The following is a 72,089-nucleotide window of genomic DNA, read 5'->3' as shown; positions in this document are numbered from 1 at the left end:
AGGCATGGTGATGGGTTGTAGCCTAGTGATGGTTGTAGCCTAGTGATGGTTGTAGCATGGTGATGGTTGTAGCCTAGTGATGGTTGTAAGCATGGTGATGGTTGTAGCATAGTGATGGTTGTAGCATGGTGATTGTTGTAGCCATGGTGATGGTTGTAGCATGGTGATGGTTGTAGCATGGTGATGGTTGTAGCCTAAGTGATGGTTGTAGCCTAGGTGATGGGTTGTAGCCTAGTGATGGTTTAGCATGGTGATGGGATTGTAGCATGGTGATGGGTTGTAGCATGGTGATGGTTGTAGCCTAGTGATGGTTGTAGCATGGTGATGGTTGTAGCATAGTGATGGTTGTAGCATGGTGATGGTTGTAGCATAGTGATGGTTGTAGCATTGGTGATGGTTGTAGCATGGTGATGGTTGTAGCATGGTGATGGTTGTAGCATGGTGATGGTTGTAGCATGGTGATGGTTGTAGCCTGCAGTGATGGTTGTAGCATGGTGATGGTTTGTAAGCATAGTGATGGTTGTAGCATAGTGATGGTTGTAGCATAGTGATGGTTGTAGCATAGTGATGGTTGTAGCATAGTGATGGTTGTAGCCTAGTGATGGTTGTAGCATAGTGATGGTTGTAGCATAGTGATGGTTGTAGCCTAGTGATGGTTTGTAGCATATAGTGATGGTTTGTAGCATGTTGATGGTTGTAGCATAGTGATGGTTGTAGCCTAGTGATGGTTGTAGCATAGTGATGGTTGTAGCATGTTGATGGTTGTAGCATAGTGGATGGTTTTAGCATAGTGATGGTTGTAGCATAGTGATAATTGTAGCATAGTGATGGTTGTAGGCATAGTGGTGGTTGTAGCATAGTGATAGTTGTAGCATAGTGAAGGTTGTAGCTTGATGATTGTTGTAGTATAGTGATGAATTTAACATTAATGGTTGTAGCATTGTGGTGGTTTTTTAGCATGATCATTTTGCCATTGTGATGGTTGTAAAAGGATTTTGTCATGCAGGACATGCACAGTGATGGCAGAATACTTACAGGTTTATCTGTGAATCCAAAGCCTAGGCATGATCAGGTATAAATAATGCCTACTGTACTGTTCCTTCATATCATCCAAAATCTGGAGAGAAAAAGCAAAACAAATGGTTATGAAAACACAAACATACCCTATCCTAAGTTCTAAGTTATGTCATTAATAATAAATTATGTTGCAGGACCACAAAGTAAAGCTACATGTACATGCTGATTAATAGCTATGATCTTGTCATTTTCTGGGTCTTTCTTATTGATTTTTAAATACCCTGGGTCGTTGTAGATTCTGAGAAATTTCAAACTAAGTGACCTTGCAGTTGGGTCTTTTTTACCCGGGGGCAATTATTACGGTAACTTTGTAGAAGTCAACAAGGCAATACTACAAGCCCACATGTCTAAGCCTTTGGTATTGTCATTTTACACAAGCAGATTTTGTAAAGGTTTAAAAAATGGTGCTACATACCTAATATTAAAGCTCTAATCATTTTATTTCTGGGAGATGTAAAATAGTTGACCCACAGGGTGGGACAATTTCTGGCCCCCATTAGCATGATTTCCACAAATTGTGAAAAAAGATCCACCGGGCATCATAAAAATGACAACTTAAGCTATGGGCAATTGAAGTTTCATACAAAAATATTTAAATATAGTTTCCTATATAAGTCAATTACACGTCTATCTAATCTATGTGATCAACAAAGCAGGGATTTTTATATTGGGTTTTACATCATACAAAAATAGACAAAAAATGCTCTAAAGAACACCTAAAATGACAAAATTGAAATGTTGAAGGCTTGGTTTGATCTAGTCAGTTCATGTATGATACTGGAAAATATAAGTTACCGTCCACGCCCCCTAGCACCAGCTTAAGCAAAATTATATATGTTTTGTAAGCTTTATACAACGTTTTAAAGAACAAAAAAATAGTGCTACATATCAAAATTTGTTGTTTTTTTTTGTTGAGTATTACATGGCACAACTATGTAAAGGTCATATGGCAACTTTCCAGCAATACTGTTCGAGGAATCCTCATGTGTCCTTCAATGCATTATTTCAGAACAAAAAGACACCTTAGAAGAACCATCAATGTTCTGTAACCAAGCTGGATAGCTTTCTCACACAAAAGAGTCTGAAGTCCCTGGTGCAATTTGAACCCATAGCATGAGGGGACAGTCGTTTACAGTTGATGTACTTAACCGTTCGGTCACCAATGACCATTTTTTCAAGTCTGTTTTCTATGTAAGTCTGAGTAAACTAAATGTAAGTGATCCCAGATATAAATACCTGCCAAATATCTTAGCTCTGGGCATTTTAGTTTCTTAGGGGAGGATTTATAAAGACTTCATTTTTAAAGTTAAGATAAACTATTTAGAGAAATTGACCAAACCTTTATCCAATCGTGACTTGAAGTTGGGAAACCATGAATCAACAACAGTGTGCTGTCATCTGTTAAAATACCATCTTCATCTGTGTAGAAAAAGAGAAAATACATATTTACATCAACATATAATATTACCATTTATATAAATTGATAATATAGCTCACAGATGTGCAGTCATTTTGTGGTAGTTATACAGAGTTGGGACTTTAATATATTTTGAGAGACAAAATAATACTCATCTAAAGGTGGGTAGATTGAATTAACAATTCTCTTGCTCAAACAGTGACAAGTTTTTGGCACTAGTAACAAGTCAGGCCAGCCTGCACTTACGTGCAGCCTGACCAGGCTCTATAGTGTTGGCTGACTAAACTTTAAATTACATCTTAATATCCACAAAACTGATAATGGACTGTTCCAAAAATAAAAGCTGGACATTTAGTCCATTACAAAAAGTCAGCAGGTACAAATTAGCTGTAACATGATTTACCTATGTAGAAAATATCAAATTCTTTATATTTCATAAAGTTGCCTTTCTTGTACCAGGTCTTGAGCCGTGGGGATAGTTCTGGTGGTGGAATGTTCAAGTAATATACAGTAACTACGGTTACAAGAATAATCCACAAAATCATCATGTATCCCATTTTGTTTTAAGATGTAGATTTTAGTCTATGGCTTCAATAAAGTCTTCTTGACGAAAGTATGTCTTGATGATCTGGAAAGAAAAAGAATGTTTTTTTATCAATCTTCTTATCAGTAAGCACTTGATTGACTTAATTGAACCAGAAGTGATCAAGCTTTGCCACCAGACTGCATATATCATAGCTTTGTAGTTAATACTATACTGTGCTCCACTTAGTTCACGGTACTTAACACTTTAAAACAATAAAGAACACAAACAATAAACTAACACTACAAAAACTGTCATAAACTGTATCATTTAGTCATTTTTCTGCTATATGACACAAGGAAACAACAATATATTCAATCAAAATTAGTTTTAATTGGTCAGATGTAAACCGTGTGTCGGCCATTTTGAAAACAGTATGTCATCATTTACCTCGCGATAATGGTGTATTATTTCAGATTTTTCATGTTTTAGTTAAAATTTCTTTAAGTTATTTTGCATAATTTTAAATATTAAAAGTATTTTTACATTGTAACTCAAAATTTATTTTTTCAACAAACAAGAACATTTAGAAAATGATGATTGTTTCAGACGTATGCACAAATTTAATGGACTATTGTTGTTTTTGGCAGAAGTTTGTAAAATGTTGTTCAGTTTTACATAAAAATCTATAGATTTAAATTATTTTGCACAAAAACTTTGTTGTTAAGGTGTTTGAATAAAATATGTCAATTCTGACCAATTATAACAATGGTCACATGAAAATATGCCATTACCGTGAGATAAATGATGACGCGGAATTAGTGATGTTGAGTATACATTGTATTACTAACTTTTTTCTATTTGGTACAATGAAATCCCTTAAATCTGAACTGACTGCTAGTATGTTTCCATAGTATGGCAATCCATTACAAGATCTAGTAGATTAATAAAAGAACTTCACTGAAGTCCAAAAGCCTAAAACATATTTTTTTGAATTTTTACATAGATCAGCTTGGGCAGTTAAAACAGAAAGATATGAAAATCAAGAAATAAACCTCAGACATAAATTAAAAATTTTATTTTTGATCTATTCCTATCCAGATTTGAGTTAAAAGGCACTGCAACACTTTCAAATTTTGTCATTTTTCACAGTTCACATAATTATTCTGGAAAAACCTGAATGAGCAGTTGATCTGAAGGTTTACACACAAGTTATTTGTCTAGGAGAATTAATCTTAAAAATTATTTCCAGTCCCACCATGTCAAAAAACTTCATTGGAGTCAATTTAAAGGTTAATAAATCTGATGAATCATGTAGGAATATTTATTTATTTCATTACCTCGAAAGCTAACATGCTAGCTACTGTATACAGACTTTATCTATGTTTACATATTACACTCAACTTAAAAATATACCGGCCTTGAAAATAGGTATTCCTCGAAAATATGCCACTAAATTTCTTACCAAAATTTAAATAAGCCGTGGCTTATTATTGAATTTAAGGGTAACATATATACAAAATACTTTTTTATATCAAAGATAAGATAGATGTTTAATTATCTTAATTTTTACAATTTGTTATTTTGTTGATGTTTATACTGTATACAATGTACTAGTCAGGACCTGAACACTTTGAGACAACATAACAATCAACATTCAAGTTTATTATTTTATATCTAAATGTCTTATGAAGCCAATTTAAAATTTGTTGACATAAAGATGACATAACATAACATTACATAATTCCCCATTTAGTAGCTAAATTTCAACAGTGTAGAATAGGAATATCTTAACAAATAATAACATTATGATGCTACTTTTTACAACTCAAAAGCCCCGGCCTCGGACAGAAGACTGGAAAATAACACTGTACAGACTGTAAACAACCAGACCATGATGGATCTTATAGAAAAAGATAACCTAGCATCTATATGTCTGGGTTCCAGTTTATGAAGCTTAGTATATAATATAGGAGTGAAGCATGTCCGTGACGATAGAAGTCTGACCATAATCCAGCTTGATCCATCGGGCTGCTCTTCATTGGACATTTTTAATTTGATCTATTTGAATTTTAGTGTAGGGAGACCATACTTGATTTTGTCCAAGAATATTTATAGAGATTAAAAATGAAAAAAAAAATGTGGAAAAGTATAATGTTTATAGTGTAATGGACAGATTACTTACGGTTAACAATAATTTGAATAAACTGTTAAAGTTACTTTAATAATATGAAGTTCAATGTATTACTATTAGGTATGTCTGCATCTGTCATATAGCTAATTAAACTTGGTTTATACAGAATTTATTTTTAGTTTGATTGTGCAGGAAGCTATAAGCTTATAGACACACTTTCGAATCTGTTCCTGGAACCAACCAGTACTGAGCAATGAGTGTAAAGTTTCTTGCTCAAGGAAACAACGACTTGCCCCTGACAGCGTTTGAACCCGTGCGGCTAGCGGTCATTAGATTACTAGTCCCAAGCGTTAACCACTTGGCCATGCCGCCACTAATTAAACTTATTTCAACAGTTTACAAAAACATTTTACAAAAAGGACAAAACAGTCTGTAAAATGGTTTAAACTTGTGAAGTGCCTCAATCACCATTCTTAAATAGAGGGGTGAACTGCCCGAGGTCTGAACTGAAGTGTCTACAAAATAATGGCCTAGGGTGAAGTGTCAGAGGGGTAAACTGTCTGTAAATCGTCGTAATTTCGTAAAGCCTTTGAATCATACTAAGTTTTGGTGGTTCAATATTTTAAAAAAATGTGATAAATTTACGTGTTGATCTTCTACGTTACTTTCATTTTCATTCAGGGGTTTAGCAGTGATTACTGTCTGAGTTACTTTCCAAATTATCTCTTTTCAAGTTTTAATTCTTACTTTTCTTTTTAATGGTAAAAAGCTTAGTAATTTTCATGATATTAATCAATTACGATTTCTAAAGCAGTTAATATCAACCATGTTACACTAATTTTAACCTTTGTCTATTGGTTGTTGTTGTAATTGGATTTTTCTAAGGTTTACAGCACGTTCATTCGGAACATCCTCCCAATCTCAATCGCAACTTTTCGGCCCTTTCCGTCAGTCTTCGGATAATGAAATTATTGCCGATTGATTTATCGCCGCGGACTTATCTCCCTTTTCAATATGGCTGCGCCCATGTTTTAAGTTTTATTTTCTTTCGACAGTTCAACTCAAAGAAGGGAAAGCTGATAGCTGATGTTGTTTTGAAAATATAACGATAAAGGTAGATAATAATGAATGACAGAAGTTACCCCCTCACCAGTTCCTCCGTGACAATAGACAAAACATAAAAGAAATTAGTGGTGAAGGGTCAATTCGGCCCTATATTGGCTATAATTAGTCCTTCATTGAAAGACATCTTACAGTTTGACGTTTATCGGATTTGACCCATGTAAAAAATAGCTTCAAATCCGCGGTTACGTAATATGAAATTAGGCTATGCCTATGAACGGGGAAGTCGTTAAAAATTCCTTTCATTCTTTCCGTTTTAAAGGTGTCATTCGGTATTACATGCACCGCTTCCGTTTTCACTCGGAACACTCGACGATTATCATTTATCCGAAAAGTTGAGATTTGTTCCGATATCGGAATACCCCGCCTATTATCATTGAGTTACATTGTAAATGGCGGCGCCCGACTAGAACTGACACTGAAAATTTCATTGATAGGTATAGAATTCTATACTGGTTGGGGAGATAACTTCGGCTGGTTGATAAACTCGGCTTTTTATAATTAAATCGAGTTATCGGAATTTTTAATCTAATCAAGCTCACCATCTCATACTATCGCTAGAATTCGACAATATATGGAAATTCTGTCAAGTTTGGTAAGATATTTAAAAAATAACACAGACTTTTACCTGTTTGTTTACAAAACATGCCTATAAAAAGTACGGGAATCCCATTGTTGTGCGCATGTGCAGCAGATGCTCATTTTGAGGCCCGCACAGGGGTACTTTTATATATTGACCGACTTCCGGTAAAGGTGACGACGTTTACGTATACATTTTGTAGATGAAATTCAGACTCACTTTTGTCTTGCTAACTCAGAAAAAGGCTGATTTCACAACTGTTATCTTTAAGTGGAATGGAAGTGAATTGAAAGACTGATGTTAAATGCTCCTTTTATATGTTAATGTGTAAGTTGAATACCACTAAATTAATTTCTTCTTCACTCTGTTAAACAAAGCAAAAATAAATTTGAATAACTAATTCTTTATATATTTTGTTATACGTTAATAAATGATAATGCATGTGTTTTTACGTAAAAATGATTTATATGTTACATAGTACGTTGCATATAAATATCGTGTTATCATAGATATTCATTATACTAACGTAATGCTCAACAATTTTGGAAACAAATATTTTCTATTTGACATAAATGAACAGCAAAGAAATAATAAAATGTCTAAACATGTTATTTTACGTTTTAACTTACTCATTTAAGAAGAAAAACAAAGAGCCGGAATTATCTACTCGCGCGTGTTAAAAATATCCTTTTTACGTACCTCTTCCAGGGCCTCTCAAAATTACCCGTTATGTTTCTAAATATAACTTTTATGGTGATACCGGAAAATCGCAGAGCTGAAGTTTATTATGGTGCAAGATTCATTTAATACGTAAACAAATAAATGAAATATGCCCCGAAAACACTGATTTTCGGCCGACTTTATCTCCCAAACCAGTATATTTTTTAATTGTTTTTTATTTGATTTTCTTTTAAATGTACACGTGTAGTCTATAGCCGGGCAAGCCAAAGCCCGGACCCGCTTCGCGGGCCGGTCTTTGACTTCCCCGTATAAATATTTGGATTACTCTATAATAAAAACCACAGGTGTGGGATTGGTCACCCCCCCCCCCCCCCCACACACACACACACATATTCTTTTACCCACTCTTTATTTAACACTCCTACATTTCCAAAACAATGTAATCTGCAGTATTTTTCATTTGGAATATGTGTTGCAGGGTGAGAAAAATGTGCAGCCTGTGATACCGGGACACAAACACGTGACCTGACCCTTCGCATACATTTCCGCTGCTCTTCCGACTGCTTATACATCTTCTCCCTTAAATAGTGAACTGTTCTGAAACGTGACATATGTTTTGATAATTGATTATATGCTTTTCAATATCCTTCATACCCCACAAAAAAATCATTTAATCACTGAAAATTTCAGTCATGCATTTTTTACAAAGGAAGTGGCTAGCTGTACAGGCCTGTACGGCTAGCCAAAAGTTCTAGCTGTACGTGAGTCACATACGAGTTGCCAGGACACACTGTATTGTCTAGTAGTACGGCACTTTTCAAAATTATATGAAAGTTAAAAATGCATATATTTTTTTGTTTCTTTAAACATGTTAAACGAGGATTTTAACCAAGTCCCCACATTTTTCCTTGTGTGTTCACTTTCATAAATATGCTCCGCCATTTTGTAAAAAATAATATGAAAAAGGCAAAGCCTCAAAGCGAGCTCGATTTTCCTTTACCGTAAGATAGATTAAAATAATCGTTCATTTTTATTTTACATTTTCCGTTTTAAAATTGTCATTCGGTATTTTATACACTGCTTCCGTTTATTCTGGTTCCCCCTTTCTATTATGGTTCCTATATAAGTGCGCAGGACACCAATCTACGCTTCCATTTTCAATCAGAGTACATCGGCTTTTATCGTTATCTTGTAATTCGAAAAGTTGCTAAAATTCATAAAATAACATATGCATTTTCGACTTCCATATAATTTTGAAAAGTGCCGTACGGCTAGCCAATACTGTTTGTCCTGGCTAGCAGACATGACTCGCATACGGCTAGAACTTTTAGCTAGCCCTAGCGGCTGGTACGGCTTGCCACTTCCTTTTCCAAAACATTGCTGAAATTCCCATTGCCATGGGTATGGGTCATGTTCCCAAAATACTGGAAAAACAATCCTGGTATGCAACAAAATGTTTGCTAAAAAATGAGCAGCAAGTTGTATACCTTTAATCCTTTACTAAATATATATATGCAGTCGTGTCTAGTACATGACCCCTATTGATTTAAGGGTCAAAGGTCAGGGTCACAATGATCTTTAAACTTAAAATTGTGGTTTCTGGAGCATAAGTTCCATTTGGCCCGCAGTGTTCAAACTTCATAGGATGATTGTCAATATTAAGAAGAAGACCCTTATTAATTTTTTGTCACAAGGTCAAAGGTCAAGGTCACTATTACCTTTAAACTGAAAATAGTTTTCGCTCAATAACTTAAGTATTAATCAACCTACAGCTGTAACATTTTATAGGATGAACAGTCCAATACATGACCCCTTTTGATTTAAGGGTCATAAGGTCAAAGGTCAGGGTCACAATGATCTTTAAACTTAAAATTGTGGTTTCTGGAGCATAACTTAAGTTCCATTTGGCGTGCAGATGATTGTCTATATCGAATAAAAGAACCATATCTATATTGGGGTCACAAGGTCAAAATCAAATGACCTTAATATTTACTTTTCGGGCATATAATGCTCCGCCTAGCAGTGCTCTTGTTCAAAATTTAAACAATCGAAAGGGTTATAGAATATAGCATAGAATATAGAATAGAATAAAAGATCCATATCTATATTGGGGTCACAAGGTCAAATGTCAATATCAAATGACCTTAATATTTACTTTTCGGGCACATAATCCTTCGCCTAGCAGTGCTTTGTGCAAAATTTAAACAATCGAAAGGGTTAAAGAATATAGAATAGAATATTATAGAATAGAGTTTATTTCCAATTAATGGGTCACAATCATGACATATAAATCAACATCTTCATAATGAGCAAATAAATATATCATATAAAATAAGTGTATTAAAGTAAATAAAGTTTGATTCTGATTATTTTGAATATCTGAGACCCAATAATCCTGATCATTATATCTATTGTGAATGAGGTATCATTTTTTATTATTACTTTCTTTTTGTGTGGGGTATGAAGTAAATGGTATGAAAAGCATATATCAAATTTTAAAACCTATTCAGAATGAAATTTAAAAAATACTGCAGAGGTAGGAGGGTTGTAGAGTGGGTAAAAGGGGGGGGGGATGTTGTAGTGACCAATCAACACGCCAAACACCTGTGGTAAAAACAAGCAGCAGGAAATACCCAAATACACCCAAATATTGCCCAAATATCGCCCAAATGACTAAATACAGTACTAACTTTGAAAACCAGACCCAAAACCAAATCCTATGAGAACCAGACCATTTTAAAAGTCCCACATTTTCTCCCTTTATGTTCATTGAAAAAATTCCTCTGAAAACCAGAGCCTCTGAATTCCGAAAACGGGAAGATTTTCTATGGCTTCTAATGCTAAACATGCATAAAAAAATCCTCTGAAAACAGGACAGCAATTTTAAGTATCAACTTTCTGTGTACTTTAATGTAGATCTAAACATAATCTCAACAGGTGACATGTTCAATTGCCAGTTACTAGTCATCTCCTTTTATCTATGCTGGTGTAAAAACACTTTTGGTCAGTGTGTGTTATTTTCTTATTGTGAATTAAATTGTAGCTCTTTCATCAAATTTGTGTCTTTCCTTGTATAGATATGATTTTTCAAAAGTGTTTTAATGTATTATTTTTTAAAATATAAAATGTCTAAAAGAGTTTGGACTTTTGTTAAATGATTCCTGTTTTGCTGTAAATTTTGATCTTGAAGTTAACTTTGTTTGGATATCAATTATATGCAAAAATAGTAATACTAAATTTCATTAATTACATATTTCAAAGCCAATGAAAAGGTAATATGATATATTTCAGACAATGTGTTGTTAGCTCACCAGAGCCGAAGGCTAAGTGTGAGCTATTAGTATCAAAGGGGGATGCTTCGGCGTCCGAGGGCATTTACAGAATAATGAATGAAAAATTCAAAACTAAGAAATGAAAATTTTGCCTGTGTCTCCCTTTAAGCTAAAGCTTAAATTTCCCAGGTCATGGCATTTCTTAAAATTATTGTTTAAACATATTCTTTGCTTAAATTTAATATTAGGAAATATTGACATTCCAACCCTAAAAAGATGAGCGACTCAGGGCCATCATGTCCTTCTTGTTTTAATTTCTGATTTTCTGAATTATATTCATGGATTTACATAATAAAACTACTTAAGACATTTATTGCAAAAAGAAATTAAAAATGACTTAGACAAAGGGTTGAAACGTAAATACAAAATGATTGAATAAATTCATTGTTCAAACACATCATCATAATCATCAATAAATGTATAAAACCTCTAAAAACCAGACTTTTGGTCAAGTCTGGACAGGGCCCAGTTTTCAGTGTTTTTACTGTATAGATATTTTATACTTAAAAAATTCTGTTTTGATTATGAATACAATATAATATAATTTATATATTTTCACTAAAATATAACCAAACATACCCAAATATACAATTTCTTATCATTGGTGTTTGAACCGAAATATAACCTAGATAAATCTCAACTGCCCATTTCAATGGAATGAATTAAAGTTAAAGCCGTCTAAGTCATGTTATTTTATAAATAAATTGAAATTAGGCAAAGCCTATGAATGGGGAAGTCGGTAAAAAAATCTTTCATTTTTTCGTTTAAAGGTGTCATTCTATATTTCATGCACTGCTTCTGTTTTCACTTGGACACTCGATGGTTATTATTAATCTGAAAATTATTTATTATTATTAATCCCCCCCCCCCCCAATTATCATTGAGTTTCATTAGATATGGCGGCGCCAAACTAGAACTGACGCTGAAAATTTCATTGATTGGTATAGAATTCTATCTTCTTTAATTACTTTTTATTTGATTTTATTTTAGATATATTATATGTTAATTTGGTTTTGGAGTGATATATGTGGATATATTACCTGCTAAGATTTTATATCACCCTCGCCTAATGGCTCGGGTGATATAAATATATTTTATCTTGGCAGGTAATATATCCACATATATCACTCCAAAACCAAAATAATAATTTTATTACCCTTCCCCTGCCGAGTTTAGACGACTTTTTAAAAAATCATTGCTGTTTCAAATGAAACGTCGAAATAAGATTCCCTTTAGGGTACCTCTTCATCACAACATGAATCGTCACATAAATACATGACGTATTTTTCCCGTACCTAACGAATGTAAACAAGAGAAAAGGAGTAGTCTATTGAAAGCACTTTTTTTTGTAATTAATATCAAGCTTTCACAAGGTCATATTTGTTTTCAATACTGATGGGAATTTGTATCATTACTCTACTTTGGTAAATATTTATCATTTGACAGTTAAAAAGTGCTTGTAAATCGGAATTTACACCTCGTAAAATCGAACCGTACGCGCATCACCTCAGCGCATGTCATTTACAACGTTGGGTACCCAACGGGGAAATTTAGTGTTTATATTACCCGTCTGGCTCGGTTATATCAATTTCTTTCGGGTGATCAATATCCAATCAAAAAGGCGGAAAAATCTGGAAGGGTAATAAACACATATAGTCTAAAATCATAAGTTCTACCTGTACCAATCATGAATGGCTTTATAATTTACACACTAATCAACACAAAGTACATAATCTTGGCATGTTGCATAACTATCGTTTCCATTTGTCCCAAGTAAAATTATTGCCCTTTTTCAGCACTTTGAATATGGATAAGGTTAACTGGCAAGTTGGATGTTCTGGGTCATATTTTCCACATATTTGTACTTATCAATACAAAGTTCATGACATTGCCATGTTATTTAACTGTGCCATGTATTTTTCCCAGTTATTTCTCTTTTTTTCACTTTGTAAAATGGGCCTTGTATGGTTAACTAAAGATGGATTATCATTTTAATTTCTTATATTTCACATATTTTTCTGTCATTTGATTTTTCAAATATTTTTTTTACAAATGATGTCATTATCTGTTGTAAAGTAAAATACAGCATCGTCAAATATAATAGTCAAGTCGTTTTTATATATTTTCTCATTTCCCTTGATAAAAGCTTTTATCAGTTTTAATAATTTGATATTAATCCCTCTTCAAAAAAAAATATAGTTTACTGATGAATAATCAAATTTTTTAGAAAGACAAGTGACATCATGTATTTTTATTTTTTCTTAGTATTTAAAGTAGATATGAAGTCCCAGAAATACACTATATAATTTTTGAAAGTACAGGGATATTTTTTACTTATTTTATAGCTGATATTCGGTCATATTCCCAATTGAAAATAGACTTTTAATAGTATAATATTTCCCAATCCACAGTAAAAAATTCCCAATTGAAAGTTACTACTCAGGAGCCCATTCATGCCTGTAATAATGCAGAGATTGTCACACTAGGTGTTTCTTGACTAGTAAAGCTGGAAAGTTGTCATATGACCTCTATGTGTGGGTGCAACGTAAAATCCAACCTGAGAGATAATAAGTAAATAATTTTCAAATTATCTTCCTTTATGTGCTTATTGCTTCTTTTATGTGCTTTAATAATGCTTCTTCTATGTGCTTATTGCTCGAAAGTATTTCTATTGACACATACCAAAACTTCCCTTAGGTTGGGATGTTGGTAACTTTTTACAAATTCTTGTTCAATACCCAGCAGTTAAAAAACATGAAATTAAAATAGGATATTGTTTATTTTCAGTGAATCTGTAAATGATGCCACCCATTGGAAAGGTCGTAACAAGTCCTTGTTGCAGAACCACTGTAATTGACTTTATTAAAAGAGGTAGCTGTGCGTTTTTCAGTACAAGTAGATATAGAATGTATGATAAAACCCGCTACAGCCCGGATTACTACAGGTATAAGATGTCAATAAACAATAAGAGAAGTTTCCAAAATCATTTCATTCTCGGCCCAAATAAAATGAAGCGTTTGAAACGTTTACAGATGGAGTATGAAATTTTGAAAGCTACTGGAGAGCATGAGGTATGTTGATAATCCCATAACGTTTTGATCATTTTTAGCTCAACTATATGAAGGATATGGAGAGCTGTCCTACTGGCTCATGCGTCGACGTCCGCGTCCAGATTTCAGATTAAAGTTTTGATGCAGTAAAATATTTTTCACTATAACTTTATCATTTCTTAAGGGATGAACTTCATACTTCAAATATATATTCCTTATCATCAACCACATCTTAAGTGACAAGATGCATAACCCTAGAACCAATATTTTAAGATTTATCTCCCCTAAAACTTAGAATTGTCCTTAAAAAATACTATATTTTACTGTTACTTCTTTATTTCTTAAGGGATGAACTTCATACTTCAAATATATGTTCCTTATCATCAACCACATCTTATGTTACAAGGTTCATAACTCTAGCATCAATATTTTCAGATTTATCTCCCCTTGAACTTAGAATTTTCCTAAAAAATATTATTTTTTACTGTTACTTATTTATTTCAAAAGGGATCAATTTCATACTTCAAATATATGTATCATATCATTAACCACATTAATGTGACAAGAGGTTCATAACTCTAGCACCAATATTGCAAGAATTATCTCCCCATAAACTTAGTTTTTTTTACTAGAATAATGTTATTTTTTTGCTATTTTTAACTTATTAGTTTTAAAGGTATCTACCTCGAACTTCAAATCATCAATTACATTTTAAGTGACAAGGTTCATAACTCTTGAAGCAATATTTACAGATTTATCTCTCTTTGAATTTAGGATTTTCTTTAAGAAATATTATAACTTCTTTACTTTTTAAGGTATCTACAGTAACTTAAAACTTTAAATATATATTTCTTATCATTACACACATGTTGTGTGACAAGGTTCATAACTCTAGCATGTCTATTTCTAGAATTATTCCCCTTGATCTTGGAATTTGTGTGAACAAAGTTATTTTTTTTACCATATCTTAATACATAATTATATACATAATTGATTTTTTTTTTTTCATAGTTTTGTCTTCCTTACTGCGTCCAGTATTTTATTCAGTCCAGCTTCGCTGTTTTCTGTGACATCTCTTGCTCACTTGTCAAACATATTGCTCTGCAAGGTTTGCTTTGTTGTTTTCTATTGTATTTGACAATTCACAAAAGAGTACTATATTTAAGTATGTCATTTTTAGATAAATTGTTTCATATAATTGTCCAATCAAAAGAATTAATTTGCCAGCAATATAAAGGCCATTAAGTCCCTCTTGTTGAAAAATCATGATGGAGCATTCTGTTTCAGTTATATACAAATAGGCATGATAAATATGTCATTTCATAATTATAAGTGCAAACTCATTATTGTAAATTTGACATCATTTTCACACACACACATTAATACATTATTTACTTGGCAAGTTAATGAATAATTAATAATATGAGCTGCGTCACATCAAAATCAACATAATGGGTTTGCGACCTCCGCGCAGTCTGATCAGGATCCATGCTGTTAATTCGCTATCAGTTTCTCTACTTGTAATAGGGTTTGTAAGAAAACAGCATGGATCCGGATGCGCAGGCTGGTCTGGATCCATGCTGGTCGCAAACCCATTATGTTGGTTTTGACGTGACACGACTCATATGTCTTGATCTGATATCTGATGTCACATGATCTTTAAACTTGGTTTATGTCAAGAATACTTCCAGAGGTGTGTGTGATACATGTTAAATTATTTATTTCAGGTACCATATGAAATGAATACTTACTTGTGGAGAGACATTGTACTATCACCATCTAAAGACCAGAGGATGCTTCTTTATAAAGATATCTTGTCCGAACAGAAAGACTTATATGTCATGGAGATAAGAATGTCTGAAATAGAAGTTGAAATGTTATCTTACATCAATGCAATAGAACAGAATGGATATACAGACAAGTCTATGTTGCTTGTTGATGACAACTGCGTCAGAAATAGGCAACATATTCAAGATATAAGTACAGATATGTGTAATTACAATTTAAGTCAAGATCTTGTTATTGACTTTGGAGTTTCAAATAGGAATCTTGAACAAAATATGCCTAGGAAATTAGACGATTTACGACTTACTTTGGAAATGAATAGAAGACATGTACAGTCTTTTAAAATCCATATTGCAAACTGTGGTCAGGTGGAAAAATGTGATGAAGACTCAAAAATTGTTTTTGATAACATAATGAAAGATTTTCCACTTGTGTCATATCATGACGGCCATATCTTCAATGAATTTAAAAAAGACAGACTTGTGTTTTTTACTCCGTGGGTAAAAGATGATATTAAGGAGATCAATGATTGTGTTCCTGTATTACTTCTGGAGAATCAAATGTATACTAACGATTATGATGCTTATAATGCTGTTTTAAACTCGCGTGGTATTAATAAAGCCAGACTTCCAGTAAATCATTATGTAAGGTATGTTAAAGGTTTTTACATGAACTAGCTTTTAAGCTCACTAGAACCAAAGTTTTAGGCTGAGTTATTAGTGTGGTGGTGGGGGAGGGGGGGGGGTACTCTGGAATACCATGATGATTCTTGGTCATCTTAGTGTATGAAACTTCTGCTCAAATTAACTTTATGGTCAAACAGAATCAGATGTTTTCCTTGACCTTGAAATTAATGAATTTTGCTATAATTATGGATAGGTTCAATTCATACTACTAAACAAAATAACACAATTAACTTTAGCAACTCAAGTTGACCTTGATCTTCAAATGCCCTTAACCAAATTGTTAAATTTTGCTAAAATTGGCCATAATTTTTGTTATTAGTAGAATGCATTTGATTGATATTGGACATTTAAACACTGTCATGTTGAGATTTATCTCAACCTGTAAGAATAAAATAATAACTTTTCATAAAATGGGTCAAAACTTATTTATAATTATTTCATTTTTTTGTGCTTGGACATAACAAGCTTTTGATTATTAATTTTAAACAGGTAGAATTGGATTTAACTTTAACCTTAATAATGCTGTTTACCTCTATAGTTATTGTTTTTCTAAATATAGCCATACCTTTTTATTTATTAATGAATGGATTTGAAGATTGCTTGGACAAACCAACACTTATCATACATTTCTCAAGCTAAGACTTGGACCTTAAAATGACTATGACAGTTAGTCCAAAATCATTAAATTTTTCAAAAATTGCCATTATTGTGTTATTAATTGACTGGTTTGATTTAAATGTAGACTAACAAATAAAACCATCAAAGTGAAGCAATTTGAGTATGACATTGACCAATAAATGACCCTAACCTTTATAGTCAATTTATTAAATGAAATTATCATAAATTTGATTCATATTTTGACATAACAACACTTTGGACAAAGTCTTTATATAAAGAATAACCTTGACTTTAAACTTTCCTTGACCGTCAAGGACAAATATGAAAATTTCTTTGAGTTCTCTAAGTAACTAATGCACAAATATAATTGACATTTTCACCAAATGACATGTTAGACAACATATTATACTGCCTGAAGTGAATACAATTTTAAACTTTAAATTAATTATCTTCAAGGTCCTATTAGCTAATGTCTGTATGAACAAAAAGTAGAGCTATGATAACCGCTGCATTGTCATTATCTTGACATGGTGCAGTTGTTACACAAGGGGCATATTTCTGAAAGCAATATTTTTGGAGTTATGTCCTTTTTACTTAGATTATGTTTGTCAAAAGTGGAAATATTTTAACAAACAAACATTAACACTGCATATTGCACTCTTGTTTATTTGTGAAATTTGCTGTTTTTGGTTCATTCTTGGACAGAACAACATTCAGGACAAAACTTTAAAAATTGAGTTGTTCAAAATATGACCTTGATCTTTGACAGACCTTCACTCATAAAGGCCTCTATCAGTGTTTTTGCATTTGAATTTATGAAAAAGTAAGGTTTGGCTCCTGTTTGTTTTGGCTCTTGTTTTATTTGAGAGGGTATTTCTCACATTAGGTTATAAAGTTCTAGATTACTCTTTACTGTAAGGCAAGGTGAGGTATCTAATGCCTACACTCTTCAATTTAAACACTTGGGGTATATGATTTACCCAAAACACATTTTCAATGAAAAGTTTCTCAGGTTTGGTAGGTTTTCTTTGTACATGCATTTATATAGTAAAAGCTTAAGATACACTCTTGAAATAACAAATCTAGGCCTTAGATATGTGACATGAAACTTTGTCTCTTGGGCCTCAAGCTTGTACATGTACAGCCCTTAGGTCAATATTGGCTCTGTCCTGTTGTTATGGGTTTTAATTATAACATATGAATATTGTAAGATCTTCTTTAAAAAATCCTCTCGACATAAACTCACAAGGCCCTGCTACATTGAAATTTGCCCTCACATATTGTATGGATACAGGGACCCCTTCTCAGTGCCTTGGGATATATACCATTTCAGCCCGATGTTGGGTTCCAAATGTCGAAATAAATGTACCGCCTGACTGGTGCTTAAACCAGGGACCCTCAGAATGCTTTACCTTGGTTCAACTGACTGCTTTACCTTGGTTCAACTGACCGCTTACACATTTTCCTCCCAAATTAGTGGACAGTTCAATAGTGTGACAATTTGCCAATTTAAATGAGGTTCAATTTTAAGATAAAATAGTTAGCATATGAGGCAATACTTCATGCACAATTAGTACTGAACAGAAGTAAAGTGACATACTTAGAGGTCAAATTTTAGACTCGAGCATTTTGTCAAGACTAAAGTAAATGCTACCTTAGAGGAGGAGTTGCCTTCTTATTTCTATTTTTATATTTTCCTATATTTAGGCCATGAAAATCCTATATTTTAATTACATTCCTATATTTTTGTGATAGGAAATGAGTGGACATCCTGTATAATACACATATAAAATGATAAATATTTTCAAAACTTCTGTTTTCTACTATTGCTAAATTGCATTAATATACAATGCACCTCTGTTGTTTGTACAACAGTACTTAATTCAGAATAAACTAACACTCTCTAAGAGAAATGTCTCACATCAAATACATGAACAATAATTTTGTCTCTCAAAGATTGTACTTGGTTTTACTGTATATTAAATTCACTACCTTCTGCTATTATTGAAACTTTAAAACAAATTGCTGTATTCAAGATTATATGTGTTTGTTTTAAAAATGTTTCTATATATCTGATCAAATAGTTAATATATCTTAATATTTATTAATTTGTTTGCAGGTTTTTAGGAGCCCACAATAACTATTTTTTCTCAGTGGTAGAAAATATTGGAGTGTTACAGGATATGAACATACATCATGACTGGCAAAAAGCAACCATAGACAACATGTTATTACCCAGCTATAAGTATGAAATTAAAAAGGATGAAATGAAACCTACCGGTACATACAGAAAGAATAACATAGACACTATTTATGATATATTAGAATCAATACAAAGTAAAAACTGAATAAATCCAACCTCATTATTATGACTGACTCCACACTGTTCAATGGCAGATTTAACATTTGTAATGTTGTAAAAACTTTAACCATGAGCATTGTTTTATTTCTAATTTATTCAATATTTTGTAACTTACTTTCAGTGTTAGTGGTACTCTAATTTCATGCTTCAGCATCTTAAAGTGAATTGGTCTACAATGGGCAAATTTTCAATAAGTATCTCAAATGTTAATAAAAACAATAGAAATGTATCAATTGGATTATGCTTATAAAATATTTCTATTATAATATTGACAGATGTGCTAAAGGCATTATACTCAACATCACTAATTTCGTGTCATCACTTTTTTCACAATAATGGCACATTTCCATGTAAACAGGGCCCAAAAATAACCCTACCTTTTCTTGGAGAGCATTTTTCCCTAACAACACAATTACACAATGTATTGTTTTAGGACTAGTGTTGAGAGATGGTCAAAATTGACATATTATAGTTATACCCCTAAACAACAAAGTTTTTGTGTTAAAATTTAAAATCTGTAGATTTTTACTTGAAATAGAACTGCATTTTACTCATTTCTATGATCTACTGACTACATCTTCACCATTAAATATGGGAAACCAGGTTTTCAACGAAAACTGGTTATTGTAATGCCGAAGTTGGAAGGCGGGCTAGCAGGCGTCAACATTTGATTTTTGCTCAGTAACTTTAGTTTACTTTGGCCTTTTGACACCAAACTTGGTGTGTTGGTAGCTTATAGTAAAAGGCAGCATGGGATTGCTAGCCCAGGTGTCGGTGATGAATGTCAAGGTCACTGTTACTAAAAATAGAAATTTAGTTTCCACTCAAACTCGAGTTTGTTTTGGCCTATTGACACCAAACTTGGTGTATGGATAGCTTATATCAAGAGGCTACTTCGGATAACTACCCAGGTGACAATGATTAAGGTCAAGGTCACTTAATTGCTAAAAATAGAATTCAATTTTTGCTCAATAACTTGAGTTAGTTGTGACCTATTGACAGCAAATTTGGTGTGTTGGTAGCTTATATCAGGAGGCAACTTGGGATTGCTACCCAGTGAGATGTCTTTGATCAAGGTCAATGTTGCTTAAAATAGAAATTCAATTTCCCCTCCTTAACTTAGTTTACTTTGGCCTATTGACACCAAACTTGGTGTATGGATAGCTTATATCAAGAGGCTACTGGGGATAACTACCAAGGTGACTATGATTAAGGTCAAGGTCACTTGATTGCTAAAAATAGAAATTCAGTTTTTGCTCAATAACTTGAGTTTGCTTAGACCTATTGACACCTAATTTAGTATGTGGGTAGCTTATATCAAGAAGCGACTTGGGATTGCTACCCAGATGTCTGTGAACAAGGTCACTGTTGCTTAAAAAAGAAATTCAGTTTTTACATTATAACTTGAGTTTGCTTCACCAAACTTGCTGTGTGGCAGCTTTGGATTGCCACTTAGATATCTGGGAGCACTAGGTCAAGGTCATTTGCTTACAATAGAATATTCAGCTTCTTAACTCAATAACTTCAGTGCACTTTTACCTTTTTATTGCTGTCACATCAAAACTTGGTCGTTGAAAACCTGGTTTAATTGTGGTGCATCTTGTTTTGATTGAAATGTTGTAACATTTCTTCGAGTCATTCAGTCAGTTACAGCAGATGACAATTTTTTATGCTGAAAGTTCATTGTTTTCCTTCTTGTTTTGAAGTGTTATGTACCATGAACTAAAAGGAGCAAGGTATACATGTATATGATAAATATCAATATTTATTTTTTGCTATATATGCTAGTAGATATGTTTTATTTGATCATGTATCTCACACTCACAACATACATATATAATTCTTTTGTAGTTTGCCACATATGATCCTCAATACTATCAACATTACCATAGGACCAGTTCACTTTAATATGTTCTTAATAAAAAAAATTATTCACTTCTAGCTTACAGAACATCGGTGGTTCTACTCGGTACCAGTGTTTGTGCCTGAAATATGTACAGAGGGGTATCTGACATCTTCCTCCACCAGTAAAGCTGGAAAGTCGCCATATGACATATACTGGGTAGGTGCTATGTAAAACCCAAACAAATAAACAAATAGCCTGAACATATTAAGACATAATATGTCAGTCATATAAGTTGACACTGACTCTGTGGCCCTTGAGTTTCATAACTTTGTTGAAAATGCAGCTTTCTATACACCTGTTTGAAAAGCATTTGCTGTCAAATTTTGTATAATCAATGGAATTATTTCTATTGCTGGACTTATAGCTGGACTGTTCAGAGCTGGTATTCTCTATAATTATCTTACATGATGGACACACATCCCATAACTCCGAGTTACCTGTTCAGAGAGTAATGCCCCTTATCTTACTGTTGTGCAGTGTGAATTGACTTAAGCATGCTGCGTTCATAATCTGATAAATTAGGTCTGTTGAACAGGAACACTGGTATTCTTAGTAAATGTATAAGGTATAATGATAAGTTCATACAAAACTAGCAACATGTTACAGTATATGGAGTGTCAGCGTTTCCATTATTTACTAAATTTCAGAATGTACAATTTGTTTTTGAAAAACAATTCAAACTGTTACCCTTTTATATGTATTTTTATAGATTTTATTAGTCTTTCTTTTCTTTTCATTTTTTCATAAGTCCAAAATGCTATAAAATATTCTAAACCAATAAATAGTGACAATTTCCAATTTATTAAATTTTGCAAACTTTTGTAAATTGAATTCTGCAATCTTTTGTAAATAAAATATATATTTCAAATAACTTTCTTGTTTCATTGAAACCCTCAATACACTGTGTAATGATATCCACTTACATTGTTTGCAATGCCATTTTGTCATGCTACTATTTTATGTTATTTGTCTGAACCCTGATATAGCCTTTGACTCAATAAACTTGTAAACTAAACTTGTAAACTTGATAATACAACTATTTTCCCAACTGCCAGACTGTCTGTCAGGCCATCTGTCTTTCTGTCCGTCTCTAAAAACTGTATATTGAGATCAATTTTAAAGTACTTTCCAACAAATAAGCTTTAACTAAACAAAGTTGAGGCACAAGTTATTCATATTCATCCTAAGAAAATTTGATCTTTGATTATATGTTGTTTCAACATAATTTCCTTTATAGGCAGGGAATCTTAACATAATACTTTAGGTGTGTCACGTTTATCCGTTTAAAGTGGTACAGTTGGTTTTTAGCTAAAAACTGGTACTGGTTAGTATTTGACAAAGTGTGAAAAAGCTTTAGATTGATTCTATTTATTACCTTAGTTTTTTTATAACAACATATGACAATTGTTTGTGTTTTAGTTGTACTCAACAATGTATTTTTCACGATCTGATCAAATACGATCAACCATAGCGGAAAATGGTTACTCCATTATTTGGATATGTATTGTAATCATTTTGAGTACAAAAAATACAAACAAAATAGCATATCTTGTCATAAAGAAACAAAGTTAATGTTGAACACCTAAGTATTTTATTAATATTGTCGGTTAAACATTTATCATGGTTATTACATCACTGTTTAAATGGTTAGCATTCTTTCTAACCGTGACACCCCTACATTACTTACTATGATACAGCCAAAGTAAAAACTCAAATGTCCATTCATGTCATCTACAATGGCATAATGGAATGGCCATGCCCCTTCAGAGTGTAGCTGGCAATTATTTCTTGTGGGGCTTACACCAGTAGGGGACTCTTGAATTGCTTGCAATACATTGATAATAAATGCTTGTTTAATTAAACTGATTCTTCTGAAGAAACTTGCTTCTAAATTATATTGGTTATACTGTAGGTTTATTTGCATGATAAGAGATGAAACAAAAAATATGTTCTTCTTGGCAATGTTTATTTTTGAAAAAGATAAAAACCATGAGATACACTTCGTACATAAAAACATGAATTATTTAAATAGAAAAAAAATGTGTAAGTTTGATCAGTCTAAACCTAACAACATAATCACATTGGGAACTCTTGCCAGAATTTACAATAAAACAAGATTCCTTATTTAACTAAATACACCTCATTACATATATCTAAGGACTTATCATGTTCACAGAACATATATTGGTTTGTACATAAGGTTTATTAAAACAGATCTGACTTTACGATATATATCATATAGTTGGATAATTTTACATTAGGATGTGTAATGATATTTCTTTTAATATTTGGACAACACATCATAAACCATGGCAACACAGGATTTTAGCAACCGTCTATACCTGCCTTTTTTTAAAAAAAGACATTTCTAGTAGAACATAGAGTGACCCCAATTTTCTTTTCATCAATTTGTTTCATTTATGATTGATTTTTATAATATTTAAGAAAATTATCTTCACTAGTTGAAATTTTTCTTCCTTGCCTGTGCATAAAAACTTTGAAGTATAACCAAATTTTTCTATAAGGATTACAATATCTAAGAAGTAAAAATGAGCAGACGGCAAAGAGCAAAGTCTAACCCATAAACTGCTGAAATTTATAAATGGATTTGGTCATTAGGGGAAATCAATATTAAAATTTAATAATAGCCAGTCAACAGCATAGATCATGGTCAGACTAAGTGGGCATGCTCAGGCTGACCTAGCCTTATGAAGGTGGCAAAGATAATCTTTTCTTTCAGTTCCAGCAGGGGCTAAGTTCACAATAGTGCAGACTGACCTGGCTGCATTACACAGGTCTATAGTTATTGGATACAGCCTGGCCTGGCTATATTCTGGTATAACACATGTCTTTCATTGTCATTTTGGATAATAGGCTGGCCTGGCTATCATTACTGGATAATAGGCTGGCCTGGCTATCATTACTGGATAATAGGCTGGCCTGGCTATCATTACTGGATAATAGGCTGGCCTGGCTATCATTACTGGATAATAGGCTGGCCTGGCTATCATTACTGGATACAGGCTATCTATAAACTGCTACTTAACAGACCTGTCATTATCATTACTGGATACAGGCTGGCCTGACTTAATCCTGGTTTTACAAAGGCCATTCCATTAACATTACTGTCATGAATATTTCAGATAAATATAGAACATAGAAATAATCAAACATATCTGAAAAATTATGGAACATCAAAATGTAAGTTACATACATGTTTATGTTTAAATTCTGAAATAGTTTAATAAAAACATTACCTCTCATAAAGGTACCTTATAAAATATATCTATATTTGTGACTAGTTCTTCTTTCTAAAGCAAACAACAACAAAAATGCTTTGAAAAAGTGTATATTTTCTATAATTCAAAATTATTGTTTGAAATATGTATGAAACTTGTCAAAAACAATAACATAACATGTTAAAATTTCATAAAAAAAACAGTTTGGATTTCATACTTGAAGGATACAATTATGTAATATAACAGAAAAACTGATGTATGGACATAAGTTAAAGTGTATAAAGCCATATATCTGATGCAAAAGTAATTGTTGGATTCTAAAAAAGAATACTTCCAAAATGTTTGTATGAAATGAAAATGGCAATTATAATTGCCTTAAAGCGAGTGGCGCATGCACAAAGTCTTTGCTAAACAGATGAAACCCTACTTAAAATAGCAAAATAATATTTTGTTCCGGAACATTTTATTCTGTTTACATACATTATTCATGTGCGTTAAATAACAGACATTCTATGTCACAACTTTTCCAGGTATCAACCATATAATAATGGAACCAATATAATTTTACTGTTGTATAAATTTTATAAAATATTTCATAAGATAAAGATTCATACCTTTTAATAATATGGGGGGGGGGGAACTAAATTTTACATTTTTTATTAGTTTTCGTGCTTTAAGGAGTAATAAAATAATGAAATTCAGGGTGAAAACTTAAATCACTACAGATTCTCAATAATTCTTTTAGAGGTTCATATAAATTTCCTTAATAATTTCTCCTTTAAGTAGACCTTGAAACAGAAGAAAAATTATTTTAACACTTTTCAGTGAACCCCAAAGATTACTTCACATCAACTTTGGTACAAGTTAAAACAAACTTAGACCCGTTAGATTTGTTCTTACAAAAAAGATATCACATCTTCAACACAACTGTCAAATCAGTAAAACCACATAAACAACTTATTACCAACACAAACAGTATAGGCTTCCATCAATATTGTATTAAAATATTTTACATTCTAAACTTCATTTATTTAAACAAATTTATTTCATTAATATTAATATTAGTATTACTGTAAGAATATTGTGAAGACAAAAGTAACATGTAAAATACTCTACAACAATCTAAACACAACAATAAGATATATCACAAAGTACAGAAAATAAATAATGGAAAATAATACTATAATACAGTAATATGATATACCATAAATATATACAAGCTGTATAAAGGATTGTAGTATCTTTATATCTCCCTGAATTCTCTACAAAAATCTAATATTCTTACAAGCAAGCAACACCAGAAATATATATAAACATTTTGTACTTTAGACTGATACATAAATATATAATGTATTAGTGTAAAAAAAAAACAATATTAGACATGGATTATTATTAATAACTCAGATCTTAACTTAAGAGAAGTTATTCATTTGGCTGAATAAAAAAAATAACTAACCAGAATTCAAAAGAGTATTCTAACTTTACATAACAAATATATATGTATTTACACTAGTAATGCTCAGTGTAGGCAGATGGCTAAGTATATATTTACAATAGAAAACTCTTTTACTTTTACTGAAATCAAAGTGGTTTCTTTTTGTTGTAAACATTATATTTCATCACAGAATTTCACCAGAAAAAAAGACCTGATGATGCTTGACATTAAAACTGATAAACTGTAAAATCATGAAAATCTATTGCTAGAACAATCTTTTTACCTTCCTGTTTCCTTTAACCTGGGGTTTATTATATGTAGTGGATATAATACTGTTGTTATTATCTAACCTATACCCTAATGATTTTGTCCTACTTTGACAGGATTTCAAGATCAAGATACTAACATTAAACAGATGACACAATAGGGCCTGCGTCCAAGGTTATAAAGAATTTTTCTGAGCTCAAACTCAGATCTCTGGTATTTGATTGGTCAGAAACCAGAACAGAATGTATATTGACCAATGAAAATCCTGAGATTCAAGACAAAACTCATAAAAGAGTTTTATAACCTAAAGCCCTGGTCAGATCTACTGAGCTATAGTCACAGTTTACCACTATTTTCACTTGTATGTATTTTGTCCTTATTAGCAAATATTCCAAGAATGAGTACAATATCTTTTATAGCTTTCAAAATTGTTTATCAAATTACCAATAAAAAAAAAGTTAAAAAGGGGCATAACTCCAAAAAATAATGCCCTTTGTTTTACAGCTGCATCTTGACATGCTTAGCAGGCATTCCAAGTTTTGTGCTGATACCTTTAATAGTTTTCAAATACTACTTTAAAAGCAATTTTAACAAAAATTCTAAGTTGAAAAGGGGAACAACTTTCACAATAATGCCCCTTGACAAATACAACATGATCATGTCATAAAAAACAAGTATGGCAAATTTCATGTTGTAATCTCTTTAAATATTTGAGTAAAGGCCTACATTAAAGTTTGTGCACAATCACGACACTGGCACAGAGATCATAACAGCTGGCCGTCAGACAAGACAAAAACTGAAAATGAGCAGTAAATTAAAAGTAGATAAAATCCAATACACTGTACAACAGTTCTTACTGTTTTATCAGTACTGTTAATAATATGTTGTTCAGTTAAAAATATTTGACCTTTAAATTTAAGACCCAGTTAGAAAATGTAGTTGGTTTTTCTGAATAATTTTATCATCCTCTCTTTAAGAATTATATAAATAACGATATTCGGTATTCTGAAAAACCGAAACAAAGGCAGGGATTGGGGTTTATACTTAAAGACAGCTTTAAGGGGTAGAATTACTTGCATATGGGGTTATTTGAGATCACTTTCATATTGGATAATAAAAATTATTATGATAATATGAATTTGAACATTTTCTCCCATATAGAGCACCTTTAAACTGGCAAGCATATGACTTAGATATTTTTAAATCAATTAATTATTAAATATAGCATAGATACATGGATATATGCAAAAGCTAGTGAAAATTAATGAAACAGCATATTAAACAAAATAGGAAAGCTAATACTAGTTGTAATGCATAATAATTACACATGTAAACAAGAGGGCCATGATGGCCCTGAGGTCGCTCACCTGTATATAGCCCCCCCCCCCCCGGGCCAATTTTTACCCACGGGCTTTTATTTGTTTATTTGAACAGACTTGGTAGACACCCATAAGAAGATGTTTCATGCTAAACATCTAAGTTCTAGCTCATTGAGTTTTTTAAAAGAAGATTTTATAAGTTTTTACTATACACATATAGTTAAAAACAATGACACCCCTGGGGCAGGGCCAGTTTTGACCCCCGGGCTTTAATTTGTAGATATCTACTTATAGATGTTTCATGCTTAATATCTAAACTAAAGCTATTTGGGTTTTTTCAAAGAAGATTTTTAAGTTTTTGCTATACACATATAAGGAAAATCAATGACCCCCGGGGCGGGGCCAGTTTTGACCCCAGGGCTTTTATTTGAACATACTTGGTAGACACCAATTAGATCATGTTTCATGCTAAATATCTTCGCTCTAGCTCTTTGGGTTCTTTAAAAGAAGATTTTTTAAGTTTTTACTATATGCATAATTATAGGGAAAATCAATGACCCCCTGGGGCGGGGCCAATTTTGACCCCAGGGCTTTTATTTGAACAAACTTGGTAGACATTCACAAGAAGATGTTTCATGCCAAATATCTAAGCTCTAGCTCTTACTGTTCTTTAAAAGAAGATTTTTTAAGTTTTTACTATATGCATATAGGGAAAATCAATGACCCCCTGGGGCGGGGCCAATTTTGACCCTAGGGCTTTTATTTGAACAAACTTGGTAGACACTCTTTAGAAGATGTTTCATGCCAAATATCTAAGCTCTAGCTCTTACAGTTCTTTAAAAGAAGATATTTAAAGATTTTTCTTTCGGTTGCCATGGCAACCAGAGTTCTGCATGGAATTAAATTCTTTGAACAATTTTTAAAGGTGACCACCAAAGGAACATTCCTGTGAAGTTTGGATGAAATTGGCTCAGTGGTTTATGAGGAGATGTCATTTAAAGCAAAAGTTTACGGACGGACGACGGGACGAAAAGCAATCACAAAAGCTCACCCTGTCACTTTGTGACAGGTGAGCTAAAAAACAACAATACAGTAAATAAATAAAATAATAGAATGGATTAAATAAATTGTAAAAAAAATCTTTGGTAAGGATTTATAAGAATGAGATAAAAACAATCAAGTTAAATTAAAGCTAAGATACACATCTATATGTTCATTGTAACATGTAAGTTAAGACACAACAAGGACACACTAAATCCTCCACTTTTACTATCCAGCTATATCCTTTCCGTGACAGTAACGTATTTAAATGTATTGTTTTTTCGTTTCTCCAAAAGCCGACCCTATTTTACGAAAGAACACCCAAAACGTTATAAAACGTGTCAAAATTTTCTATTCTCAAAACCGGATGTTGTTTTGTCGTAGGAAACCCGGCAATATTTTCATCACATTATTTTGCATTAGCTACTTTAAAAACATTTTCAAAAGATGGTAAATAAAATAAATGTTTTAAGAAACAAGTTTTTTTTAAAAGTACTATGTCATTTTTATAAAATCAGTTTAAGAGTGTCACTGATCGTTTATTAATCATATTATTGGACAATAAAATTGGTAATTTAGTTCAAATCAATTTTAGGTAAAGTAAGCTACAAATACCAACTTATTTCAACCATGCGTTTTTCCATTTAACTAATAACAAGGGTGCCATAGTCACAAAATACGCCCGTTTACGAAAGCTTTAGATGGAGATGGGGGCATTATGGATAAGTGTTATCTAGCAAGCAAGTTTTTATCCTTGGCACTGTGTTGTTAAATGAACCTTAAAACAAATCAGTAGGGAAGATAAAAAGTACATGTAATTGTAATTTAATAACTAAAAAATTCTGATTTAAGATTTTATTCTAGGGAAATACATTTCATTACAATTCTTAATCTTTGAATGAGCTGAACTGATATTTACTTGAAAATTAAAATATAATTAAATTTCTATGAGAAAGTATTTACATTTGATAAGGTAATTACTGTATGATCTTTATGAACAAATACCAAGTCTACAGAACACCATAGTTATCACAGTTAAGAATCTTGACCAATGAATGAAACATGTGTAAATAAATGTTACATTCTTTAGAACATACTCAAGTCCAAGAAAGAGGATTATTTTATGCCCTTTGATTAAATTCTATTTTTAGAATTGAAAGTGAAAGTAGATCAAGGGAGTAATTGTGTAAGTCATTTATGAACAAAGTAATAACTTTGTTGTTGCCCTTTGATTAAATTCTATTTACAAAATCTGGATATTTCATCATCTTTAGTGACCTTGACCTTGTATATATTGACCTAAATTATATGTATCACAGCCATAGTCTTGATAATGACCATTTGTGTTACAATCCCTCAATAAATGATGACTAAATGGTCCGAATACACATTTTCATATTTCTATCTGAACTTTCACTCCCATGTGTGACCTTTACTTTTGCCGCAAGGACCTGAATTTTGCAAGCGACACTCCGCCTCAAAATGGTGAACATTTGTGCCAAGTAATATTGAAATATCTCTTCATGTAGAAGTTTTGCTCCGGACAAGCGTTTTTCAATGACCTCTAAGTGTGTCCTTGACCTTTGACCCATAGACCTGCTTCATGTGCGCGCGCGACACTGCTTCACATAGTGGTGAACATTAAACATCAAGTTTCATTCAAATTGCTCCATGCGTGTAGGAGATATGCTCCGAACAAAATTGGACGCCGCCCGCCCGCCCGCCCGACCGCCAGGGGCGTTCCCATAATACGTCCCGTTTTTCAAACGGGCGTATAAAAAGGCTTCTAAAACATGTTTTACCTTATAGAAAATTTGTTTGTCTTAATTGTAAAGACCTAATTTATGACATTTTTCTAAAGACAAGATGATTAATTATTGCTAATTAGATTAATCATTTTTACGGAATTCTACTTTTCAGTCATTTATTGGTAACTTCTCATTTACCGTTTTACACGTAGTGGATATCATATTTACCTATACCGCATAATGACCCGTAACATACTAAAACGTATTTTCGTCAAAATGTGCGTTTATAATTATCTGAGATTTTTATTTCACAGCAAACAAACACCAGTATCCCCATAATGTAAAATGACGGTGTTTTCAATATTATACGATGGACAACCATATCGTTGAAATATGGTATATTCCTCATTCGCAAGAAAGTCTGAACCGTATTTATGCGTAAGATTTATCAGGTATTACGCTTTATAGAACTTAACTTAATTCTTTTACGCTGATTTCCATTACAGTTTTTAAGACTGTTAAAAAAAACACACGTTTTATAACGTTTTGGGTTTCCTTCACTAATTTCAGACCCCGCTTTTAGGGTTTGAAAAAATGTGCACGTTTGAAAACGTTACGGGTGTCAGTCTAAAAAAAGAGGGTCGTTCGTGGAAAGGATATATTCAGTCTACATAAGCCAGATTTGTGTAACGGCCCCACCTTTGTAGATGTCTCACAATTTCTCACATTGTAGCTTTTCTTTTTTTAAAATTCTAATCTCTACTTAAAATTAATTATAATATTTCAATACACTAACTTATATTAATATAATATAAGATTGTTAAAATTTTGGCAAAATGGACAATTGAACAAAGAATTGTTAAAAAAAAAATTGACAACTAAAATATGTGTTTAAATGTTATTAAGACAATAAATGGAAACAACATATAAACACTAAGGACAAGACTGACAAATGAAATTATTTTGACACACAAGGCTAGTTACACAGCTGCTGCTACTGAATATTATGCATACATAATTCCTGAACATTACTACATTAATATATCAATAACAATAATATATAGAGATAGTTTTTCAATACAAACATTAACAAAAATAGTATATAAATTTCCTCCTATAATTAACAACAGCTAAAATGTGTTCATCATCAATATACATGTATATAACATGTATAAAGAAAAAATTTTGTTTGGACCCTACAACTTCAAACAGTTGACTATCTTAAATATATTGAACATTACATAAATAAATGGTTTACCAGGTGATGTTAATGTTTTTGTTTGTTTTGTTTTATTATAATTTTGTTTTTACAGTTTCAAATCACAGCAGTTTTTTTTTCAGAAGGTGTTTTTACCTTCACTTGATTATAATTACTATCAAATCAATGTCAGTATTAGCAGCATTCATTCTACAATGCAAGAAATATACCCATTACAAATCTTGATGTTATGCAATATTCATAACAAGAGCTGTCGGAAGGACAGCACGCTCGACTATTCTAAGTGCTTGATAGTAAAAGAGCCTTGATAATGTTAAATTTTTTAAGTTCACAAAAGGGCTAATTTTTTTTTATAAATTCATGTTATAGGCCTTAGAGAGAGTCTAATTATACAGTATTGGCTTGACTATTTGGAAGGTAATGTCACAAGGTGTTTTATTGAATATAATATAATACTAATTACCTATGAAAAATAAATTTGACAGACAAGGTACAAAGGCTTGTTATTAAGATGTTTTATCAAGAAATCACTGCTTTATTATTATGAATGCATAAAATTGTCCCAAAAAAGGCACAAAGTGACAAACCCTTCAGTAGTTATTGAGATAACAGCTTACAAACAAAACTTTACCATGAATTTCTAAGTTGAAAAAAGGGGAGAAAAATCAGCCTAAATGCAAGATAGAATTATGGATCTTTGTCAGTGACCTACAATTATAACCCTAAATGCATATGTGAAGTTTTAAATAAATATCTTTAATAGTTATTGAGATATGTAAAACTTGCATGTAAACATTAACCAAGAGACTAAGTAGAAAAGGGGATATGAATCAGCCTTAATGCAAGACAGAGTTATGGAACTTGGTCAGTGACATACAATTATGACCCTCCAATTATGACCCTAAGTGCATGTGTAAAGTTTCAAGTAAATATCTTTGAATACCTTTAACCTTTAACCAAAATTACTAAGTTTCAAAGGGGCAAATAATTCTGCAAATATTGCAGGCAGAGTTATGCAATTTTTGCACACTGATGTACATTGTTACAACAAAAAAGTATTTTAAATTTCAATTGAATATCTCAAGCAATAATTGAGATATTTGACTTTACAAAAAAAACTTTAACAAAAAAGTTCCAAAGGAGCATAATTCTGTCAATATTGTAGGCAGAGTTATCCCACTTGTCAATCTGATGTACCTTGTTACTTTAAATAAGTATTGTAAGTTTAAATTGAATATCTCAAGCAATAATTGAGATATTTGACTTTACAAAAAACTTTAACCAAAATTTCTAAGTTAAAAAGGGGCATAATTCTGTAAATATTGTAGGCAGAGTTATCCCACTTGTCAATCTGATGTACCTTGTTACAATAAATAAGTATTGTAAGTTTAAATTGAATATCTCAAGCAATAATTGAGATATTTGACTTTACAAAAAACTTTAACCAAAATTTCTAAGTTAAAAAGGGGCATAATTCTGTAAATATTGTAGGCAGAGTTATCCCACTTGTCAATCTGATGTACCTTGTTACAATAAATAAGTATTGTAAGTTTAAATTGAATATCTCAAGCAATAATTGAGATATTTGACTTTACAAAAAACTTTAACCAAAATTTCTAAGTTAAAAAGGGGCATAATTCTGTCAATATTGTAGGCAGAGTTATCCAACTTGTCAATCTGATGTACCTTGTTACTATAAATAAGTATTGTAAGTTTCAATTGAATATCTCAAGTAATAATTGAGATATTTGACTTTACAAAAAACTTTAACCAACGCAGACGCCGACGCGGACGCTGACGCCGACGCCGGGGCGACTACAATAGCTCTCATATTCTTCGAATAGTCGAGCTAAAAATCAAAACCTTCCTATGTCCTCAGTCAATTGAATTTACTAGCTAGAACTCCAGTTTTGAATTTATTCTACTATATATTTAACTAAATGCTCTTAAAATTTTCACTGGCCCGAACTATTTTTCACTGGCCATGGGCCACCGGGCCAGTGCTAAATTCGATGACTGTGTCCTTAATATGAAGAAAAATCTTGACATATAAATCCTTTTACTGATACTTGACAAAAATGAGGAAAAAGCTAGTTCAATTGCCTTATTATTCAAAATATTAATTTTTTTAACAAATATTTCAGTTAAAAATGAATGTTACAAAGCCTGTATATCTACAATTAGACTAGAAATTATAGCACCAATGCATTACAGCACAGGTTTCATCAACTTCTTGATCGCTGGCGGTACTTCATAATCAAACACATTATAATCTTTGGCATATACATTCCAAAGCTTTGTCAACATTTCAGGTTTTATTCCTTTATAAAACTTCAGTAATGTGTCTTCTGTTTTCAACGTTTTATACATATCAGCTCTCGCTGGAAAATGAATTTTATCGTCCACTTTTAGAATCTTTAGCAGTCCATCCACATCATCGTCTAAAGACTCGTATTTACCTACATAGTTGTATCTAATGTGACAGGGATGACATAAATTATGAAATGTTTCCCAATGCTCGTTATATCCTTGTTCCATTGTCTTACGATTAAGTAAATATTGCACAAATTCTTTAAAAGTAACATCATTACCTTTGTCTAATGAGTCTGTACTCGGATTTTGGCGATACCTTTTAATTATCTTCTTTCCAAACTTCTCCTTAAAATATGAATTTCCATTCTGAAGAAATTTATTTCTATATGCAGAAAGAATACGTTCGAAAGGCTCTCGAACAAATATCACTTTTTTGTAATGTAGGAACCTGTATTTGATACCAGCAGGAGGGAAAGTATCTAAGTATGTGAGATATTTATCTAAACCTGCATGAACATCACCAGATTTTAACATTAGCGGGTCAGATACATTCATTTTCCCAGTGAGTAACAGAAAAACACGTTTAAGGTTTGTACACGCAACCTTTGGCACATAACAGTATATAACTTTATACCTATCATCAACAATTAAATGGTCCAGCTTGGATTTCTGTATATATTGGAATTCAGATCCATTCTTTACCAGATTTTTGCATTCCTCATCCAATGTCACGACACGTTTCTTCATTTCTTTATTTTTCTCTGTATATTTGGACTACAAAACAGAAAAAAAAGCATTTATTACACACTTAAAATTAACAGTAACTACAAGTAATTTGTAAATGAAATTCTTAACAAAGACATGTTACTCTTTGGATATGAAAACTAACATTTTGTGGTTCTGTTTGATTTTAAGACATATAGATACTTTAAGGCATGTTTACAGCTTTGCTTCAGGTGTGCTTTTGTACATTACAATTTCAGGAACCATCTGTAGGTAATATACAAATAACCTTCAATATATAAGATAACAACAAGAATCAACAGCTTCCACAAAATTATGAAAGAATCAGAAATACACATTAAAACCTAAAGAAATGAGATGAATGTGTCAGTCAAAAGAAATGATCTGAGAAATGATATAATAATTTATTAAAAAAACTTTCAGAGTAACAACTTACTAAGAATTCATAAAATTATACAAAAGAGTGATTCAATTCTTCCAAATTATAATTTTCTACTTAGACTGTAATTTGTGAGAATCTTATTTTTCTTTTTTTCTAACTTGATTGATGACGTCACTAAATCATCATCATAGCTATTATGATCAATTATCAATAAACATATTAGTCCAAGAGATGGTGGGGTTTTATTGCAATTTACCGTATCACAAAAAGAAACATTGCCGTTATAAAGTATATATAGATATAATGTTAAAAACTGTTAAGCTTGCCAAGGCTATATTCAATAGCAAACAATCTTTTCATAATCAGTAATTCAAAATGAAGATGTTAAGACACAGCTTAATATTTATATTTTAAACATATGCATGTAATAGTACATTATTTTACAAAAAGACATCAAGCGCTTTATTATTTACATAACTGTAACATTAGTTTATTAAGATATGAGCCGCGTCATGACAAAACCAACATAATATGTGTGCGACCAGCATGGATCCAGACCAGCCTGCGCAGTCTGATCAGGATCCAAACTGTTCGCTTACAAACCCTATAACAAGTAGAGAAACTGATAGCGAACAGCATGGATCCTAATCAGACTGGGCGGATGCCCAGGCTTGTCTGGATCCATGCTGGTAGCAAACCCATTATGTTGGTTTTGTCATGGCATGGCTCATATATACAAGGAGCTAGAATCATAGAAGACTCCAGCTATCCACTTAGACTTAGTTTATTAATCAGACATTACTTATGAAGAATCACTGACATTGCATCAGCTTAAACTTCATTTGTTTACTCTCATGACAAAAGTCACCCCTTTTTTGTCCACCTTTGTACAGAATTAAACATATATAAGTATTGATTCAGCTCTTTAAAGTAACTCCATTGAACCTAGAAGTGTCTATTGTTATTTTAAATGAATTCAGCATCAAAATACTAAATCTGAGTAGGTGACAGTATAAAACCCAGTCAGAATGTGAGAATGTTCAGGCTGGCCTGGCTCTATACTGGTGCCATAGTCACACCACTTTCCCTGAAAACAATATGGAATATAATAACAAAAGCATTATGTTGCTTACACTGTTGCAATTTTTATTACAAAATGTTAACAATGAACCTACCAGCATTCAATCTGAAAAGCAAAATTTCATTAAGATGAATATATATGTGTGTGTGCGTACAATAGCCTGAAAAGTTAATCAAAAGCATACTATATATTTGTTAAGAACTTGTACCACAATGTTCTGTCTCAATAATTAGTATCAGTATGAATTAATTATAGATCAATCTTTTCCTTTAATTCATACACTATAATTAATCAATCTTTTGCTTTTATTTATACACTATAATTAATCAATATTTTGCTTTATTTATACACTATGATTTTATACACTATGATTGATCTTTCCACTGATATATATATCCATCTATTCAAATTCTCTTGTACCTTAGTGCAGTAACAGGTTAACTTCTTAAATAATTTAATAAGATATAGCCTGTTACAGCACTAAGGTGGCAATTATTACAATGATTACAGAATGTTTTAACTGTTAACCTGAGATGTATTATAGATTTGCCCGAGCGCTCAATTTGAAATGGTCCAGTCAAAGATAAAGGGATTACAGATTCACAATACATGTGCAAAAATTGGGCTACCAACAGTATAGAACCTTGTCAAACGGCACAGATCTGCACACCAGGTCCGGATTTATCTTGTTATACTAGTGGTAAAGACTAATCACAGTTATTCAGCAGGTTCAAGATAAATCTTCATGTTATCTTACCCTGTAGGCAATTCATTATACATAAGATAATGTACATATACCATCATTTCATACTTTGAGACAAAACACTGACAAATACAAGTTTAATTTACCCACATTTAGCTTCCCATTTAACCACTTATCATTTCTTCATGTCAACTATTTTTTTCATTAATTGTATGTGTAAACTTTTTTATTTTCAAGAATGTAAAAAACTGTTTTCCATCACATACGACTTAATACATTCAAACAAAGCCATTTGCTGAAAACATTTTTATAAGTTTATATAAAAGAAGAATTTTTTATTAAGAAAGGAAGATTATTTTTAAGTTTTCAAATTCATTACAATTCAGTGTATAGTAAATATTTGAGATAATAATTAAATAATCTTAGCTTGAATCTTTAAACCATGAAAATAAATAATAAATGACCAACAGGAAGCTGTTGTTTAAATAGTTTTACCCTTTGTGCACTCTTACCTGATCCATAGAACAATGTTATCTTCCTATGTGTAGATTTTATTTCAACAAAGAGCCTGGTTAAAACCATACATGTACTGAGAAACATATACTTATAAAATAATCTTATTCTATATAAAATAATCTATAAACAAATGATGATGATATATGAACATTTTTAAAAGATATGAAAATAAGGATGTAGCAGTATACAAATGAGCAGTTTCACATCGTCAATAATCTTTGACCCCTTATTCTGTTCACAGTAACATGAGTACCATACAAAAAGTAACTCAGTGGGTAAAGCATAGCATTTTCCAAATCACTGAACAAGGGTAGTGATTGTCAAAAAAACCTGGCCTCTTCAAATTAAGTTGATCAGCAGTCTTCAAAACAAAATATGAAAAAATTGTAAAAATCTTATGCACCAGTAACCACCATCTACCAGAACCCTTGGTTAATGAAAGTGAAATGAACCAAATATTTACCTTCCAACAGTGTCTTAATACACTGTCATATGAATGCAGGGGCTTTGTTTTGGCACCTAAAAAGGACATTTTGTGAAAATTTTACCATCTCAACAGAAAGTATTTGATGATCAAAAAGTCAAAGTCCACACTAATTGTGTTGTTTGGGGTCAGATCTAAGTTACACTTGACATAATAATTATTTCTTTAAGAGTACCAGTTCTAGTTTTAATGTGCTCCTATCAGTAATATATATTTTGGTGTTGGTACAGAACACAGTTCAGCCACTATCATTCCTGGGCAGACTTTCAAGCAGACTTTACCAGCACAAGCTGTCTTCACTTTCACAAGGAACGAATAACTTCTGTACATGCCAGAGCAGAGGTACAGTGTGAATGACTGTAGAAGGGATTTCATGATTGGATCACAACGAAAAGGAACCTGCACCATCCTGGAATTGAACCAGGGTCACCAGATTCTTAGTCCAATGCTCTACTTATTGAGCTAACTGGACAGCTTTAATTTACATGTTATTCAATCAGCAACTTTAATAAGGAAAAGAAGTTATGATAAATATGAAATGATATACTTTATCTTAAAGCCACATAATGCATGCTGTTGGGAAAACTGGAAGTCATTTGAAAATATGAAGGGCCTACAGCCAACCTGTTTGATATTATGCTTTGGGTTTTTGCTTTTAATTTCAATGTACGTTTTGTACTTGTCATAGTTTCAGAGTTTACTGACATTTACTTCACGACATGATTCAGATCTACTACTTTCAAGTAAATTTTATTGACAAAGTCATACGGTTGCAAAAACATGCAAACAGATTGTAAATGTCTAAAATCCCAATACAAAATCTGATACAGGCTGTAAAACAGTTAAAACTCTAGACACAAAATATGCCAATTTAACAACCAATAATTATTACACTTTCAACCACTTATACCTAAATCTAGACACAGGAAGTGCATTCAAACAATTATTTGCTTATTTTTGCTTGTTGGAGGACTAACTTATTTAAAAAAAAACAAAAACAAAAAACATTTAGTATACTTCAACTGTGTCAGGGAAAACACACGTTCGCAATTTTCATAACACCACTCATGAAATAATTGTGTCAAACAATGCAAGAAATGCACTGTAGTGGAAACACTGTATATAAATACAGAATAATTAAAGTTACATTAAATAAATATGTTAAAATATTTTTGACGTCGGCCTAAAAATCAAGCATTTTACAGTTTCATTAACCTTTTTAACAGTATCGTTGTAAATCTCATCAAATATTGTTCATAAATTGGATTTTAAATGGAAAACCCCACGGTAACACTTAAGTTCGTATACAAATTTTAACATGCAAATGAAGACTATAATCAGCTCGTGTATGCGCTACGTCACGGAGTTATAGTTGCTATCCGGAACACAGCAAATATAAGATTTTCTTGTGCAAACACACTTTTACCGTTTAAGCTTCACGGTGCACTAGGCCTGTGGTTCAGAAAAAATAATCATCTCATAAAAAAGATTAAATTTGTATGAAAATATCCGTTACAATGCGGAAATATACCGTTAAATTAGGACTGCTACTTATAGTCATGTTTGTTGATTTAATATTGATGTACGGATGATCTGAAGGCGGAGTTTCTCATGCAAACAGAAATTGTACTTCCGAATTCGCCACAATGAGGTTGCACATTTGTATGCTCATTAAACTCATTTTGGTTGCCTGGACACCAAAATAAGATCTGGAGTCGATATGAAACCCAATTTATTAATGAAATGTCGCTATTTCTTTTTTTATGAAATTTATTTAATGTAACTTTAATGTAAAGATCAGCACAATATTTTTACAGACAGTATTTTTTTTATTTTAAAGACTTGCATTGAGCATTTCTAGATTTCTACACATGTAATTGCATGTAATTAAAGCTCTAGTAGCTTTGTACTGCATTTATCTAGGACAATCTACAAGCCTAATTCTACATTAATATGGTCAACAGAGCATGACCACAAAAACAACAAAAGCACTTGTATCAGACTAAATTAATTATGCTACATAAAACACTGTCCTATTTGCTGTTTTTATTCACATTTATTTACAAAAGTAAAGCATTAAACCATATGAAACTATTTCTTTCAAATGAAATTTGTCAATTGTACAAATAAAACAAATCAATAAAGTACCTTTAGCTTCCGGAGATGGGGAGATTCTACATCTTTAGATTCAGCTTCTGAAATAATTAAACTCAACTAAAACCATAATCCTATACCCTTTCAATATACAAGTCAGTGATCACCATATCAGAACAAACTCAACGTCGGCAGAATATGATCAAAAGAAAATCTGATAACAAGTGAAAAAGATATTGTCATAAACTCACAGCCAATGTTTTCAACTATAATAAATTAATAATGAAGGTATCACAAAACCATGCCAATGAGCCCACTTAAACATAAAGAAGTAAGTGTTCATGGTAGGCAGCATGCACATTGCACAATCACCAAACCACCCACCAATATAAAAAAAAATTCTTACAAGATTTTTCAACTTGCAGACCTGGTAAAGAAGTGTCAAAAACATATAGGTAACTGGTAAACTATATATTTATATACCGTAAAATTCCATTAAACGCCCCCGGGGGCTAAACATTTTCCAAAAGGGGGGCTATTATTACAACACGTTTTTCCTAAATCAAAAATCATTGAAAATACATTTAGTGTAACATGGGTTGGTAATAACATTAAAATGTGTTAAGATTTTAAAGTTCATGTGACAATTTTTGTGTTTACTATGAAATAAAATGGATTCTGAAGGACTTGAATAAAATTACGGATTTATTAAAGAGTTCACCACTCATATCAAAAAGCCGGGGGGGGGTTTTTATTAGGGGAGGGTGTTTATTAGGAATTTTACGGGTATAAGTGTATTATATAAATATTTATAGTACAAGTCAAAATCTGCACACATGCTGCTTACTTGTCAAAACAATTTATTGCTTAAATGTATTCACAACCTTTAAACAATTTTATTTTCAGGTAAAATAAAACAATAACTTACTTGGTTCTGTGACATATATTTGTGAAAAGTTGATCAGCAGAAATACCATGAGTAAACTAGCAATGACCACCAGCAGTAGAAAGGCTTTGCATAAACGTGCCATATTGTTTTGACTACAGCAGTGAGTACACCCCTACGCCAAACTTTCATCTAAATCTTCCAGCTATGACTGTGATCAACTTGTAACACTGGATACAAACATTGGCTGATCGCTGAACTGACAAAAAGTGATCTACTTCATCTTCTTGACCAATATGGATTTGCATGATCTTTTTACTGTAATAGATACATGGAAGAGTTGCATAAAATAACTTTCATCCATTTTTAACCACGTTAAGCCATAAAATTAAATAAGAAAATAAACTATATATACATGTACTTTAAAATTCAAACAACAACTCATTTAAAACTGACTGAAATTATAAGTACAATAAGAACGTGTTTGTTAAACACAAATGTCCCTTATTGCAGCCCAGATTCTTGTCAGTAACAGTTTTTCTTAAAAGGTTAAAAAAAATTGTAAACACAGTTACAAAACATGACAGAGTCATGAAGTTTAAACTTTTGTTATTGCGAAATATACAAGTTGGCATGTCATTGCTATACGATGAAGTTGCCAAATACAGTAATCGAATTTAGCACTGCCACCTCCTTCCCCCCCCCCCCCCCCCCAAATGGTCACTGTGAATTAGTTTGGGCCATAGTAAAATTTAAGTAAATTTGGTTAAATATCAAGTAGAACAAGCAATTATCATAGTATTGCAAGCAATCCATAAGTCCCCTACTGGTTAGAACCTAAAGCAACATTCTGATGGGCCATTGGCCATTCAATTATACCATTGAATGAATGAATTACATCAATGAACTTCAATCTTTTGAGTTTTAATTTTTTTTTTTTTTTAATTTTTCAGCAACATAGGTTGCCCATTTATTTTCCCCGTAATTGGTGCAGTGGGGTCGGAGAGCCATCCCCTACTGTACCTTACATTATCAATTCATGGCATATATCATCACATTCTACTTAAAATCTTTAAGTGACATTAAGCTCATTTTTTTTTTCAATGTCAAGTTTAGTTTTATTGACTATAAATTTCAATATTGACAATAATAATGGTGCTTGACAACAGTTGATATAAGAAAAAGTTTTGGATAAAATATATATCTGCCTAAAACATATAAAGACTGTCCCATACTTTTATTAAGTATAATTTTTCCCTCTACATATTTTTCCAAAATGTTCCTTGAGCCGGTATTACTCTTATGGCTTTTGAGTTTTAAGTTTGTATATAACATAGTAAACAGTGTTAAGTTTCCCTGCCAAGTAAAGAAATTATGTTTATACAACAGATAATCAAAAGGTCCAACTTTCTCAGGATGAATAAGTAAATGTTTCATCTTTTCTCTATTTTAAGTAAATTTGTTGCAAAAATCTTCATATTATTAAAATGTGGGAGTTTGAAGTAAATCCTAAAAGGAAGGAATAAGTTGGGAGTAAAAAATACCAATTTCTCGAAAAAGTTCAAGGGGGGCATAATTCTGAAAATAGTTTTGCTAGAGTATTGAACCTTCTCACATATGTTGAGCAAAAATAAGATACATACATATGAAGCTTGAAGCAGATACATTAAGAAATAAAGAAGTTATTTAAAAAAAAATATATTTTTTTTTTCATGAAAGTTCTAAGTTCAAAGGAGGTAATTATGATAATATTTGTGCTAGAGTTATAAATCTTGTCACATATGATGTGGTTGATGACCAGAAAATTAATATTTAAAGTTTGAAGTAAATACCTCATGAAATAAAGAAGTTATAGCGAAAAAATGTAAAAATCATAACCGGAAATCTTGAAATTCAGTGTATTTGTTGCCATAGCAACCAGAATTTTCAACATAGGAAGTTAAAAAAAATGTGCATAATTTCCAGACTGCCATCTACCCATATTTAAAGTTTCCTAAAAATATTTTCAGTACTTTTTACATTATCATTGGATCCAGTTTATGTGTTAAATTTGCCACATTTTCAGTCTTTTTGTTGCAATAGCAACCAGAATTTTCCACATAGGAAGAAAAGGAAAAGACGTGCATAATCTCCATACTGCCATCTATCCATATATCAAGTTTCAATAAAATATTTTCAGTACTTTTGGCGTTATCACTGGATCCAGTTTATGTGTAAAATTTGCCATATTTTCAGTCTATCTGTTGCCATAGCAACCAGAATATTCAACATAGGAAGAAAAGAAAAAGACGTGCATAATCACCGTACTGCAATCTATCCATATATCAAGTTTCATAAAAATATTTTCAGTACTTTTGGCGCTATCACTGGATCCAATTTATGTGTAAAATTTGCCATATTTTCAGTCTATTTGTTGCCATAGCACAGAATATTCAACATAGGAAGAAAAGAAAAAGATGTGCATAACCTCCGTTCTGCCATCTATCCATATATCAAGTTTCATAAAAATATTCTCAGTAATTTTTGTGTTATCACAGGATCCAGTTTTTGGACGGACTGACCGGCCGAAATGGAATAAGGGGCCATTTCTTTTGTTATTTTCTATTTTTTAATAGAGGGCCAATGGCCCTTTACTCTATTGTTACGGAATGAACTCTATTGTTCTCTTTTGTTCGGTTTACAGTTAGATGGCCCCCTATCCCCTTTCGGTAGTGCGGACGGACAGACAGATGGACAGAGGGTAAACCTAAAGTCCCCTCCGGTTAACCGCTACGGGACTAATAAATTCAAAACTGGAATTCGGTTCAGTAAATTCAAAATCTTAAATTCACTGACTGCAGATATTCAACCAATAGAAACTTATCAATGCAAATAAATGCAAGACCCTTGACCTTGAACCCTGTGTACCTAAACTCTATTTAAACTTTAAGGACCATCTAAATAAGGCTTATGTATTTTTCTTGTAAATATGACACATTGGTAAAAAAATACAATTACAAAGGCTGTATAAAAAAGTGTAAAAAAATCTATTGTTAGCACTTTTGGCACCCCTGATTTTGACTTTTAACCCCTAACTAAACCAAAAGGGTGAGGATATTCCTTGTAATGTCTGTATTAAACATGAAAGACATCAATTCAACAAGGGTGCCATAGTCACAAAATACGCCCGTTTACGAAAAAGCTTTAGATGGAGATGGGGGCATTATGGATAAGTGTTATCTAGCAAGCAAGTTTTTATTCTTGGCACTGTGTTGTTAAATGAACCTTAAAACAAATCAATAGGGAAGATATGCACAGAATGTGTGACCTTGACCTTGGTCGCAGGGACCTGAATTTTATGCACGGCACTCAGCCTCACAATGATGAACATTTGTGCCAAATTATATTGAAATCCCTCTATGCATGTATAAGTTTTGCTCCAGACAAGTGTTTTTCTATGAGCTCTAACTGTGACCTTCACCTTTGACCTAGAGACTTGGTTTATGTGCAGGGCACTACGTCTCATGGTGGTGAACAATTCTATAAAAGTAACATTAGAATTCCTCCATGCATGTAGAAAATATCGAGGGCTTAACGCAATAAGGGCGTAACTACATTTTTTTCCAAAAATGGTTTTATATCATTTTTGACATTATTTTAGTCTTACTCATGACCTCTGAAAGTTTGAACAAAGTATATTATTTATTTATATCTACTTTTTGATAATACTATAAGGGCCTATCTCAAAGTGACTTCTTTTTTTATGCAATAAGGGAGTAATTTGACATATGTCCTTATTGCATATATATAAAGTATCTAACAGTTTAAATTCTTTTCTGCAACATAGGCAAAAGTATATAAAATAAATCACAGTGATGTCATAAAAGTGCAGAAAGATAGCACTATCTCTTTGTAACAATATCAGATCTACTTTAAATATATAATAATGTCCATGAAACAAGACTTGCTTATAACTGAAGTCAAAACAATTTCAAATGCATTTTCTCTTCTATTTTATTTTTAAAAAATGTACAGTACTGCAAGAACAAACTGCATCATTTAAACCTCCTTTGTTTCTTTAACAGATTATCTGTTGCTAAGAATTTTACAGAATAACTGAATTACCGGTATATACTTACTATTTACAGAAGTCACGGTAACCAATTGACAGGATAAAAGTTATAGAAAATTAACTTTAAAGATTTTTCTATACCAACAATTAGAAAAACAATTTCATCACATATATTTTACATATTATACACTAAACTTTTGTACTGTGTTTTAAAGACATTGATTTGCACATAAAATAAAATCTGTTTAAGTATTTAAAAACATTAAAGTTTATCAATTAAATGAAGATATTCAATTAAATATCACATTGTCAATGGTTCTTTTAATATTTATGTTTTATTGTAAGAGATCATTTAAGGAGTACACCACATGTCTGATGTTAAAAAAAATAAATTCTAAAGTCATTCTCCTAGTGAAACAAGTAACTTATAAATTTCTATGTACATGAACCATTTTAATTGAAGGCTATTAATTAAATGAACAAACTCCACTGAGGTCCAAAACTAAAATATGAAAAAGATTTGCAAACAAGTATTAAAAATATACCCACAAATATATAGAAAATCATATTTTTGTGTTATTCTTAGCCTAATTTAGTTAAAAGCGTTGAATGCTTTTCAAAATTCATTAAATTTCATGATTAGAATTATTATTCTGGGAAAACAGACTTAGGGATTGAAATGAATTTTTTTACACCTGTTTTTGGTCTAGACCTACATAAAATGGAACCTAAATGTTGAAAAATAATATCTAGTCCTTTCAAGGCAAAAAACCTCAGTTGAGTCCCTTTTAAAGTCACATTTTGCCCCAGAAAGGAATACTTTTTGCCTTTGTTAGAAAGGCAAACAAGAGTTTTATAATGTGTAAATAATGGTTTTAGAGCATGTAAGATACTTTTCACATGAAAAAAGAAGCTCTGAATGTAAAAATTATTTGTCATAAAAGTAGCAATTAAAATGTAAACAAAGCAGTATTTTAACATTTTAATTGCTATAAAAAATCACTGTACTGTACTGTACTAAATGCCAAAATAGAAAAGAAACAAATGATGGCTCAGATGTATCTCAAATGTGTAACTTTTTGGATACTAATAGAACACCAAACAAAAACAAGATTTCGAAGCATTTCTGGCGCTTAATGGGCCTTTAAATAAGACCAAAATGTATTTAGTTAATAACTCCAGTATATTGATCGAGGCAAGCAACTTTCAAATCCTGTATAACACTGCCTACTGTGCTTTAATTCTTTTTTAAAAAATATTCTTGGAAAATTTTACAAAAAATATTCTGCAAACTCATTGCCCCTTAAAGTTAATGTAACTTCAGAATCTAAATTACATACATGTTATTCGTGCTACAAGTATAGAAAAATCCCTTGTTATCATAAGTACATTTCAAATTTGGGGGACTTCAAACCAATTTTTTTACAATTTGGTAATTGAAACCAGATAATCTATTATTATTATTATGGGTAGGAATAAGAAAACAATCTAGAAAAGGGATGATCTGGTACAAGTTACTAGCAGATGGCACTTTTCATTTAAAGTTGTATAAAAATGGTGAAATCATTATCTACACCATACCAGAGAGACTTTTTAGACATTATTTTCATGGTTTACAAAAAAATCTGATTTGAATTATTTAATAATACAAGCCACTATATTATTTGAGAGATAATGTACTTAATTTCAAAATTGTCATGTTCAATTATTATGACCATAAGGAACAACACAGAAAAACTTTTGCTTTATGATATTAGCAAGTCTTGCTAGCTTCTTTTGAAAAGTAAACTAACTAAAAAAACGGAAATTGTGTTTGAGTCTTCTATATCCTACTAATGTCCACTGTCTAAAGTGTTGTGGGTAATAGCATGGGAATTGAGACACGTCTTAATCGCCAGTTGTCCATATACTACTGAGTCAATTCAATTATTTTATTTTAGCAACAAATATTTGGATATAGCCGCTTACTTACATTATGTAGAAGAAATTGTTGTGGATCACACCATTGGATATTTCATTAGATCTTTAAGTGGTTGTCCACAAATCAAAGTCCCCATTATTTTCCATGTGAGTGGAGCAGATAAAACATAATGACAAGTGCATAAGGAATCAAAGTACTTAAGGGTATTAATGGATGGCAAGTTTTTAATATTGAAAAATTGCCCATTAATATTTTTTTTTCACCAACAAACCAAGTGATCTTAATAGTTATGCAATAAAGCTAATTTTTTTTATTCGAGCCCAATCCCTTATGCTAACAATGTATTACTTTATTACCCTTCCAGATTTTTTCCATTCTTTTTGATTGGATATTGATCCGCCGAAAGAAATTTATATTACCGAGCCAGACGGGTAATATACACACTAAATTTCCCCTCTGGGTATCCCAAGTTGCAAACAACATGTGTTGTGGCGATGTGCGTACGGTTCGATTTTACGTGGTGTAAATTCCGATATACAAGCACTTTTTAAGTGTCAAATAAAAAATATTTACTACTCTTTTTCTCTTGTTTGCATTCGTTTGGTACGAAAGCAAATACGTCATCTATTCATGTGATGTCATGTTGTGGTGAAAGCATACTCTAAAGGGAATCTTATTTCGATGTTTCAATTGAAATATCAATGATCAATTTTAAAATCATCTTACTCGGCATGGGAAGGGTAATAGAATTATTATTTTGGTTTTGGAGTGATATTAAATGGATATATTACCTGCCAAGATAAAATATCACCCTCGCTAATGGCTCGGGTGATATAAAATCTTGCCAGGTAATATATCCACATATATCGCTCCAAAACCAAAATAACATATAATATTAAGATGGACAAAACCCCACATGTCAAAACCCCACACCTCAAAGTTTTTGTCCTACATTCTATATTACTTATTAATAAGGGGAATTACTTGCTGCATACAGTTTAATTTCTTGACATAAAAAGGATTTGTAAGCATTTGAAATAATTAGTGTATTACAAATATTTAAAATGTGCACACATTTGAATACAAATGTACGTTTATACACATATTTTTGAACATCAAACCCTACTGTTATGTGAAAGCATAAATATTGTAGTTACTGTGCCTATTCAGCTAGAAATGATGGCATAGAAAGGTGCAATCATCTTTCAAAAATGAAAGAAATCAATGAAGGAAACAGAATGGTAACAATCACAAATACTTCATTTTTCATTTTCATACAAGTCTTAAATGACACACATGATAGCTGTTTTACTTGTTTAATGTAATTACAAAAGGTCCTAATGTTTACACAAAAACTAGTGTCCACAGCTTGTACAATTTCATTAGTTAAAAATATTTTTGTCAAGTTCTTGAATACATTAAGCACTTAATTAATTTAATGGTATGCTAAACTAATTCCAATAAGAATAAATAAGAATTTAAATCAATATATTTCAATATATTAAATAAAAATAAGTGAGGCATGGATTATATAATAAAGGTCAATATTAAAGTCAGGAGGTATAAAATTCGCTGTCACATTGTAGAATTGCAAAAACATTAGTGTAGACTTTTAAGTATTTCTTGGAAAATCTTTGAGAAAGTTATATATCCTATTTTAATTGAATTATATGTAGACATGGTACCATATTGCATAACAAAATATAGCCATGTTTAATGTAAATCTTACTGCAATATGGGCGTAAGTATACTTATACCCTTATTGCATATAATATTATCTCTCAAATAATATGTAAAAGTTATGCAACAAGGGCATAAGTAATAAAATTGCAAATAAAGTGTTTTTTACATAATTTATTTTGATGTTGTTATAAGTTATATTTAGAATATATATTTTCATATTACAAAACCAATTAATGTATTGGGAGTATACAGAAACAAGAAAATGAGTTAGTTTTTTTCCTCTCCTGTAAAATTTTCAAAAATTTAGTTACGCCCTTATTGCGTTAAGCCATCGATATGCTCCGGACAACATCTGGATATTTAATCATCTCCAGTGACCTTGACCTTGCAAATATTAACCTAAATTAAATGTGTAACACCTGTAGTCATGATAGTTACCATTTGTGCTACAATCCATCAATAAATGATGACTAAATGGTCCCTATAACCATCTTCAAATTTTTATCTGAACTTTGACCTCTATGTGTAACCTTGACTTTGGTCGCAGGGATCTGAATTTTGCATGCGACACTCAGCCTCACAATGGTGAACATTTGTGCCAAGTTATATTGAAAACCCCCTATGAATGTAGAAGTTTTGCTCCGGACAAGCGTTTTTCAATGAGCTCTAAGTGTGACTTTGACCTGGAGACCTGGATCATGCATGGAGCAATACATATCATGGTGGTGAACATTTCCATAAAGTATTATAAAAATTCTTCCATACATGTAGGAGATATGCTCCAGACAAAATCTGGATATTTCACCATCTTTAGTGACCTTGACCTTGCATATGTTGACCTAAAGTACATGTGTCACATCCGTAGTCATTATAATGACCATTTGTGTTACAATCCCTCAATAAATGATGATTAAATCGTCCCTATACACATCTTCATATTTTTATCTTTTTTTAAACGTGCGTATAAAAAGTACATGTAATTTAATAACTAGAAAATTCTGATTTAAGATTTTATTCTAGGGAAATACATTTCATTACAATTCTTAATCTTTGAATGAGCTGAACTGATATTTACTTGAAAATTAAAATATAATTAAATTTCTATGAGAAAGTATTTACATTTGATAAGGTAATTACTGTATGATCTTTATGAACAAATACCAAGTCTACAGAACACCATAGTTATCACAGTTAAGAATCTTGACCAATGAATGAAACATGTGTAAATAAATGTTACATTCTTTAGAACATACTCAAGTCCAAGAAAGAGGATTATTTCATGCCCTTTGATTAAATTCTATTTTTAGAATGAAAGTGAAAAAAAGATCAAGGGGAGTAATTGTGTAAGTCATTTATGAACAAAGTAATAACTTTGTTGTCGCCCTTTGATTAAATTCTATTTACAAAATCTGGATATTTCATCATCTTAAGTGACCTTGACCTTGTATATATTGACCTAAATTATATGTATCACAGCCATAGTCTTGATAATGACCATTTGTGTTACAATCCCTCAATCAATATTATGACTAAATGGTCCCTATACACATCTTCATATTTTTATCTGAACTTTGACCTCTATGTGTGACCTTGACCTTGGCCGCAAGGACCTGAATCTTGCACGCGACACTCCGCCTCACAATGGTGAACATTTGTGCCAAATAATATTGAAATCCCTCTATACATGTGGAAGTTTTGCTCCGGACAAGCATTTTTCAATGAGCTCTAAGTGTGACCTTGACCTTTGACCTAGAGACTTGGTTCATGTGCGCGACACTGCTCCTCATAGTGGTGAACATTGCTATGAAGTTTCATTAAAATCCCTCCATACATGTAGGAGATATGCTCCGGACAAAATTGGACGCCGCCCGCCCGCCCGACTGCCAGGAGCGTTCCCATAATACGTCCCGTTTTTCAAACGGGCGTATAAAAATAAAGTCTGCATGAGCTTAAATGCTTAAATCTTTTTTTTTACTTTTTTCAATTATCTTGACCTTGACCCCAGTGACCCCTTACTCCACAGACAGAGGACAACTGAAGGTGTCACCCTACCAAATAATATACAGAAGATGTGTTTGGGGGCATAAAAAAGTTGGGATTTAGATCTAAACTCGATCTAAATATGACAGGTAATATATATGTCATGACAATGCCATTTGTTTGAATATAAGTCAATTTCTTGGAGAGATATGTGCAGTTTTGTATCCATCAAATGAAGAGCAACTGCTAGTGTTTCATGCAACTAGTGACACTACAACAGCCACTTTACCAACCTCTGTAGTGTACATGACATTACATCACATTTTTGACCTTAAATGTTTGATATCTTAAGGTGGCATGTTCATTTAGCCTTTTTAGGAAGACTCAACTTTTACTTCTTCTTCCACTCTTAACCAGTTTTGGATCTCACTTCCTTTTATGTTTTAACATTAATTAATTAATTGAATAGCCGAAACGTAGGTCATAAATAAAATTATAGAAACTTGACCCACTTTGTTTCGTGTGTTTCACTTTCCTTATTCTTTTTATTAATTTGTTTTTATAAACAAGCACTGTTTGAAAGAGGAAGTTGCATGGCACAGGATGTGTTGTGGTTTACAGACTCATCATATCTGATGAGTAAACAGTTACTCAGTTAGTAATTTATAAATGCATAATACTATATTCATTATTGTAAGGACGTACATGTGTTTATCATGTTACATCTTAACGTATTACACTACATTTTTTTAAGTAACATACCTTACATTTTTCATCTTAAGTGGATATAGCTTAATTTGGTTTAAAGGGATTTTATTTTATCTAAATAATATATCTTTGTTATTATTAATACATAAATAAATTGATATAAATATTTATTGTTTTATATCAATTTAATGTATACTTGTATGTGTTAAAGTTACATTTAATAAATTTCATAAAAAAACTAAATAGCAACATTTCATTAATAAATTGGGTTTTATATCGACTCCAGGTCTTACTTTGGTGTCCAAACAACCAAAATGAGTTTTATTGGTAACCTCATTGTGGCGAAATGGGAAGTACAATTTCTGCTTGCATGAGAAACTCCGCCTTCCGATCATCCGTACATCAATATTAAATCAACAAACATTACTATAAGTGGCAGTCCTAATTTAACGGTATGTTTCCGCATTGTAACGGATGTTTTCATACAAATTTAATCTTTTTACGAGATGATTACTTTTACTGAACCCCAGGTTTAGTGCATCGTGAAGCTTAAAGGGTAAATCTGTGTTTGCACAAGAAAATATCACATTTGCTGTGTTCCGGATAGCATATATATAACTGTGACGTAGCGCATACACGAGCTCATTATAGTCTTCATTTGCATGTTAAAATTCGTATACGAAATTAAGTGTTACCGTTGGGTTTCCCGATTAAAATCCTAATATATGAACAATATTTGATGAGATTTACAACAATACCATAAAACAGGTTAATGAAACTGTAGAATGTTTGATTTTTAGGCCGACGGCAAAATATTTTTACATATTTATTTAATGTACATTTTATTATTATATCTAATTTATATTATGCAATCTGATACTATGGAATTATGATTTAACTGTATATACAATACATTTGTACATGTAAAGTATGATAAGGCTCCCCTAACCCCTACAGACCTATAACTGGTAAAATAAATGGGGCAAACAATTTGGGGCTTAAAAAAAGAATTATGAATATACTTCTTGTTTATATATAATATTCAAAGATTAAATATTTTTAGAACCATGGTGTTTAAATGATATGATATTCTTATTTCTGTAGAATATGACAAACAATGTAGATTAATATTGACTACTGAGCTATTTCTCTCACCATAACATAAACAAGCTGCCTTATTATTCAGGATTTTTTTCCAGGATTCTGGGAACATGACCCATACCCATGAAATTGGGAATGCCATTGATGTTTTGTTAAAAATTCCGAAAAATGCATGAATGAAATTTTGCAGTGATTAAGTAAATGCAAATAGTCACTGTCTAGAAAAGCATCTCCAAACATTTAAGAACTATAACAGTGAAGAAGCCCTTAATTTCAAATATTTTAGAATTTTCAATTAAATATCTTTATTTTGTAACTTTCCATTAGAAAATTTTCTTTTGGATTGGCTACATGTATACTATACTATAATTAATATACTATTTTCAGTTGGAAATATGACAGAATTTCGGCTATAAAATAAGCCAAAAAAATCCCTGTTATAGCTGGTATTCTTGAAATCTGTCTTTATGTCTCCATGTGACAGGTGTAATTGTTTTCAGGCAAACTTTATTTTATCTGTATATTTTAAGTGTTTTAGTAAAACAGAACAACTTTTTACACATTTCTGGGGAGGAAAAAAAAAACAACTCAAAAATCTGCTAAATTTGTCATTTTTAAAATGCTTTAAAATATACTATATTAGAAATAACAAATTTTGCATTACAATAATAACAAGAACTGTCGGAGGACAGTAACGCTCGACTATTCGAAAATTAGTCACAAGGGTGTTTCATTGAGTATAATAATGCTTACCTATATGAATACATAAAATTGTCCGAAAAGGTACAAACCCTTCAAGTTTCAATACATTCCCTTCAGTAGTTATGGAGATACAAGCTTACACACAAAAACTTAACCAAGAATTTATGAATCGAAAAAGGGGCATTATTATGCGAAAAAGTAAATCCAAGTTATGGGACTTGTGCCAATCATCTTAGATAATCACAGACAACAAGAGTGTGAAGTTTCAATCCATTCCCTTCAGTAGTTATGGAGATACCAGCTTACATGCAAAAAATTAACCAAGAATTTATAAGTCCAAAAAGGGGCATAATTATGTAAAAAAGCAAATCAGACTTATGAGACTTGTGTCAATCATCTTAGATAATCACAGAGAACAAGAGTGTGAAGTTTCAATCCATTCCCTTCAGTAGTTATGGAGATACCAGCTTACATGCAAAAACTTAACCAAGAATTTTTAAGTCGAAAAAGGGGCATTATTATGTAAAAAAGCAAATCAGAGTTATGGGACTTGTGCCAATCATCTAAGATAATCACAGAAAACAAGTGTGTGAAGTTTCAATCCATTCCCTTCAGTAGTTATGGAGATACCCGAGCTTACACGCAAAAACTTAACCAAGAATTTCTAAGTCGAAAAAAGGGCATTATTATGTAAAAAAGCAAATCAGAGTTATGGGACTTGTGCCAATCATCTAAGATAATCACAGAGAACAAGTGTGTGAAGTTTCAATACATTCCCTTCAGTAGTTATGAGATACCAGCTTACACGCAAAAACTTGACCAAGAATTTCTAAGTCGAAAAAGGGGCATAATTATGTAAAAAAAGCAAATCAGAGTTATGGGACTTGCACCAATCATCTTAGATAATCACAGAGAACAAGTGTGTGAAGTTTCAATCCATTCCCTTCAGTAGTTAGGGAGATACCAGCTTACATACAAAAACTTAACCAAGAATTTCTAAGTCAAAAAAGGGGCAAAATTATGTAAAAAAAGCAAATCAGAGTTATGGGACTTGTGCCAATCATCTTAGATAATCACAGAGAACAAGTGTGTGAAGTTTCAATCCATTCCCTTCAGTAGTTTGGGAGCTTACATACAAAAACTTAACCACAGGGACGCCGACCCCGACGCGGACAAATGGGTGACTGCATTAGCTCGATTATTCTGCGAATAGTCGAGCTAAAAATAGTTTGAATATTTAAAGACAAATAGTCAGAAATATTTCTTTTTTAATTCTTTAGAAATGTCAAACATGTTTTATAATGGATTAAAAGCATGTTAGATGTTCAAAGGGATATTCGGACAAAATACTGACAAAAAAATTAAAATGATCTTAATATGTACTCACATCATGCTAAAATGACATTTTTTAAAGTCCCAGCTTAATGTCGGTATAAATTCTATATATTATAGGTTTGAGGCATAAAAATATCTATATATGTTGAACGAAATTTAAACGCCAACAGAATCAGAGTAGTTTAAAAACATGTCATGTGACTTGAACAAACCCTAGAAGTTACAATAACAGATACTGAGGAATTATTATATGATTGAAACAACTCTTTAGGCAATTATCTGACATATTCATTAACGTTTCCAGAGTTCACTGTGACAACTATTGTGAAATCTGAACTCTCTAACCTGACCAACTTGGGTCATTTCTAGGACATTTACAGAATAATGAACGAAACAACAGGGCCATGATGGCCCTGGATCGCTCACCTGACACAACCGCATCCAAGCAATGTCTTAAACAAGCATCATGACCAAGTTTGATGCGACTGAGTCAAACATGTGACCTATAGTGTGTTGTAAAGATTTTTCCATATTTGGGCAATGTGACCTAATTTTTGACTGGACACAACCCATATTCAAACTTGACCTAGAAATCATCAAAACAACCTTCCTGACCAATTTCCAGGAAATTTGGATCAAAACTGCAGCCACTAGAGTGTTAAAAAAAAATTTCTATTTTTATCTCCTGTGACCTAGTTTTTGACCAGACATGACCAATCTTAGCACTTGACCCAGAAAACATCAAAACAACATTCTTGACAAATTTCCAGAATATTTGAATCAAAACTGCAGCCACTAGAGTGTAAACAAGCTTTTTCTATTTTTAACTCCTGTGACCTAGTTTTTGACCTGAGATGACCCATCTTCAAACTTGACCTAGAAATCATCAAAACAACCTTCCTGACAAATTTACAGAATATTTGAATCAATACTGCAGCCACTAGAGTGTTAACAAGCTTTTTCTATGTTTAGCTCCTGTGACCTAGTTTTTGACCGGAGATAACCCATCTTCGAACTTGACCTAGAAATCATCAAAACAACCTTCCTGACAAATTTCAAGAATATTTGGATGAAAACTGCAGCCACTAGAGTGTTAACAAACTTTTTCTATTTTTAGCTCCTGTGACCTAGTTTTTGACCTGAGATGACCCATCTTCGAACTTGACCTAGATATTATCTAAGCAACCTTCCTGACAAATTTCAAGAATATTTAGATGAAAACTGCAGCCCCTAGAGTGTTAACAAGCTTGTTCTATTTTTAGCTCCTGTGACCTAGTTTTTGACCGAAGATGACCCATCTTCGAACTTGACCTAGATATCATCAAAACAACCTTCCTGACAAATTTCCAAAATATTTGGATCAAAACTGCAGCCACTAGAGTGTAAACAAGCTTTTTCTATTTTTAGCTCCTTTGACCTAGTTTTTGACCCGACATGATCTATCTTCAAACTTGACCTAGATATCATCTAAACAACCTTCCTGACAAATTTTCAGAATATTTGGATGAAAACTGCAGCCTATAGAGTGTTAACAAGCTTTTTCTATTTTTAGCTCCTGTGACCTAGTTTTTGACCGGAGATGACCCATCTTCGAACTTGACTTAGAAACCATCAAAACAACTTTCCTGACAAATTTCCAGAATATTTGGATGAAAACTGCAGCCTTTAGAGTGTTAACAAGCTTTTTCTATTTTTAGCTCCTGTGACCTAGTTTTTGACCGGAGATGACCCATCTTCGAACTTGACCTAGATATCATCAAAACAACCTTCCTGACAAATTTCCAAAATATTTGGATCAAAACTGCAGCCACTAGAGTGTTAACAAGCTTTTTCTATTTTTAGCTCCTATGACCTAGTTTTTGACCGGAGATGACCCATCTTCGAACTTGACCTAGATATCATCAAAACAACCTTCCTGACAAATTTCCAAAATATTTGGATCAAAACTGCAGCCACTAGAGTGTTAACAAGCTTTTTCTATTTTTAGCTCCTGTGACCTAGTTTTTGACCCAAGATAACCCATCTTCGAACTCGATCTGTATTTTATTAAGACAAACATTCTGACAAAGTTTGATGATGATCCAATCAAAACTGTGACTGCTAGACTGTTAACAACCCAATTATTAGAGTGTTAACAAGCTTTTTCTATTTTTAGCTCCTGTGACCTAGTTTTTGACCGGAGATGACCCATCTTCGAACTTGACCTAGATATCATTAAAACAACCTTCCTGACAAATTTCCAGAATATTTGGATGAAAACTGCAGCCTCTAGAGTGTTAACAAGGTTTTTCTATTTTTAGCTCCTGTGACCTAGTTTTTGACCCGAGATAACCCATCTTCGAACTCGACCTGTATTTCATTGAGATAAACATTCTGACAAAGTTTGATGATGATCCAATCAAAACTGTGACTGCTAGACTGTTAACAACCCAATTGTTGACGACGCACGACGACGGACGCCGGACATAGCCCCATCACTATACCTCACCTTGACCACTTCGTGGTCAGGTGAGCTAAAAATCAAACAAAAAAATGAAAATTTTGCCTATGTCTTCCTGTAACAACTGAAGAAAGAAATGCTGAAAATGCACTAATGTATCAAAAAGGAAGCATCATTTAAGCAAAGTACATACAAAATTCTATAAATTCACTATAATTATACAAATTGCCAACAGAGCTATAGTTGCAAAAGGTAGTATTAATTTGAAAACTATAACAAGATACCTACAAATGAAAGTTTTTCAGAAATAAAATTGGTATAGCATTTCTGAGGAATGGTTGTCCTTTAACAAGACAGTGATTTTTTTACCTCTGCATCCCGAGTCCAGAACTCCTTGAAGTAATTTTTCACTAACATGAAAAAATGAAACACCATTTTAATTTCGTGAAAATAAATGATGACATTATTTATGTTTTCAAAATGGCCAACAAATGTGTACGACAAGATATATGTGATTTTGATTGAATTATTGTTTTGTTTCTTTAGCTGAATATACTTATAAGTTACAGCTGATAATTATTTGTACAATTAGATCAATGTTTGATTTTCTTCTTGTTTCAAAGCGTTAAACACAGCAAACTAAAAGGAGCACACCATAGAGGGTCACTGGCAATGAACTAATTACTGCTCTACAGCTTTGAATATTTTTTTTTTATCTGTGTAAAAAGTTGTTGATGAGTAACGCTAATAGTCTATAAATCTCAAAAAAGTATAAATCATATCATGTTGATTCCCAATATTAAAATGTATATAGAATTTATATAGACTGAAGTCTATAATTTGTATTATCAGCTATGTCCCCTTAATGTTTGTACAAAGTAATTACTGGCATGGGAGAAGTTCCTAATACAAAGTAGTGGATTTGGAAATTTCCTTGGCACAAAACAAGAGGACCTAGCAATTTTAAGATAATTTTTCACATTCGAATTATCATACATGGTCAAGTTAACTGTTTAACCCTGACAAATGTGAATTTCTCAGATTAACAAGAAAAAAGAAACCCTGTAATATTTCCATAATTACCCTCCATAACATTCCACTTAACTCCACCCAAGAAGCAAAATACTTAAGAGTCACTATTAGTCAAGACCTTCCATGAACCAAACATATTAACAGTATTACATCTAAGGTAGATTTATTAGCAATGTTATAAAAAGTTAAAACCCCAAATAAAAAGATAAAGGAAACTGCCCATTAGACCTCAGGTTGAATGTTGCTTCATAGTTTGGCATCCTTGACTATAAGATAGAGTAAGTCCAAAGATCAGCTGCCAGATATAATTTCTCATATTATCGTGGAATTATTAAGACGGATAGAAGCGATGCTCGCGACTTTCGTGGAAACATCAGTGTTGATCCTACTTTTATAAAATCCAAAACGACATTGTCTTTGTTGACCACCAACACCTTACTCAAACAAGAAAACTGAACTACCTGATACCCTACTCGTTGTCGAGGGCGCAATACCATCAAAATTCTTTCTTTCCTAGGAGCATAGTCTTTGGAATAGCCTTCCTCTAACTGTTCAGTTTAGCCAGTCTAGCCCAGTTTTAACATCTTTACTGAGAGGCTTGACCCATTCTATAAATACTAAATTGCATGCTAAGTCTTTTAAAGAACTGTTGTTCTTTTATCTTTTTAAATTCAGATTCCACTTGTCTGCTCTCAATTACGAGTAGAATTTTTGAGAATTTGATGCAGGACAAGTAGAAAATGTTGCCTGCACATTGGATTAAGAAGCTACTCTGAAAATATTTTTGATGCCTGAAATTGGCATATACAATGTCTTTTATTAACAAATCCTTGACAATACGCCTGCTAGTCATAATCAAAATTGATTAAGCAGTAACAGTTTGATGTAGATTAGAAATGAAGATAGAGGGCTCATAACAGTTGCTGAAAGATATATCCTGTTTTCTTGTATTATCGTGGGGCTAAGGGATAATTTTTATAAAACATTTTGGTACAGAATTTTTTAGCCTGATACCTAGAAAAAAAACTTTTTAAGAAAATATAATGGAAGAAAGATCGTAACCGTAAGCAAACAAAAAATATTTCTGCTTGTATATACTGACCTTCACCCTCTATGACATTGTGAAGCAGGTGCTTTCTCATATTATCATGGAATTTGATTGGTTGTTAAGGCCGGTAACAATGTAATGATTTTATTCTATACACCAGTTCAAATCATTAGTACAACTTCTAATTAAGTGTTAAATGGCTTGGCTATGTAATTATTTGTGTTTTAATAACATCTTGCTAGGCCATAATCAAATTTTTTAGGATCATATTGACGCCATTTGTTACCAAATGATTTGGTTTGTTCTAAAAATAGTTTGAACTCAGTTAAGTGTTGTTGTTAACATAATCCCTTTAAAATATATTAAGTTTATGTTTACTTATTAGTAATATAAGCATTTTGCAATAATAACTATAGTTTTCCATTGCAGCAACACATGTTTTTGTTGTTTTGTTGTCAAAAATAAATGATGATAATGTTAAACAATGTTACATTATTGGTTTTTAATTATCTATTTGTGGAACAAATATTTTGAGCTGTATTGTACATATAGTAGTGTGAGATCGTAATTTAAAGCGCCTGAGTCAGAGACCTGCTACAGGTTTCTGCAACATGGAAAAAAACTAGAAAATTGATGATTTTGGGAAACAAGAGGGCCATGATGGCCCTGAGGTCGCTCACCTGTATATAGCCCCCCCCCCCCCAACGTTGCAGGGCCAATTTAACCAATGGGCTTTTATTTGCACAAACTCGGTAGACACCCATAAGAAGATGTTTCATGCTAAACATCTAAGCTCTAGCTCATTGGGCTTTATTGAAAGAAGATTTTTTTTAAAGTTTTTACTATGTATACATATATAGTTAAAAACAATGACACCCCTGGGGCCGGGCCAGTTTTGACCCCAGGGCTTTTATTTGAACAAACTTTGTAGACACTTACTAGAAGATGTTTCATGCTTAATATCTAAACTCTAGCTATTTGGGTTTTTTCAAAGAAGATTTTTAAGTTTTTACTATATGCATATACATTTGTAGGGAAAATCAATGATCCCCCGGGGCGGGGCCAATTTTGACCCCAGGGCTTTTATTTGAACAAACTTGGTAGACACTTATTAGAACATGTTTCATGCTAAATATCTTAGCTTTAACTCTTTTGGTTCTTTAAAAGAAGATTTTTTAAGTTTTTACTATATGCATATAGGGAAAATCAATGACCCCCTGGGGCGGTGCCAATTTTGACCCCAGGGCTTTTATTTGAACAAACTTGGTAGACACCCATTAGAACATGTTTCATGCTAAATATCTTAGCTCTAGCTCTTTTGGTTCTTTAAAAGAAGATTTCTTAACTTTTTACTATATGCATATAGGGAAAATCAATGACCCCCCGGGGCGGGGCCAATTTTGACCCCAGGGCTTTTATTTGAACAAACTTGGTAGACACCAATTAGAACATGTTTCATGCTAAAAATCTTAGCTCTAGCTCTTTTGGTTCTTTTAAAGAAGATTTTTTAAGTTTTTACTATATGCATATAGGGAAAATCAATGACCCCCCGGGGCGGGGCCAATTTTGACCCCAGGGCTTTTATTTGAACAAACTTGGTAGACACTTATTCGAACATGTTTCATGCTAAATATCTTAGCTTTAACTCTTTTGGTTCTTTAAAAGAAGATTTTTTAAGTTTTTACTATATGCATATAGGGAAAATCAATGATCCCCCGGGGCGGGGCCAATTTTGACCCCAGGGCTTTTATTTGAACAAACTTGGTAGACATCCATTAGAACATGTTTCATGCTAAATATCTTAGCTGTAGCTCTTTTGGTTCTTTAAAAGAAGATTTTTTTAGTTTTTACTATATGTATATAGGGAAAATCAATGACCCCCCGGGGCGGGGCCAATTTTGACCCCAGGACTTTTATTTGAACAAACTTGGTAGACACTCATTAGAAGATGTTTCATGCCAAATATCTAAGCTCTAGCTCTTATGGTTTTTTAAAAGAAGATATTTAAAGTTTTTTCTTTCGGTTGCCATGGCAACCAGAGTTCTGCATGGAATTAAATTCTTTGAACAATTTTTAAAGGTGACCACCAAAGGAACATTCCTGTGAAGTTTGGATGAAATTGGCTTAGTGGTTTATGAGGAGATGTCATTTAAAGTAAAAGTTTACGGACGGACGGACGGACGGACGGACGACGGACGGACGCCGGACGAAAAGCGATCACAAAAGCTCACCCTGTCACTTTGTGACAGGTGAGCTAAAAACTAATCAATTTTATGCTTTTTCTCTGGATTTTAGGATCATTTCCACAGTTATTTTGTTTTTTATCAGTTTTTGTCGCATTTCTATCATTATTTTTGCTGGAGATGAAAAAGCTCTGCTAAATCGACAAGTTTTGAACTTTTCGGATATTGACCGAAGTCGCGAGCACACTTACAAACTTGCTTGCATGATTTCCAGGGCTCTAGCTAGACCAAAAATTTAAAGAGAAGTGACTTCTCCCTCAGCTCCTATCAGGAAAAAGTTTAACGACATAAGGAGAAGTGAAAAAGGGCTTAGTACATTGATTTGATCTATAAAAAGAAGTTTTACATATTTATTGATAGTGATATTTGAAGTATAAATTCTAAAACCCTCTATCATCAGACCATTTTAATGTTTTCTTCCTGATTAACTCCACACACCCCCTCCCTTAAGAAAATTTTCATTGTACAATACATACTGGCAAAATTCTCAATCAAAATTAAAGTAAACAATACCTTAAGGAATTTTCATTAATAAACTACATTTTAAGTGCTTTTGGACACATTTTAACAAAACAAATTTTCCTTTTGGTAACTATTTTTTCATCGTAAAAATCGGTATCGCAAAAATATGTGACAAATGTAAATTTGTCTGTTTCCTGCAGAAACACTTATAATTCTAGTTGTTGGAGATTTTGGTTATATTAAATTAAATATTCAATGATCATTTTTAGATTGTTATTCATCCGCTATATTGTGGGTCAATAAGTTCTTTAACAAACTTCATTTTTACTATCAAACAGGTATCAAACCATTTACTTGTGCTTCTGTGTGTATTTATTTATATGCAAGTAAATTTAAATGGTCTGTGTGAGGTTGCGTATAATTACTGTCAAATATGGTAAGAGCAATTCCTGGTGTAATCTTTTTACACTCACTTATAAAATAATGACAGGTCTCGTAAAATTATGCTTAAAAATGTGATGTTTACATCGGCAAATTAAATGGCAATAATGTCTGATGCGTCTGCATATCATGTCACTTAAATGTGTTAATTGCAGTAACTGTGCGTCACCAGTTCAGTTTGATTTATGCCTGGAGGCCAGGATTAACTTAATTAACATGCGCTGTATGTTACCTATATATGTACATGTGGTCAGTAAAAAAGCGCGGCGAAGTCGTTTTTGCTTTGATGTTCAAACTCGGCGAAGTTCTGAAACTTTAAGTGACTAAAAGGCCCAAATCCCCTAGTTGCTAGAGCCCTGATTTCAGCTGGCCATATTCCCTAGCCATGAATGATAACTCCATGTTTTCCTGTCTAAAATTCCACCAAATTATTCCCCTTTCAAATGAACTCGAAGAAGGGACCTTTTAAAAAGACTTTGTATTTATTAATTCGATTTTTTGTTCAGAAACGGACAATTTTTTCTTTACCTTTGTATAATAAATGCTTTCTATCTATATATGGTTCTTAAGGTAAACATACGAGTTTTGATGGTGAAAACAAATGAAATTTTTCTGGAAACCGAAAGTAAACTTCATAAACAACAACAGCGTTGCTGTTCATCACATGTTAAAAAACAATACATTAATTCAGTTAAGAATATTGAGATGATTTTTTTTACTATCATTTCAAATGGAAAATATTAATATTTGGGAAAACAACTATGTGTAGTTTATGTGATTTGTTTTAATGTTTTGTCTGGATATTTTTAGTTTTGTTAAAAGCCATGTACACTTTTAAGTGTCGCTTCCTAGGCAACTGAGTTTTTAAAACCGTGAAGCGGTAACTGAACCCAAGATTATGGAAAAACGCATGCTTAGCGGCACTGATTTCCGCTTTATTGAAATACTGCATATTCATATCGCGCGAAAGTTCGTTAAGTGGAGCATCGCTTTCCCATCCGTTCTTAATAATTCCACAATAATCATTGAGAAACCTTGGATAATATTGAGAAACAGGGGATATCTATATTTCTATTGTGCTAGTTTGCAACATATTAGATAACTGTTTTATGTCATGTGACTCTGAAACATTCAAGTTTTCTTGAAAAAAGAACCCTTTCAATTTTCAACTCTTTGGGTGCCAAAATTCAGCACTCTATTGGTGACCCCAATATCAGACAGCTACAGATAAGTTAAAAGGGTTCCCTTTGTCGTGGTGCTCCTTTGTCCACAGGAAAATTTGTCTTTATTTTATTAAATCTAGCCTGGAACCCCGTTGTATCGATCTATTTACCCATAAATCACAACTGCAGTTAAAAAATTTAAATCTCCCTGAATCTTTATTTTGTATCATTTATTTTGATTCTTTTGTCATAATATTTTGTAACATGGCAAACATCACTGATATATAGTTTTAAGCTTTGGAATATACGGATATTTACAGACATGTCAAACAGGTTGAAGAATTAGGTCACGCCATTATATCGATGCATTGTGAGAATCACTCAGTAAGTCAAAGTTTGGGAAGCCTGACCAATCTTTATGCTAGATTTTTCAGTCGATTAGAATCAAAGATGTCTGTTTTAAAATGTCAGCATAATTTTAGGAACTTTCAACAGACAGTAAATGTGTATTTAATAAGAACACACTATTTATAAGTTTATTTATTATCTACAAAGTCTGACGGTACTGGAAACATGTTTATGATCATTTTTACGGCACAAAACGAATGCGAAAGATTTTCGAGACACTGTAGTAAATGTTAACAATCAGAAGGTGGCGTATTTTGCAAAAAATCTAATTTGTAAATAGATCGATACAATGAATAGCACGATACAATGGGGTTCCACTATATATATATAGTGGGAAAGAAAAAAATGACAGAATCCCCTGTGCCTTTGTCACAAAACAAAGTGCCTGTGAGTGTGACTGTGACAAGTTCAGAGTTGAAATTCGTTTAAAAATAACAATTAAATTATGAATCACTGTACAGTAGTGGTACTCTTAAGTTCTATAAAACATAATTTAACTTATTAACTCAAATTCCATAAATAAATACAACGGATCTTTTAAAATACAGAAAATATTGTTACCAGTAACAGAAACATCACTACACAGACTCCATTTTGCCTCTCGTGAAATGTATTGATCGTGAGATTTCTCAGTTTCGCGCAAGGATCCGGTACCAGACCACTATTGAATTATCCGGGCTAGTACTAAATATATCAACTTTAGGGACCACTAACACATAATGATTTCTCCAGGCTAGTACTAAATATATCAACTTTAGTGACCACTTACACATATTGAATTAGAATTTCTTGCTTTCAGTTATTACTGTAAAAAGCAAAAAGATTATAAAAACATGACTCTTATTCAAAATTTTAGCACTTATAATCTGTAGAACCTGTTATATTCAATGATTCCAGTTGACATGAAATACTTACCGTAGACTGGTAATGCATGTATATTGAATGAAACTCTGACTGCCGCAGACATTTTGTAGTAGTATTCACACAAAGTTTAATCAATCATTTTATTTTTTATTTTTTCTAAAACAGTGTTCGTAGTCTTGGTGCCTGAGAAAGGGCAGATGGACCCTCATCTAATTAGCTAGAACACATACAGATCAAACAACAACAGATACTGACATTCTTCCTTACACATAACAGTATTATGTGATATTTTTAGACAAATTTTTATAAATGCCATTGAATGTTCTGTCAAGACTTGTATTAGTTATCATTTTCAACTTGTTATGAAGTATACAATGTACATTTCTTGTAAATAATTGATATCACTCAAGACAAAGACCTTTCCTGTGTAAAGATTTCCTTTCCATTGCACATATATTCTGTTATAGGCCACTAAAGTTATGAGTATATGTAGCTTGACATCAAACAAATTGCAACACAAGCTTTCTTTAGTATTTTGCAATCAATATATATGCATGGACCTTGTAGTAAAACCCTAAAAAAATATACCTTCGGAAACTTGACTTTTGGCAAGTAGTTTACGAGTACCTGTCCAGGCATAAAAATCGTAATATATAATATCGGAATATGTTTAATATGTGGCGACTGTCTTGTCTTTCTCTGTTATATATTGGTTGTTTTTAGTCAGCATGTATTGGTGTTCATAAAAATAGAATTTGCTATGAATAATAACAGGTTTGGCCTCTTTTTTTATTATTTATTCACTTGTGGCACACAAGATTATTACCCCACCCACTCATAATAATAATGCAAAACGTTCAAATTGCATTATCTTAAAAATACCTAATATTTACAATTGAAAAGAGGTTCAAGTAATATTTATATCACATAAGCTTATATAAATAAAGAAACATAATCACTTAAGCAAAATGTAACATACGTTACATCAATTACATTGACATTATTCTAGCATATTTTTTTAAACTATTTTTGAATAATTTATAAAAATAAAGAAAACAAACTTAGTTACAACAAACAATGCATCTGGTAATTATAAATATACTCAATTTCTGAAAGTAACTCGTTATTTAGTCTTTTGCTGTGTCATTTAACATAATTTGTACGTTACCAAAGTCTCATCCATCCAAATATTACCCATAAATGTTATGCAAACTATCACTTTTAACATTATTTAGTAGAAATAACTTCATTTATCATCGCCAGGAGGGTCCAACTATCTATATTGCACAACATTTAAGTTAGTGAAGAATAAATGCTGAAAATGAGCTATAGTTATGTCTTTAATAATGGAATTCAAAATTAGAATTTTATATGTTCAAAATGCCAATTTTATGTCATGTATCATTTAGGTTGCTTTAAAAAATATTTCACCTTTGAAATTGAATGCCATCACATCTTGTTTAACCTATTTATGTTTTCTTCATTATTATATAAAGAGATATTTAAGTGATCTCCACACCTCTATGTCTCTCATAATGCTCATTAGTTCGACTACACCTAGTCACATTAAAAAAAAGGTTATCCTTTCAATAACTTTCAAAGTATTGCATAGTGGTTAAAAAGCCTTCTCCTGCTGTTTTGGGGGTCTTTCCACTAGATTTGCAAGTCATGTGTTTGCACTTTTCATAAAAAGAACGTCTTGAAATGACTGTTACTGTTACAACAATGGTGGTAATGTATTTTAGCTGTCAGGCCATTTACGCCTTTGATTCTTCCTAGGACCTTACTTCACGCTTAAAGTGTCTTGTTTTACACAAAGACTTGATTTAAACATGAAAGTCGAAGGTTTCAACTTTACTGACAACATCGCCACGAAATTTATGTTCTTTCTGCAACTTACACAGTTATTGTCTTAAATAAATATACGTTCAACATTTTTTTCTTGTTTCTAAACTTCTAATCATATTATTGTCTCTTGCAGTTTTCTCTTCTCGTCGTACATGATAACAATACTCTTTTCTATCATTTCGACTTTACATCCAGTCATCTAAAATGGAATTAAAAAGAGATTACAAAAAAAGCATTGTCTGGTCTTAAAAAATAATACTATTCATTAAATAAATTTTACCCAAAAAGTGGAGTCCTCTTCAGAGAAATGCATGAATTTGGGTGCACTATAGAGCAAAACGTATGTTCAACGTCAAATACAGCTTTCATGATCACAGACTCAATCAAACCATGCCTGTAATTTTCAGTAAGTTTGCTGTTTTTAAGGCTTCCGAGGAATCACTTATTTTACCAGATACGTATTTATAGATGTGAAGTGCTGTGTGACAGCCGTAAAAAGTTGCCCCGTACTTCACTTCAGTATTGTTATATTTTTCTGGTCTTTCAGGATCATTGAATCCAGCACTTTAAAGTGTTGAGAATTTAGTACCGCTCAATCCGGTGCTAGGGGGCATTAGGGATGTTGCACTTTTTCATTATCCGTCATATACATCTTCAAACCGGCTCTGCAATTTTCATGTAATTTTTTTTAATGCATCTGAGGGATCACTTTTTTACCAGATATTTAAATTACATCTGTAACTGTTATTGACGAGAGAAACAGAATTAAATAGGAGGCATTTCCCCTGTGGTCGCATGGTTGTAGGTATGACAGGGCTTTCATTTTTTGGCTTATCAAAAAAAGCACCCGAAGTAAGTATTTATCAACCACTTCATATAAATGAGTTATCTGTTCGTTTAGGCTAATACTTTCAATATGATTCACAGACCATATGCTGTAGTTTTCATAAATATAGGACGAAAAACATAAGGAAAGGAAAACAAACAGATAGACAAACCCTATTAAAGATAGGCAGATGTTAACAGTATCTCAGAATCAAGTTTTACAACTATCAAATTTTATTTTTTGGTAAAGACAAAAAAACAGAGAGCCAGACGGGCAGAAAGGCAGATAGACATGTTTTTAAACAGAAAGACAGACGGTGTAGATGGACATACAGATATCTATATTAGCACAAACATCTCTGATTCATTACGTTTGTATTGAAACTATCTTATCTCATGCGTTTGTAAAATTGTACAACAAATTTAACACTCAAAATGGGGATCTATTACCACTGGCAAAGCAACAGTTAACTCCGAATATAGCTCCTCATCAATATTTGTAGCACAATTTAGTTAAACCAGAGACACAGATAACATGTTATTTATGTCTCTGGTTAAACCATGGAGCTAAACAACAATTTGAACTGCTTACTCAAATACTGTGATTGTAAAATAAGTTTTCTCCCTTTTTTGGAATCACAATTTTAAAATTACATAATCATTGTAAATTATGTATCTGTTTTTGACTCCCCTGACATCTCATATATCACTAGTATGTAAAAAAGATAATATACTCGTATCACACTCAGTATTACCTTTCAATTCTTATCTTCCAAATGTTATTAAAATGAATACACAATGACATTTTTACCAAAACCTAATGATCTGTTAATAAATATCATGCATTTATGATTCTAAAATTAATAACAATTTATTCTAGATTTCGTGCATTGTTTACCCAAACACGCTTCCGTAGTTACATTTTGAAACTACCCAGGATAAACTTAAATGTGTTTATTTTTATTTTTCCTACTTCATAAACATCTTATTATCAAAAGGAATGTTAATATATAGGCTACTGATTATTAATATCTCATGAAAATTGCAAAATCTTTACTGTTTTAAACGACAAACGCTGATTTATATACACGCGAAAACCCATTACAATTCATTCATTGTATTTGATATTTGGGCATGTACGAGGCTAAAAGTTGTAAAAACAAGTAAATATAATATAAAAATTTATACATACTTTGCACAACAGCTTCTAAATCTAACTCCAAGTAGTAAATGTGTAAATTTTGATATATTTAAATCGCACGGCCTCATAACTTTTGTTTACCTCGACACCGGTTACAGTATAAAACTCTGTGTATGGTGTACATGCAGAGCCATAAAAAAACTCGAAACAAATGCAAAATTTGAATTGCTTTTTTACTGGTTTGCCATGGTTAGATTTTTTTAGGGTTTTTACCTGTTTTATATGATGTGTATAACAAACTAAAAATGTAAAAAAAGCTTGTGTTGCAATTTGTTTGACGTTAAATTTTACTTTAATCGGACTATTAAGAACATTAAATTTTGCAATAGTGTTAAATTATACTTTAAGAACATCGATCATTTAATGATTTGTAAAAAATATATTCAAAGATAATATAATTTATGTATTATATCATAATTATATTTCATGATGGTAAGGAATGCTTAATAATTTATATTTTCAGGGCTCTTTGCTATGTTATGCTATATCATAGACTGTGCTATGCTATGTGTTGATAATTATGATTGTTATGTTGCAAAGAATTAGAATGTGTATAAATGTATTACAGTGCCTACTACTATTTAAACATAAACCAACAACCCTTGAGTTTCGTTTTAATTAAACAATATAAATAAAAATTGGATCAAATTAACAAGAGGGCCCTCATGGCCAGCCGTACATTGCTGAGCAATTCTGAGATCCACAGCTACAGGAAAGTCATTAATCTTGAATCAAAAAGTAGATAAATAGGGTGTTTCATTCTTGTCCCAAAGGGCAAGGTTTATGTATTACTTTTGTTGATATTCCCTAATTTAAAGCAATGCTACAATTATGCAAAGTTACTAAGATCTGGGCAGTGCAGTTTCTGACAAAAAGTCTTACCAGGAGACATTTAGTCAATATAAACCAAGTGACCCTCAGGACTGTTTTCATCCAAGGGCACAATATTCATATTACTGATTTCATAATATTTTGTTGAGGACCATAAGGTGACGCTACATGCTTAATATCTATGCTTTTCTGAGGAAATAATACTGTGTATTCTATGCTTAATGAGGGCCCCTTTCAGGCACTTAAGACCTATGTCCCACTTGTGAATCAGACTCAGGACTTTGTGTAGTACCACCAAAGGACCATTCCTGTAATGTTTGGTCAAAATCTTTTTATTGTTTAGATATTGTTAAAGAAATTGTGGATAACAGACAACATGCAATCACAAAGCTGTGATGATCTCTAAGTGCCCAGGTAAGCTCATTAAAGGACTATGGACAATTGGGGCCTCTTACAGTGGCAAAGTGGTTAAGGTCTCTGACTTATTTTTTATAAATTCATTTAATACTTTTTATGTATCTAAAAACATGATTTTTAATTTCTGCAGACCAAGAATGATGGAGATTGAAGGAGATCCATTGCTTAGATCATGAGCAAAACTAGGATAGCTCTACTTATTCTTATGCAATAGTCAAGCTAAAAACTACTGTAACAGTCACTTACAACAAGCAAATTTGTTGAATTCATAATTCCCCGGCTGAGTACTGCTTATTATACTTACACAACAACTGGAGACATATGGCTTATTTTACATAAATTTATCTTAGCATGCAAATTCCCTTTCGTATTAATGGTTCCCTTAAAGTCTTGTTGAAAACAATCCAAGAGTTGTAAAGAAAAAGCAATATATAAAGCTCTATATTCATACTGCATGTTGAAGGATCTGACCGGATCAAAGCAACGATATGCACATCTCCTCTTGATATTGATTTTCATTGAATTACAGCCAGTAGTTGCAGAGAAATAGCACAGAAACAATTATTGCTCTACATGCATACTGCATAACTAATCAAGGGCCATAACTCTAAGTTAAAGGGTCTGACCAGAACAAGGTGATAGTATGCGCATCTCCTCTTGGTATTGATGGTTTCCATAAAGTTTCGTTGAATTACAGCCAGTAGTTGCAGAGAAATAGCACAGAAACAATTATTGCTCTACATGCATACTGCATAACTAATCAAGGGCCATAACTCTGTGTTAAAGGGTCTGACCGGAACAAGGCGACAGTATGCGCATCTCCTCTTGGTATTGATGGTTTCCATAGCTTTGTTGAATTACAGCCAGTAGTTGCAGAAAAATAGCACAGACACAATTATTGCTCTACATGCATTGCATAACTAATCAAGGGCCATAACTCTAAATTAAAGAATCTGACCCTGAAAAAGGAGATGGTATGCACATCTCCTCTTGGTATTAATGGTTCTCATAAAGTTTTGATGGGTGCCATTCAGTAGTTGTAGAGAAAAACTAGTGTGGAAACGAAATTCGAACAGACAGATGGAAGAAAGGACAACAAAAAACAATTTCCCCCTCCAATACAATCATCGGGGGATAATCAAGTCTGCTAGACATTTTTCATTTCGAAGTCAAGTAGCAAATGATGCTTTATAATCTCATTATCAAAACCTTGTACAAAATGGACAGGGTAATATGAAAACAAGACATAGTATTTGAAGTTAGATAAGTTTATTGTTCTTGTACATAAATACCTGTACAATCTACATGTGGTATATTACCCAGACATAGGATGCAAACAAACAAATATCATTCTATCAATAATCATACATCAATGAGAGCTGACAATGGTGCTTCACACAGACAACAGTCAATACTGTAACAAGAATAGAGAAAATACTGAACTATACTTGTCTTACAAAAATGCCAAAAACTATTATCTAATTTCAGTGCCCAAGAAAATGATGATAAAATCAGCAACTAACCCTTTTACAACAATAGCAGAAATCTAGCTGTTGCCAATTTTCTCTTTTTATACACAGTTATTTTACCAGTCCTAACAGTTTTATTTATCATCTATTACTGTTGCTTGAGCATCTTTTATCATGATGTTCCTAGCTATCAAATGTGTACATGACTGTGTTCTATTTTTGACATAATTATATAAAACAACAGTAGAAATAGGTTACTACTGCTATGATTTCTATACACTAAATATATCTCCTTTAATACTAACTGGCAATAATGACATATTCATACATGAAGTATGACCAGATCCTAAAGTATTTTCTGGTGAATTTGAACTTTGAATAAGTTAACAACAGACAGTTCTAAACTGAAAGCAGGGCAAGTTAATTATGCAATGTAAACAGTATCATAGTTCATAGTAACTTGCTCAGATTTTAAGAAATATTGTTTATTCATTTTTAACTTAAATATCTGTTGATATTTGATACATTGATACCTAGGAAATAAAACTGCAAAAGTTGAGTAATTGTTTTCAATTATTTCAAATGACCACATTAAACAAGAGGGCCATGATGGCCCTGAGGTCGCTCACCTGTATATAGGCCCCCAACCCTCACCCATCCCCACCCCCAACGTTGCAGGGCCAATTTAACCCAAGGGATTTTATTTGCACAAACTCGGTAGACACCCATAAGAAGATGTTTCATGCTAAACATCTAAGCTCTAGCTCATTGGGCTTTTTGAAAGAAGATTTTTTTTTAAGTTTTTACTATACACATATAGTTAAAAACAATGACACCCCTGGGGCCGGACCAGTTTTGACCCCAGGGCTTTTATTTGAACAAACTTTGTAGGCACTTACTAGAAGATGTTTCATGCTTAATATCTAAACTCTAGCTATTTGGTTTTTTTCAAAGAAGATTTTTAAGTTTTTGTTATACACATATAAAGAAAATCAATGACCCCCGGGGCGGGGCCAATTTTGACCCCAGGTCTTTTATTTGAACAAACTTTGTAGACACTCACTAAAAGATGTTTCATGCTAAATTTCTTAACTCTAGCTATTTGGGTTTTTTCAAAGGGATTTTTTAAGTTTTTGCTATACACATATAAGGAAAATCAATGACCCCCGGGG

The 72,089-nt window shown here is 32.3% G+C and overlaps 3 protein-coding genes across 5 annotated transcripts; 1 reads left to right on the top strand and 2 right to left on the bottom strand.

Moving 5' to 3' along the window:
* Positions 1 to 1,089: 1,089 nt before the first annotated feature.
* LOC132714100 (mesoderm-specific transcript homolog protein-like) lies at positions 1,090 to 6,305 on the bottom strand (the record flags this gene model as incomplete). The annotated part of the gene is made up of 4 exons (XM_060696851.1): positions 5,997 to 6,305; positions 2,898 to 3,122; positions 2,417 to 2,496; positions 1,090 to 1,117 (listed from the first exon to the last, which is right to left on the bottom strand). Coding segments are annotated over exons 2-4 (262 nt in total), but the record flags the coding sequence as incomplete, so codon positions are not given.
* A 7,372-nt stretch (positions 6,306 to 13,677) lies between these two features.
* On the top strand, positions 13,678 to 22,144 carry LOC132714099 (uncharacterized). The gene is made up of 3 exons (XM_060696849.1): positions 13,678 to 13,937; positions 15,644 to 16,350; positions 19,125 to 22,144. Exons 1-3 carry the CDS (start codon positions 13,773 to 13,775, stop codon positions 19,351 to 19,353), a joined length of 1,101 nt encoding a protein of 366 aa, XP_060552832.1. The 5' UTR covers positions 13,678 to 13,772; the 3' UTR covers positions 19,354 to 22,144.
* Positions 22,145 to 33,397: 11,253 nt separating this feature from the next.
* LOC132714097 (carbohydrate sulfotransferase 11-like) lies at positions 33,398 to 64,118 on the bottom strand. 3 transcript variants are annotated; one of them, XM_060696847.1, is made up of 4 exons: positions 64,024 to 64,118; positions 40,787 to 41,062; positions 39,913 to 39,959; positions 33,398 to 34,628 (listed from the first exon to the last, which is right to left on the bottom strand). In XM_060696847.1, the coding sequence occupies exons 2-4, from the start codon at positions 40,887 to 40,889 to the stop codon at positions 33,750 to 33,752; spliced, it is 1,029 nt and encodes a 342-aa protein (XP_060552830.1). In that variant the 5' UTR covers positions 40,890 to 41,062; positions 64,024 to 64,118; the 3' UTR covers positions 33,398 to 33,749. The 3 variants fall into 3 exon arrangements, with proteins under 3 accessions (XP_060552830.1, XP_060552831.1, XP_060552829.1); XM_060696848.1 differs by lacking the exon at positions 64,024 to 64,118 and adding an exon at positions 37,277 to 37,332 and having other exon boundaries at positions 40,787 to 40,874; XM_060696846.1 differs by lacking the exon at positions 64,024 to 64,118 and having other exon boundaries at positions 40,787 to 41,104.
* Between the last annotated feature and the right edge of the window lie 7,971 nt (positions 64,119 to 72,089).

This window comes from Ruditapes philippinarum, unplaced genomic scaffold (assembly GCF_026571515.1).
Source record: "Ruditapes philippinarum isolate M1 unplaced genomic scaffold, ASM2657151v2 ctg2778_1_1_1_1, whole genome shotgun sequence".
Classification (NCBI taxonomy): domain Eukaryota; kingdom Metazoa; phylum Mollusca; class Bivalvia; order Venerida; family Veneridae; genus Ruditapes; species Ruditapes philippinarum.
This window is presented reverse-complemented; position numbering and strand designations above follow the sequence as displayed.

Excerpts from the sequence above, each read along its gene's own strand:
- LOC132714099 (XM_060696849.1), top strand. The coding sequence starts at position 13,773 with ATGTATGATAAAACCCGCTACAGCCCGGATTACTACAGGTATAAGATG. Across the intron at positions 13,938-15,643 it reads AAGCTACTGGAGAGCATGAG|GTACCATATGAAATGAATAC; the intron begins GTATGTTGATAA and ends TATTTATTTCAG. Across the intron at positions 16,351-19,124 it reads CCAGTAAATCATTATGTAAG|GTTTTTAGGAGCCCACAATA; the intron begins GTATGTTAAAGG and ends ATTTGTTTGCAG.
- LOC132714097 (XM_060696847.1), bottom strand. The coding sequence starts at position 40,889 with ATGGCACGTTTATGCAAAGCCTTTCTACTGCTGGTGGTCATTGCTAGT. Across the intron at positions 39,960-40,786 it reads AATATATGTCACAGAACCAA|AAGCTGAATCTAAAGATGTA; the intron begins GTAAGTTATTGT and ends TAATTATTTCAG. Across the intron at positions 34,629-39,912 it reads CCCATCTCCGGAAGCTAAAG|TCCAAATATACAGAGAAAAA; the intron begins GTACTTTATTGA and ends TCTGTTTTGTAG.